At 33.4% G+C, this 72,089-nt stretch overlaps 4 protein-coding genes and 1 long non-coding RNA gene across 8 annotated transcripts; 3 read left to right on the plus strand and 2 right to left on the minus strand.

The window, feature by feature from the left end:
* Positions 1 to 25,842: 25,842 nt before the first annotated feature.
* Positions 25,843 to 27,911, minus strand: LOC105794308 (uncharacterized). The gene is made up of 3 exons (XR_001133854.2): positions 27,766 to 27,911; positions 26,287 to 26,393; positions 25,843 to 26,188 (listed from the first exon to the last, which is right to left on the minus strand). It is a non-coding gene; the product is annotated as an uncharacterized LOC105794308 (long non-coding RNA).
* A 3,671-nt stretch (positions 27,912 to 31,582) lies between these two features.
* Positions 31,583 to 32,074, plus strand: LOC105795879 (uncharacterized). The gene has a single exon (XM_012625534.1). It carries the CDS (start codon positions 31,583 to 31,585, stop codon positions 32,072 to 32,074), a length of 492 nt encoding a protein of 163 aa, XP_012480988.1.
* A 5,593-nt stretch (positions 32,075 to 37,667) lies between these two features.
* On the plus strand, positions 37,668 to 41,640 carry LOC105794305 (hypothetical protein). The gene is made up of 6 exons (XM_012623418.2): positions 37,668 to 38,921; positions 39,965 to 40,020; positions 40,114 to 40,344; positions 40,438 to 40,729; positions 40,813 to 41,009; positions 41,126 to 41,640. Exons 1-6 carry the CDS (start codon positions 37,869 to 37,871, stop codon positions 41,277 to 41,279), a joined length of 1,983 nt encoding a protein of 660 aa, XP_012478872.1. The 5' UTR covers positions 37,668 to 37,868; the 3' UTR covers positions 41,280 to 41,640.
* Positions 41,641 to 43,695: 2,055 nt separating this feature from the next.
* On the plus strand, positions 43,696 to 46,551 carry LOC105794306 (uncharacterized). The gene is made up of 5 exons (XM_012623419.2): positions 43,696 to 44,238; positions 44,342 to 44,464; positions 44,897 to 44,996; positions 45,151 to 45,254; positions 45,879 to 46,551. The coding sequence occupies exons 1-5, from the start codon at positions 43,834 to 43,836 to the stop codon at positions 46,161 to 46,163; spliced, it is 1,017 nt and encodes a 338-aa protein (XP_012478873.1). The 5' UTR covers positions 43,696 to 43,833; the 3' UTR covers positions 46,164 to 46,551.
* Positions 46,552 to 46,835: 284 nt separating this feature from the next.
* LOC105794307 (hypothetical protein) lies at positions 46,836 to 52,161 on the minus strand. Of its 4 annotated transcripts, none has more exons than XM_012623420.2 (9): positions 51,459 to 52,159; positions 51,124 to 51,223; positions 50,775 to 50,831; positions 50,026 to 50,170; positions 49,284 to 49,366; positions 48,494 to 48,555; positions 48,307 to 48,403; positions 47,215 to 47,264; positions 46,836 to 47,096 (listed from the first exon to the last, which is right to left on the minus strand). In XM_012623420.2, the coding sequence occupies exons 1-8, from the start codon at positions 51,779 to 51,781 to the stop codon at positions 47,238 to 47,240; spliced, it is 894 nt and encodes a 297-aa protein (XP_012478874.1). In that variant the 5' UTR covers positions 51,782 to 52,159; the 3' UTR covers positions 46,836 to 47,096; positions 47,215 to 47,237. The 4 variants fall into 4 exon arrangements, 2 of the variants coding, with proteins under 2 accessions (XP_012478874.1, XP_012478875.1); XM_012623421.2 differs by having other exon boundaries at positions 50,053 to 50,170; positions 51,459 to 52,155; XR_001133851.2 differs by lacking the exon at positions 48,494 to 48,555 and having other exon boundaries at positions 51,459 to 52,161.
* Positions 52,162 to 72,089: the final 19,928 nt, after the last annotated feature.

The following is a 72,089-nucleotide window of genomic DNA, read 5'->3' on the forward strand; positions in this document are numbered from 1 at the left end:
CAGTTGGAGCATCATCACAATATCCACTAGCTTATTTTGGGTATATATAGTAAAAATCATTTTGATATAATGGCATTTATAGGATAACTTGGCCATTTTTGGCTTGAAAATGATGCTTGTAATCTAGCTATTGGAATGGCTAGTAATGGTTTGTTTTGATATACTTATAATGTTATACTATGGTAGCTACATATAAGTTATGTAATTGATCAAATTATGTCTAACATATAAACTAAATCAAGCTAAGATTATAAACATGTATGCTTGTAATGATATGCCATGTTGAATGATAGAAATTGCTTAATTTGAATGCTAGAAGTGGTTGGTTTATGGATGTAAGTTTTAGTGCAGGTCATTGGTAAAATTTTGGTTGAGAAATGAAGCTAGAAATGGCTTTATTTTGTCCACACGGGTAGACAAATGGGTGTGTGTCTTGATCGTGTGTGACATACGGCCTGGTACATGGGCGTGTGGTTAGGCTGTGTGTCCCCTACACCTTAAATTTGAGAGATAGAACACTCAGAATTCAGCATACGGACAGAGACAAGGGTGTGTGTCTCAACCGTCTGTGCTACATGGCCTAGAACATGAGCATGTGTCTTGGTCGTGTGAAACCTATACCTAATTTCGAAGAATTTAATTAACCACACGGCCTAGCACACGGGTGCGTGACCGGCTGTATGGCACAAGTCAGAGAGTTACACGGGGTTGAACACGGCCTGTAGCACGGGAGTGTCCTAGAGTCACACAAGCGTGTCCCTTAGACCATACGGGCATGTGAACCCCGTAACTTGGAAAATTTTTAAAATTTCACAAAAAATTGTTAGAGTTTCCAATTAAGTCCCTACTCGATTTTAAAGCTTGTTTTGGGCCTCAAGGGTCTATGTAAGGGATGTTATGAATAATCTCGAAAAATGAACAGTAATTGAAATGAATTATCTGTAAATGTTTTGTAAACTTCGGTAATGCTTTGAAACCCTATTCTAGCGACGGATACGGGTTAGGGGTGTTACACCTTGGTTTGTTGATTTTGCTAATAAACTTGCATGCGGAACAATTCCTCGAGAAATGACATACCAACAAAGGAAAAAATTCCTTCATGGTAGTCGGTATTATTTTTGGGAGGATCTATTTTTATTTCAACAATGTGTAGATAATATAATTTGAAAGTGTATAGCTAAAAGTGAGATTGCTAAGATCTTGTATCATTTCCATTCATCTTTAAGTTGGGGACACTTTGGTGGTTCGCGTACTGCAGTAAAGATTTTCCAAGTAGGTTTCTTTTGGCCTACACTATTTAAAGATGCTTATGCTTATGTGAAGAACTGTGATAAATGTCAAAGGATTGGAAATATATCAAGGAGGAATGAGATGCCTTTGACAAACATTTTAGAGATTGAATTATTCGACGTATGGGGCATTGACTTCTTAGGCCCATTTCCTCCTTCGTATGGGTACAAATACATTTTAGTTGCTGTGGACTATGTATCCAAGTGGGTTGAAGCTGAAGCATACCCTACAAATGATGCTAAGGTAGTCATGCGATTCCTACATAAGCATGTGTTTACACGATTTGGGACACCAAGAGCTATTATTAGTGATGAAGGTTCTCACGTTTAAAGAAATGGCTTAAGTGGTTGCTTGACAAATATGATGTAAAGCACAAGATTGCTACTGCCTATCACCCCAGTCTAATGGGCAAGTTGAAAGAGTGAACCGTGAAATCAAAGGTATCCTTGAAAGGGTAGTATGCCCTAGCAGAAAAGATTGGTCTCGAAGGCTCGATGATGCATTAAGGGCCTATCGAACAACATTTAAGACGCTGTTAGGAATTACCCCTTATCGATTAGTCTTTGGAAAGGCATGTCATTTGCCATTAGAGTTAGAGAATAGAGCTTATTGGGCTTTGAAGCAGTTGAACTTTGATATTAAGCAAGCCGGTGAGAGAAGGATGTTACAACTTGATGAGTTGGAAGAGCTGAGATTGTTTTCCTATGAGAATGGAAAAATGTGTAAAGAAAGATTAAAGAGATGGCATGATAGTCATATACAGTTTTGCAAGTTTAAAGAAGGTCAAAAGGTTTTGTTGTTTAATTCATGGTTGAGGTTATTTACTGGGAAGCTTAAATCTTGATGGAAATGACCCTATACCATCTACCGAGTTTATCCTTATAGAGCTATTGAATTATACGACAACTACGGAGGTACGTTTAATGTTAATGGTCAATGTCTCAAACACTACTGGGATGGTGAAGTTGAGCGAGTTGAATCCTCGTTCAAATTAACCAACCCTTGATTTTTCATGAACTCGTTTTGTAAATAAATAAATAATTAGAACTTATTTTCTTAACTTATTACATTTAATTAATTCTGCCTAAGGAGGTTGGAACTTAAACGGGACCACTACAACCCCTCCAACATTTCCTGGGAATTAATTTAATGTAATTTGTTAAGAAGAAATTTCCTAATTAAGATTTAAAATTTTTAAGTTTCATTTGTTTTCTTTAAATTTTAAATTTTTATGTTAATAAAGGGGGTCAAATTTGGCCCAAGTACTAATCAATTTTTTTTCTTGAGTAAGTTTCTAAATACAGTCTGAGTTTGAGGCACAAGACAGTAAAAAGGAGGGAAAAATTCAAACTTTGCCGCCACTCCCATTACCTGTTACCCTAGTAAACCTAATGTAGCTAAATTTTGCTACATGTTCTTCCCTATATAAATTCCTCTTTATTCTACTATTTTTCATATCCCTCAAAACAATTTGTTTAACCTTAAAAATCCCTAAATCTCTCTCTTGTGCTGCTAGCCTCAAACCCCGAAAGAAACCCTAGTTTCTCTTCCCTTTTTTCCAAAATCACCAATTCTAGCCTTAAGAAGATTGCCAAAACACCGACGTTGCTGCTGCACATCGCTGTTGTCGTCGTTGTACACTTTTGTTACTATCGTATGCTGTCGTTGCCACCGTACCATCCTTGCCATCGCAAGATTTTCGTCGTAGCAAGTCCTTAGCCACCTTGCCAATTTCTCTTTCCCCTCTTGTGCAGAAACTTTGCCAAATTCGCAAGAAAAGATACCATGTCTTGCAAAAGAACTATATCTTCAAAGACTACTCCTAAAAACCTGATTTTGATCGATGAAGAAGTGAAAGAGAGACTTGATTCAATTTTCAAGCATCAACCTATGATGCCGGAAAAAGGTTTTAACTTGAAGAGTAATGATTTGATGGTTGTTCCTATATCGATTAGAAAGAAAATCAATGCTCTCATGTGGGAACAATTTTGTGATGCTCGTTCACTTCCCGATGATGAACTAGTTTGAGAATTTTATGCTAGTTTGACTATGCAAGATGCTACTAAGGTCATCATTTGAAACGAAAAAAGGTACCTCTTACTTCTAAATCCATCAATGATTTGTTTAACTTACCTGATGTTAAAGAAGATGAGTACTGCCCTATGATGAACAATATCAATTGGGATTTTCTTCAACAAGTGTTTGATGTTGTGGCAAATCCGAGATCCCAATGAATTATAAGAAAGTTTGGGAGCCATTCTTGCCTAAGGGAATACCTAAAACCAGAAGCAAAGGTATGGTTTTATTTTGTTCGCTACAATTTTATGCCTATTTTACATAATTCCACCATCTCGATGGAACGGATGCTCTTGTTATATGCAATTTTGATAGAAAAGTCCATTAATGTTGGGAAAATTATTCTCAAAGAGATTCATGATTGTGCTAAAAAGAAGACAGGAAGTGCTTATTTCCCATCATTAATCACTTCACTTTGCTTAAGGGCCCATGTTAAAATAAAAGCAAATCTAAAGGGGTAATATGTTCAAGGGTGCATTACAAATCATGATCTTGAAAGGTTAGTAGAGAAGGTACATGACCTGAACCAAGGCGAGCAAGAAGAGCCAACTGAGCCAGATACCGAGGAATCAACAAATGAAACTGGAACTGAAGCTAATTCAGTTACAGATACTAAAGAAGAAGAATCTGATAAGGAACCGAATAGTTCTAAACCAGTTGAAGGATCTGCAACCCCTGAAGCAAAGGTTGAGCTAGAAGAAGAAATAGTCAAGCTAAGTGTTGAACCTGAATCTACAACTCCTATGCCGACTTCTGCAAGTGCTTCAAAGAAATCGAAGTTGTCAATTATGATGGATATGTGCAAGTTCATGCACAATCAACAAAAAACTTACTCGAAATATGCAAAAATTAGAGATGACTCAAATCAAAATACTTTTAAGAATATCTCTAATACTTTTGTTCCTGAATTCTCAGATGTTATCTTTGAGACATGGATGGAAGATACTAATTATGCAAGCGGAGATAGAGCTGAAGAAGGCAAGGGGAATGAGTCAAAATAATAAAATGGGGGATTCTTGTCTTGTTATTTATTTAATTATTTTTAGGTCTTTAGGAATTTCTTTCTTTCCTATGGGTACAATCCTCGAAATACTTACTAGGTGTTTCGTTGTAAACAAAACTATACTACAACCTGACCCGTATACTTGCGGACATCGCCTTAATTCCTTATATTTTGTAGCAGTATTCATACTCTAAATGTTAGTACGTCCAGAGGCGGTCAAGTTGTTAGCGCTGTTGTCGGGGAGGCAACGTCATTAGTTCAATTTTAAAATTTGCATTTAATTAAGAATAATTAGGAAATTTTTAGGTTATAGATACGATTTTTATTTTTTTTAATTGTTGCTAATTTTTTCTTTTTGGGCTAGTGTATGACTCGTATTAGGGGGACACCTATAGAGCTAGTCACAAATCCAGAAAGAATAATACAGAAAATTCGTCAACAGCAACAATAGCAATAGTAGATGCATAATAAACCACCGGTTGTAGAAAACGTACCTCGTGAGAATCCACTGTTCGAATAAACTAACAACAACAATGTAGAAGATCCACCACCACCACAGCTACCTGAAAACCTACTAATGGCACGTAACGAGAGAACCCTAAGAGACTAGGCCTTACCAAATTTGGACATGATTCAAGGAAGCATAATGAAGCCGATTATCACAGCTAATAATTTCGATATCAAACTGGCAATGATTCAAATAATCTAGAATAATCTACAATTTAGGGGCATAATGATAGAGGATTCGAATCAACATTTAAAATGGCTCCTTCAACTTTGTGATACTTTCAAATACAACAGGGTCACCAATGACGCTATTCGTCTATGGTTGTTCCCCTTTTCCCTGATCGATAATGCCTTCTTTTGGTTAGATTCTCAGGCACTAAGAACTATTACAACATGGGACGAGCTAGCAGGAAAATTCCAACAAAAATTATTCCCTATTAGAAAAATAGTCCAAGTAAGAAAAGAGATTGCCATGTTTAGACAATTGGAAGGGGAAAGTCTGTACAAGGCTTAGGAACGTTTCAAGACATTGTTCCTAAAATGCCCGCACCAAGGAATACTTAAGTGGTCGTAATTGTAATTGTTTTACAACAAGTTGGATGCACATGCGAGGTCTAGATTAGATAGAATAGCAAGAGGAGCTCTTATGAATAGAACATACAAGGATGCGTATGAATTAATAGAGATCAAGGCGATTAACTCCTGTCAATGGCCTACCGAGCGATTCACATATGGCCAGAAACCATCTATGGTAAAGGCTGTCCAAGAAGATGATAAATACCAGCAGCTAGTGGACAGACTCAACTGTATTGAATCCGTAAATAGTGCACCGTCTATATATGGAGGAGACAAGCCACTCTTCCATTATATCAATAATCCTACCGAGGATGTAAATTACATTAGGAATAGGGGTGGAAACCCTTATCTGAATACTTGTAATACCGGTTGGAGAGATTACCAAAACTTGAGGTGGGGAGGAAATCAAGGAGGAGGTAATAATTCAAATCAAGTTAAAAATACTAATTTCCAACCTCCTTATTTATAAAAACCTTAAGACAGGGCCAACCCAAACGACCATACTGTATGTGGTCAACGTCTGGATCAAAACAAATGGGAAATGCAACCAATGAGGATTGATGTAAGTAGGTGTAATCTGAATGCACCAATTCGGCAAGAAAATTGATTGAGTCGAAGGATCAAACAAGCCAATTAATGAGCATGATGGGAGATATTAAAAGGAAAATTGGCACTGGCATACCAAGCAATACTAAGAATAATCCTCGGAAAGAAGGGAATAAGGAAGTTAAATAAATTGCACTCTGTTCAGGCAAAATCTTGAGTAGCCTGGCAATCCTGACACAAGAGGAAGCAAAAGAGAATGCAGAAGGCCTTCCAAAAAAAACCCATGAAACTTGTTAGGAACCAGAATCAGATGAGGTCATCAAACTGGCAGTCGAACCAGAAGAAAAGATAAAAGACAAGGTCACTAACACACAGGTACCATTCCCTTCCAGATTAGAAGAGAAACAAAGATGGGATGAGGACAAGTTCGTAAGTTTTCTAAAATTTTTCAAAAAATTGAATATCAACCTACCATTAATTGAATTAATTGAGAAAGTTCCTAAATACGCTAAATTTTTAAAAGAAATTATGTTAAGGCATAGGAAAATTAAGGTAGGAGAGAAATTTAACATAAATGCGTCTTGTAGTGCTATTATTTCTAGACAGGTACCCTAGAAACTGAAAGACCCGAGAAGTTTTACAATTCTAATAGAGATAAGGAGCATTCATTTTTAGAAAGCTCTATTTACAAAAAAATCTGGGTAGGGGACCTTAAAAACACTCAAATTACACTACAGTTAGCTGACAGATCTACAGCCCAACCTAAGGGAGCGCTAGAAGATGTGTTAGTTAAGGTGCAGAGTTTTATTATCCTGAAAGATTTTGTAGTTTTAGATTTTGAAGAGGATTGGGAGATACCCATCTTGTTGGGAAGACCTTTTCTAGCCACATCCAGATCCACCATTAATATAGAGAAAAAGGAATTAACGATAAAAATCATTGGTGAAACTGAAACATTTAAATGTGGATCTCACCAAAGTGAGGAAAGCTGAAGGAAATTAAGGGAGCAGTGTCATTACATATTTACCTTCAAATCTAACTACCCTGAATCCAGGGATACACTTAATGTGATTAATGTAGGGTTAAGAAGCAAGTATAAGGAAAGATACAAACGGAAAAAGATGAAGGGACATGACGATCGGTGGACAAATGCTAAAAGAGACCTAAATGGGAATGCGTCAGTGAAATTGCTGGATGAATTTGTTAGTAAAACGTGACAAAAATTTAAATAAATTTTTATTGTATATTATTGTATACTAAACTAATCATGTAGTTTAGATTCTAACTTATATTAGATGTATGTTTACTATAGATCATGGCATTCCAAAAATGGAAAATTTGGGCTGAAATAGAGTCGATGTTGTGCGTGCATACTGCAAGAATCGAAGAAAGCACCTTGATGTCACGACACGGCACCTCCATGTCCTGATATAGAAGACAATTTCCCCAAGTTTTCCAAACTGCAGGGTGTGTTGCGACACAACACATTGATGTTACGACGTTAATAAACTGATACGGACATCGCGACATGGAACCCTTGTGTCACGACATCGCTGCAATTTTTTGCAACGTTGACCCAACCCATTAGTGCAACCCAACAGCTTTAAACCCATTTTAGCTTATGTTTAGCCATCTAAACTCTTAATTTATAACCCTAAAACACATTATAACCTTATTTAAACATGATTTAACCCTTTAAACCCCTAAAACCCCATTCCTTTTGATTTGGTTGTAAAAGCTTTATATTTCAATCATATTCGGTGCAAGCAAGAACGGGAACACCCAAGGGAACAATAAATTGTCGCATGAAACAAGGAATTCAATGACTTCTACGAGGTTAAGGGTTCCTAATTTAAACTTTTACTATTCTATTGAATATCTTTGCTTGATATTTTGCTTTATTTTTTAGTTTAACCATAATGCCTCCTAGAAAGGTTAGACGAACTAATGAACCAGAGCCATTAACAGTTCCAAACCCCTCTAGTTTTTCAAACCTAAATGTTGAAAAATATTTGAATGAACTTCAAGGGAAAACATCAATTCAAGAAAGGGGATTTGATTTGTCGATGATCGTTTGTAAAGAGATATGACTTATAATTAGGTAATATAGGTGGGAACATTTTTGGACGATCCCAAAAGATGTTTCTGTGGTCTTGATAGTCTAAGAATTTTATACATCTTTGTGGTACCACGAGTCTAGAAATATTGACGACCATATAAGGGATACTATATCTGTGCGAGGGATAGAAGTTAAAGTAGCCCCTCGAATTATTTGTGATTTTCATAATGGTCCATACTATGACCAAGATTTTATAGATGAAACTGATTTAGAATACTTCCAAGACATAGATATTGACAATATTATAAGTTACTTAATGGAAGGAAGGGGCGAATGGAAATATTGCCTAGGTACTAGTACCCCAACCTCCTTCAATCAAGCTATCATGTTTCTAGAGGCTAAAATGTGGATTCAATTTGTGTACACACGAATAGTCCATGCTTTAAATGTACCTAACGTTAATACCCTCTGAGAAGTTTTCCTTTATGCTGTTTTGTAGAAAAAATAGGTATGTATTGGGAAACAGATCCACCAAAACATGAAAAGATGTATTAGTGGCCAAAAAGTGGGAGTTTTCTTTCCTCACTTAGTGACGGCCTTATGATAATGAGCAGGCGTGCCTATGGCGTCCACCGAGCAGTCGCTAAAACCATCATGAAGTATTATCAGTGACACCTTATTCCAACAGTACACACAGCTATGAGCCAAACAAATAAAAGATTGGAACAAACAATAATAAGAAGCGACTGCTACACCAACTACATCACAAGGGTTGGCGTGATCTTAACAAGAAGTTGGTGAGAGTAGTCATCCAAAATTGGATTGGATGATATAATGGATGCAAGAGTCTAGTCCACTATTTTAAGAATTTGCAAGGAAAAATAATATCAGGGTCCCCAATTATACACCAGACATGTTTGAGCCTACATCATCTGGGCAGGAAGAAGGAGAGCCTGAAAGCGAAGATAACGGAGAGGGAGAAGGAGATGATGAGATGGATTATGAGGAGGATGATTGAATTTAATTTTTGGATTGTAAACATTTTGGATGATTTTAATTTGTTTTAGGAGTAGGATAATAGTACATTTTTGGTTATTTTGTGTTTGGTTTTGATTTTCTATATAGGAACCTCACATAAATGAGGTATATGTAACAACCCAGTTTTAGCTAAATCGGAACAGTGGTTTCGAAACCATAAATTTGATATTGGAAAATTTATTTTAATATTATTTTGGTGTTTACATCATGTGATTATATATGTGTGAAAGTTTTGTGAAATAATTTTATTGTTTGGATGCTTAATTTGACTAAATGACTAAATCGCGTAAAATGCAAAAGTTGCATTCTACTTGTTTAAAGTGCTTAATTGCCATGAATTATTAAACCAAAGGTCCTTATGTTGATATTAGACCATTGATAGTGGGAATAGTCATAAATGGGCATTAATTGAATGTTTTAAATGGTTTTTAATTAAGGTTAATTTGGTAATTTGGTTATTAATGTTATATTAAATAAAACCAAGTGAAATTATCATCATCTTTAGTTCATCCTAGTCGAAATTAGAAGAAAAAGAAACCATGGGAGAGCCTTTAGGGTTCGGCAAATATTTGGCTTGATTAAGGTATGATTCTAGCTCGATTTTTGATGATTTTTACGTTTTTCTGATCGTTGCTTTGGGTATTGGCTACCTCGTGCCTTAATTTTCAAAATTTATAATGATTTTGTGAAGCTCCATTGATGAATTCATGTGTTTTTGAATGGTTGATGATGAAATATGAAAGCTTGATAATAGATTTTAAAGTTTTGTTAAGTGATTTTTGACAAAAATGCTTAAATAGGATTAAATTGTTAAAAGTGTAAATTGAGAGGTTGTAATATGAAATAAATGAAAAATATGGGCTACTAGGGGCACTATGGTAATTTGGACAAGCATGGATCTTGTTGAATTGTGTGAATTTTGTGTATTTATGAAATAGGGACCAAATTGAATAAATGTGGAACTTTAGGGGCTAAAGTGTAAAAATTCCCAAATATGTGTTTGTGGACTAAATTGAATGTGTTGATGAATAAAAGAGTTAACTTTTAATGTATATAGATTAAGAACGAAAGAAATCAGATTTAGATCGAGGGAAATCGAAAGTTATCAATTAGTCGATCCAGTCCCTCTATTCCGACTACGAGGTAAGTTCATATACAAATGAATGCCTTTAAATTGATACATATATTTTTATTTGTTGTTGAATTTCTATTGATGTTGAATGAGCAAATACGAGCAAGAATCAACGAAGTTACGATATTCGAAAGTCTCGTACGAACCTTAGGAATAGTATAGGATACCAATATCATGACATTGGGTTATCGATATGTGATTACATGTAAGACCATGTATGGGACATCGGCATTGTATTATAATTACGTGTAAGACCATGTCTGGGACATTGTCATCGTTATATGATTTCGTGTAAGACCCTATCTGGGACAGTGGCATCGATATGTGATAACATGTAAGACCATATTCGAGATATGGCATTGTACGAGCTTATGTGATCTCCTAGTATCCTTAACGATTTCGGATGGTTCAACGAGCAAAGTCAAGTTGAGAAAGAATACGTGAATAAGTTAAGTGACTCAGGTATGTACGAGATTCATACGAGTATTGAAAAGGGAAGTATTAGATTAATTCAATTATGATATTGAATATGTGTACAATGAGAAAGGTTTGTGAACTTGAATGTATTTAGCTATGCTTAGCATATTTGAATTGATATGCAAATATTCATATGATGACTTTGTTTGTATATGGCTTACTAAGCTTTTAAAGCTTACCTTGTGTGTTCTTTTCCTGTTTTCTAGATTATCGAAGCTAGCTCAGACATCGGGGATCATTAGGAACATTATCGCACTATCAATCATCTCGTTGGTACTTTTGGAGTCTTGTATATTTGGTATATGTCATGTATAGGCTGGTGTTATCTTGGTATATTTGGAGTTATGATTTTAGCCATGAGATTTGGCTTGTAAATGTTGGTGTGTATGGCCATTTATGTTGGCTTAAATTATGTGTTTGACAAGTGATATATGTGATGTATATAATGCTTTATGTGTTGGCTTGTTTGGTATGGTTATATGGTTGCTCTTTTGGATAGTTGTAAGTTGGAGTATTATTCTTTGGAAGGTGGCATATTGTGGTTTGATTTTGAGATGTTGATATGGTGTGTTTTGTGACATGAAATGGATGATAATTTGATGAGTAAATGCATTTAGAATATGTATAAGTTTTGATGATTTTGGCATACTGATTTGGTATGTTTTGAATATGGAATTGAGTAGTAGAAATGGTTGAGGATAGATGGCTTGATATGTGTATGTTTTGGCTGCCTATAAATGTATTGAAATGGTACCATTTTGGTTGCTTGCTGTGATTGAGAAAAGGGTGGCAAAATTGGCTTTGTAAATGGCCTATTTTTGTCCACACGGGCAGAGACACTGGTGTGTGTCTCAGCCGTGTGTGATGCACGGTCATACTACATAGCTGTGTGTCCCCTAGGGTACCCTTTCGAATTAAGTCAGTATACCCTACAGGTTTGGCACGGCCTAGACACACGGGCGTGTCTACTGACCATGTGTGGCACACAGGCTAGCACATGGACGTGTGGCTGGCCATGTGACCCAAGTCAGTAAACCCTCTAGATTTCACATGGCCTGGCACACGGGCGTGTCCTCGGCCGTGTGGTACAAGTCAGAATGTATGCCCTGTTTGCACACGGCCTGTGACATTGGCGTGTCTGGTAGCCGTGTGAGGCACACGGCCTGTTTACACGGGCGTGTAATACCACTTACCCGTATTCGATGCCAGAATAGGGTACGAGGTATTACCAGAACATATACACTTTTAACCGTAGTAAACCAAGTTGTAAAATTTCATCTAAATTAAAACTTTCAAGTTGTTACTCTCGAGTCGTTAATTAGGGTTTTCTTGGCTAAATATACTCACAATCTTTCACTTCCTCGTTGTATGAATTTATAAAATTTCACTTACTTGTTAAATTCGTCCTGAGTACCTGAATTTATCCGTATCATTACATATTCTCATATCGTCAAATTTTCCATTTTAACTAATGTAATATATCAATTACTCACTATCTAGTAAGCTAATTGTCACATATATATATACATTATCCATTCATCTCCCACAAAGCTAACAAAATTAGCCACAAAGATAGTACAAATTTTCTCTATTCGATATAAACCAAAACCGTTATTTCTTTTCCAACAAACCTTACTAAATATACACTTTATACTAACCTTAGTGTTTAACCATTCACCCTTGACATAAATATATTTTATCCATTATTGTCGAATATAGATATGTTTCACAAATCATAATTCACCTCACATAGTAACCAAATTATTTTTTATCATTTGCTAAATAGATTACAAAATAAGTTATATAACAAAATATAGATACATTTTAAACCACACAATTAAACAAATTTTCATGGCATTACATGATCATCACATATCAAAGACAAATGTTCTTGACATTTCTATCACATAAACCGAATTAATCAATTCAACCTCAATGATATAATCATCCATATATCATTATTTTCACACATATAAATATCATGACTAAATTTCTTAAACATTTGATCAATTTTTTTCAATACCGCAATAGTCCTTCAAGATCAATACATATTTACCATTCAATTTAACATTTACCGATTATAATCGGGCATATGACCATTTATACACAATTCATTCTATATTTTATTATCCTCCTCCTCCTATCCATTCCACATCCTTTATGTATAAAACATGCTTAATTAGCATTATACATAATTTCACTATTCACTTATATTTAAATTCAAAGCTATTTATTTGAGTCAGAGTCACTAAATAATTTTTATTCGAAGCTACAGAGCTCCAAATTAAGTTCTGCTAATTTTCCCCAAAACTAGACTCACATTTCTTCTTACCATAAAATTTTCAGAATTTTTACTTGGCCAATTAGTACAGTTTATTCTTTAAATATACCCCTGTTTCACTACTCAACATATCTGACCTCTCCTCACTAAAAATCAATTATCTCATTGTACAGATTTCAGATGATATTTCTGTTTGTTTTCTTTAAAAATAGACTCATTAATAATTCTAATCATATAAATTATAACTCATAATTATTTTTTTACAATTTCTAATTATTTTCCAAAGTCAGAATAGGGGATTCCAAAATCAATCCAACCCTGCCTCACTAAAATTCAAATATCTCAAAATGTATAACTCTTTTGCTTGCTCTGTTTCTTTTATGTAAAAATAGACTCATTAAGCTTTAATTCCATATGTAACTCAACCACAAACTCAATTCCTATAATTTTTGTGAGTTTTCAAACTAATGTCACTGTCACTGTCCAAATCTATTCTGTTTCAAATTCACTCATTCACATAACACTAACAATTTATTTTGTAAGCACGGTACAAAAATTCATCACTCTAGTTACTCTTTTGCAACTCATCGAATTTCAATCACATATTCTTATTGGTTTTCAATTTCTCATATCCCGTTAAACATGTCGGTATAATAGCGAACATTCTGTGGTTTGCACATAGTACCACTTATTTAACTATTATCATTCAATACACATACTAGCTGTTGGATCGCCGGCACCCCTACGGCGCAGCGGAAAAATTAAAAATTCGGCAATCCTAACCACGAATCCATTTGTGAGGAATGAATCGGGGTGATAAAGGTTACAAAATTACCGAATGTTTATTCTGAGTAGACAGCAACGCCTCAACAACAAGTAGTCTGATCTGCTATCGAACCAAGCCGTAATCTATCGTGACCCCGGCCTCTACGTAATCCACCCAGTTGATTATGAACGGAAGGAATCCCCAAAACAGTTTTTGAAAAGAATTTTCTTTTACGGCTACTAGACCTAAGCAAAGAAAAAACGGGATTCTTATATATCTTTTTTTAGGGTTTCTAGAAATTAAAATAAATATAATAATATTTTAAACCGAAAATTATAATTACATTAATTATAATATAATTTCGGTAAACCGTATATTTATTTGAATTTATATACTAACCAAATTCATGTTCTCATAATGCGTACAACAACCTTGTACATAATGTGTTCAATATTTGATTACCCAATTAAATTAATTCTATAATTAATTTAATTCAAGCGACAATCAAACACAATACCAACTATGTTTTATTCCGTTCATTTCAACTATAGGGTGTGACCCTGTAGGTTCCTATAACGTTAGCAGTAATACTAGAACGATTCCAATGTTACAAACAATGAGTGGTATCTAGCAATGCATCATTGCTACCTAAGTCACAAGAAATCATGATTCGATATAACTTTTTTTATGATTAAGCTTTTATGCAATAATCCTTAAGTCCTTTATCTCTGGATTGGACACAAGTCATGGAATAGTCACACTTGCATAGTCCATTCCATGTTCCTTGATATCTTAAGCAGACTACGATATACAAATAAGTATGACATCTCATATCAACTTATTTGAGCATGGTGATGCATTTCTAGTCTCACTCAATCAAGTGGCCTAAGATATTACTCCCATTATGTAGGAGGGGCTTATCCTATCTCGATCAACTATATCCCTCTACATAGATCGTGGTATATCCAACATCAACCTTTATAGAACAACCAGTTACGGTGTACGTTTGACTGTATCAAAATATACAACTCACGATGTTAGGATTATGATGATATCAAGTCTGAGGATCATATACATATTAATCACTATGAGTAATGTTGTGACAATTACATAATAGTCCAAGAAACATACTCATAACGGGTCAGTCCAATATGTTGTTCTCTAACACACATATTCATGCATCGATTCTGACATTCCATATCAATGACAACTCTTTATCATCAACCAACTACATGTTAGTCTTAATGCATTATCGTTGTCCTATCCAACAATAATACTTGACTAAGAAACTTTTAAGAATAATCATATTATTCTTAGGACATTATTATAAAACAGTTTATTTATACACACAGAAAAGAAACTGAAATAATAATGGTAACGTCTTATATTAATAAACATGATAAATCAAGTATGTTATTACAACCATATCATGATTGATCTTTGGGCATACTCTAACAGTAGCCTTCACATAGTACTACACACGTGATTGAAGCTATCCGGTACGCATAGTACCCTGCACATAGTACTACACATGCGACCTTTCATTCCGATACACGTAGTAGCCTACACATAGTACTACACATGTGACCATCACTTTCACTTTCACATAGTGACCTACACACAGTCCATGTCACACATGTGATCATTTTTATCACTTCATTCGTATTATTTTTTATTCCGAATATTCAATCGGGAAATTTCTCACTTTTTCTCATTTTTTTTCTTTTTCACTAATCAAAGTCAATTCCTTGTCTTTATTGACTTATAATAACACATTTAACTTATTTTACACTCACATTATTCAATCCAGTCCAAAAATCACATTTTGGAAAAAATACATTTTTGCCCTAAAGTTTCACAAAATTACGATTTTTCCCCTATGCTCAGAAATTAAATTTTATTCCTTTTTTCTTATGTTTTATGACATGCTGAACAATTTTTCCTTCTATAGCAACATCAAATTCTTGCTCTAAAGTGCACTTATGAACAATAATAATTTTTAACAATTATACCGTTTCACTCGTTTTCGCTGAAAATCGTTTAGCAAAAATCGTTTAACATAATTCTAAGCTTCATATTCTATCATGAAACATCAAAATTCACACTTTTCATCTATGGGTAATTTTTCAAACATAATTTCTAGCTCGAATTAATGATAGAAATAGCTTTAGCAAGTTACCGGGTTTCTAAAAATATAAAGAACAAGAAAAACGGGGCTAGAACAGACTTACCATGAAGCTTGAAAGAATGAACAAACCCTAGCCATGGAGTCCACATGATATTCGCCTAGCACTCATGGAGAAGATGATGATTTTGGCCTTATTTTGTCTTTTTAATTTGTTTTAATTACCAAATTACCAAAATGCCCTTAACTTAAAAATATCCTATTTCACCTATTTCATGTCTATTTTTTTCCATAACATAACCAATGGTCTAATTACCATTTAAGGACCTCCAATTTAAAATTTCATAGCAATTTGACACCTCTAGCTTCTAGAACTCAACTTTTTCACTTTTTACAATTTAGCCCTTTTGATTAAATTGAGTGCTCAAATGTCGAAATTTTCAAACGAAATTTTCACGAAATCTTTTCGTGAAATTGTAGACCATAAAAATATAATAAAAAATAAATTTTTCCTCATTGGATTTGTGGTCCCGAAACCACTGTTCCGACTAGGCTTAAAATCGGGATGTTACAAGGCGTGTGACCCCTGAATGTGTGAAAATTTTAAGTGATTCCTAAATTTTTCAAATGTGATCGGTTTAGTCCCAAACCTTCTCTAAAGCATTTTTGAGGTCTCGTAGACCTATTTAAGGGACATTGAGTATGTGAATGAATGTTATTCTATAATGAATGTTTATTAAGTTGTGAAATGTTAGTTAAATGTTGTGTTTGATTGGTAATACCTTTTAACCCTAATCTGGCGACGGACACAGGCTAGGTGTGTTACAGTATAACAATTTGAACTATCAATGAGTCAAGGAGGAAACACCTACCAATAGCATATGCAACTATCACGACCAATCGGGTAGCTTCGTTCCTTATCTTTTTTGGGGCTATACATTGGGGACAATGTGTTATCTAAAGTGCGGGGTTAACATAGGAGTTTTATCTTAATTTTTATGCTTTCCTTTTGACTTTTTCTTGTCGATTTTGTGCTTGAGCTGGTAGAAATACAGGTGATTGGTTAGGAGTATGTACATAGGTCACTTGTGTTTTCGGTAAAATCGGCATGATGATAGGTGATTTTAAATTTTTTGATGATTAGACTACTAAGTTCTATAGATTATACTGGAAACAAGTATTAAGCAATCAAATGTATCACATGATACAGAAAATACAAGGAAACGAGCATACTAGTATGAATGATAAATGGGTGAATTTGAACTTATTTGGTTTATTAAATTTCTGCATATTGAGATACCTAGGGATGGCCTAATGTATTATTTGGAACACATCTAGAGCAAAAAATGTTAACCCATATTTATCTATCCTTAGTACCTATTTTGAGCCTATTAAATCTTCTTAATGAGCCTTTATGCAAAACCTGAGCCAGAAACGCTAATTTATATTTCCCTTCTTTCTTTGGTCCTGAACTGCACAACTATATACGTCTGGCCATACGTATTGAGGGTTAAATAGATACATCACAATGAATTTTGTGAAAAAAGAGTGAAATAGGAAAGATTAGATGATATAGGAACTATAAGTTAACTTAAATTGCAAAGCAAAAGAAAAATTCAAAAAGAAATCAAAACGAGTAGAAAAAGTGCTTGAAAAGCAAAAGCATTTGAGACGTATTGAAAAAGAAAAAGGTGACGAAGTCACAAAAATAGAAAAACTCATTCATTAGTGCATAGAAACTTGTAAGCTAGCCTTAATTTCTATATTAAGCTATGATTTTCTAAGTGGAGAAATAAGGAATGTGAGAGAATGAGAAATAAGGCGGTGAACGGGTAAAGGTCACTAAAGAGGGAGAATCGGAAACAATATGATGTGCCAAACTATTTTCGTGCTTGAAACTTTTGTGATGCTTATTATTCTTAATTTCCATACATGTCCTAAGGTTCTGAACGTTGCAAGCCGAAAAGTCCTATGTGGTCTAGGTATCCTTATGCATAAGTGGTAATCACATGAGTAACTATTTTTATTCTGCTAGGATAATCAAACTACTTGTATGATTTGTTTATGGATTCCTACATGTGAGGCCCTTAATGTTTGTATACTTTGTAATGTACCGAATTTAGATGTCTGAGATCAAAAGTGGTAAGTCAATTATTCATTATGTCAAAATTATTCATAAAGATAAAATTCCTAGTCATGTACTCCAAATTGAATACTTGTATTATATTTGCTGAAAGGTAACCTTTCCCATTTCTTGTTTTTGTTTGTGTTGCTTGAGAACAAGCAATGACTTAAGTGTCAGAGAGTTTGATCTACCTTAAATCGGTGTAGCAGATTAAACTAGTTTTCGCACTTTAGGAGCTTGAAAATAAGCATTAGTATTAGGTTTTAATTATGTATTAGTAAGTTTAGTTGAATTCAATAATGGGCAATCTAAGTCTTCTATTGACCTTATGAGGCCTAAGAGAGAGCTAATGTACTTTGTGAGTATGCAAGAGACCATTAGAAGGCGTGCTAAACTAATACTGGTCACTATGTCGCAACACAAAGGATTCAATGTCGCAACATAGGGAGCAAAATGAAGGAATTCTAAGACAGCCTTCAATGTCGTGACACATCCTAAGGGTGTCACGACATACCCTTGAAGACACCCTGAAGAAGAGTGTATTGACTTCTATGTTGCGACACAATTCCTACTGTGTCGTGACATCGAATCTGGACGGAAAGTAATAACGAGCTAGGGGCGTTTTGGTCCATAAAATCCAACTTTAAGCTCGGGAACGTCAATTAAACTTAAGGTTAAGCACACCGTCCACCTCAAGTCTATAAATAGATTCATTTGGCACGTGTTATAGACTCTAATTACTTAGTTTAGAATTTCTCTTTTTATTTTAGTTTGAGTTTTTCTCTTTTATTAGGTTTTAGATTTATTTTCGTTTGCTCTTTGTTTTATGATGAGAAATCTAGTTTGTGGATGCAATTAGACTTTGTGGATTGACTCTCATTCTTAATACAAATTAGGCTTTTTCCTAAACTTTATACTTTCGATTGATTTATTATGTTTACGCTTTATATCGATTTTATATTGTTTATGAAAGCTATGAGGAACTAATCCCTCTATGGGGGATTAGTGAGTAGAGGTATGATGGATTAACTGATTTGTAGAGGTACTAATGGATCAGTTGTTCAGGAAAGCAAGAACCTAAACCTGGCTTGACGACCCTAGGAAGTTATCAAGGTAGGAATTAACCCAAAATTGGTAGGGCCTATTCGTGAACACCTTAAACCCGAGTCGGTCTGGACTATGAGGTTGGAAGATAAGTAGTCTTTGCTAACTCGTTATTCTAGTGGGCATATCGAAAGGTCCTACTATGGTATCGACTAGTTGATTGACGAGGAGCCCCAAGTGATAGTTGATAAAGATTACCGAAGTGAGCTAATCACCCATAATCAGATCTTATCAATTTTACTCTTAGAATTCCCAATATTACTTGCTTTTCTTATTATTACTATTATTATAAAACTCCCAAAAATCCCTATTATTTATATTTTCATAATTTAAGCTATTTCAAGTACTAATTAGATCTTGTGGTGCTTAGGTTGAAATTGGGCTAGTGCTAGCCTTCCTTGGGTACGATCCTCGGAATACTTACGAGGTGTTTTGTTGTAAACAAAACTATATTACAACCTGGCCCATATACTTGCAAACACCGCCTTAATTCCTTATATTTTGTAGTAGTATTCACACTCTAGACGTTAGTACGTCCGAAGGCTGCCAATAACATATACAACGACATAACTCTTTTAGGTACATGCCAAATATTATATACCTTTCTTTCAAACCAACTAATTTATATCATGACATCATATTGCTTATATAATTGCATACTCAAAATGTTATATCAAATACCAAATACACAATTCAAACCATATCACTATATAAGTAAACCAAAACAACTCATCAGTAGATGTCACACATAACCAAGCCTTAATATCTACCTCTGTCTCAGTTTATCCCAGCTTAGTAGAATTTCCTTAGAAGGTCAAGATGCTTTTTGCCAATGATTGAATGTTATTTCCTCTAGTTCAAATGATAGCTCTCAATCTCTACTAAATTCCAACATTGGTGCTATTGAATACAAACTTATTGCGCCACTTCCAAATATTTCAACAAGTAACTGCAACCATCATACTCTAAGGCTAGTCATCGAGAGACTTGTTGTGCATGGCATATAAATTAAAACACCTCTAGTTAGTGACATTAACAAAAAAAAATAATTCATCGAAATCTAATTTATGAAGTTGAATTCAAACATCATCAGATACGAATTGTAACATCCCTAACTCGTCCCCGTTGCCGGATTAGGGTTATAGAGTATTACAGTACAATACGAAACATTTAAATCCAAATAAAAATGATTATACAATTTGTCTTATAATATTCAATAAATCATATAAATCAAGTTAGAAATACATTGCCTACGGGCCCTAAAAATAATTTGAAAATAATCAGGGGTCATTTTGAAACAAAACAGAAAAACAAATATGGAAAATTTGAAAATCTTTAAAAACAGGAGTCAGATGACCGTGTGACAGAGCCTAGATCGTGTGGCTCAGAACATTGCCATGTGGCTACTCCACATGCCCGTTGGCTATTTCACATGTCTGTGTACTCAGACCGTGTAACTCTTTGTGCCCGTCTAGACCAACCTGCACTAAAACCAAATAAGGCACACAGCCGTGTGTCACACGGCCGTGTGACAACCCATGTGTACCTTAAAAAGTTTACAAAACAAAGCGCATTTTCATCCAAAACTTCTATATCAACCCAAATCAAAACCAACCAATTCCATATCTTAAAAACACATTTAACAAGCCTAAAATATGCCAAAACATTCATCCTAAGCGTCTAACCAATGTGCCCTCATTGACACCACAATTCAAATGCCTAAACAATCCAAAATTAAAGCTATGTTATCATGTCACAAGCATATATCATTAGGTTGCACTTAAGCTCATAAACTACCTTACATTCTAGTCAAAACTTACCATTACTCTACTCATCCATTCACATTCAAGTGTACCATAATATAACCATCTATATAAGATTTATACCAAGTGACTAAATAGTATAACAATACCATAACCACACAATGTCTAAAACACGATCATAGCTATTACAAAACATAAACAACATTTCATCAATTTAACCATTACCACAAATATGGCATAATTAAAACTTATACCATTTCACCTATTACATGACATATAAGCCAAAAGTAAACGTCCACAAACAACCAAAAGATATCCGGATAGGTGAATCTTTAAGTCGATCTGATCGTCCATCTCCACAAAAATATATATCTCCAAAGAAATAAGAGAAAAGACACAAGTAAGCTTAATTGAGCTTAGTAAGTTCAACAGCCAAAAAAATAAACTTATCAAATAAGCATACCAATTACAGAATACAGGAAATAAACCAAAATCATGTCAACCATAATCAAGTCACAGCTGAGCTTTATACTTAATGCAAATGATACAATCCATTTAATTATATTATACCATTGAATATATGTCCGATGAATGTTATAACAGATTCGGATACACGGTTAACCACCCAAAACACACCAAATCGCTCAAATGAGCTAATCCATTGAGAACACACCTAAGCACCAAGTGCCAAGCCCCTAGGCTAACATCCCTCCAAAACACACCTCGACACTGAGTGTCAAGCCCGAAGGTTTTACATCTGCCCTTGAAACACACTTGAATCACGGTAATATAACATGATAGTCTGCAACAAATGCTGAACTTTGGTATATTCAGTAAACAAGAATAAATTGTAAATCATTATCTCCACACCAATCAATCCCATACAGCGTGCAATATAACCTATTGGCATGCCAATTGTATCCTATCTTACGTTCATCGGCTCAATTATTTATCGAATATCCACACTTAACATATTTCTTTATCAAATCAATCCACTTAATACAATTCAGCATTCTTAAGACATTTCACAATTTCAATTCATAAATAATAAAATATTTAGATTATACAAAATTAAATCATACAAACTTACTAGGGCCAAACTAAGAAACAAAAAAAGTTCAGAGACTAATCAACAACCTTCCCTTTTTCCACGATTATCAACTTGATCTTGATCTATAATATAATTTATTTCAATTATTAGCCTCAATTTCATATTCTATTCAATTAAATGCATATAATTTCTTGTTTACAATTTGACACATTTACCCCAAACTTTTACAGTTTATTCATTTTAATCCTAACTCAAAAACTAACCTTGTTTGGACATAACCAAACCAGTCTAATATCTAAAGCTCCTATTCAGCCCTCTATATACCATTAATTCACAAAAATACCAAAGAATTTTTACCATTTAAATAATTTAGTCCTTTCACATTAAAAACAACAAAATTATTTTTCAAAATAGTCCTATTTAACAAACAAACTTAATAATCTATCAAAAACTTTCACAAACACCTCAAATTCATCCACGGTACATTCTAAAACATTTAACAATTTTGAAAACAGAGGTATGGGTTAGCTGGATCTAATTGCAACAATCTCAAAAACATAAAAATTACAAGAAATAAATGAAACATGGACTTACATGCAGTAACAATAGCAAGACTGAAGCTTGGAATTTAATTTCTATGGAGTTTTGGTTTCTTCAACTAGAAATGAAGAAGATAACTATTTTTTTAATTAATTTAATTTGTATTATCTATTTACTATTTTGCCCTAAAATCAAAATAAAAATTTCACACTAATTTACTTACTAACTGTCCACTATATCTATCCACATGGTATATTTACCACTTAAGTCCATGCATTTCCAATTCCATGGCCATCTAGTTCTTTTAACTACTAGGAACTAACCTTTAAATCTTTTACAATTTAGTCCTTTTTAATTAATTAACTATCTAAATGATGAAATTTCTTAACCAAATTTTAACTCGACTATAACGACTCTTTAAATAATAAATAATTAATATTTATGAGTTGACGCGTCAAAATTTTTGATCCCGAAACCACTGTTCCGACACCACTAAAAAATGAGTTGTTACACGAATAGTCTCTAAGTACCTAAATATTATCTTCTTTTTTAGCTCCACAAAATTTACACCTTTCATCATAAGAAAAATGATGAATTCTTATGTTAGCATTTGTTAGAATATGATTGCACCAATCAAGTCAAATAAATATTTGAATTATTACCAGACAAGGTGTCCTCCAAATACTAATTGCAATAAGGTCTAGGGGTGAGCATTCGATCAAATCGAATCGAATGAAAAAATTTCGAGTTAATCGAGTTGACGAAACAAACATTATTTTATCATCCTAACTCGATATAAAATTTTCTCGAATCGAGTCGAGTGAAATGTAATTCGAATCGAATATATTTGTTCGAGTTAAATTTTAAAAAATAACTTTAGGTTCTTGTAACCATTGTTACATACCGTAATCAAATTTGTTATTAACTTTCATCACCTCATAATTTATTTATTAATCTTTTATATACAAGTTAACTTCTTTACTTCCTAGTTGCTTCAATTATATTCGATTCTTGCCACTATGTATTTTGAAATTAAAATATATATTAAATGTAAAATGTGATTTTTTTTAATAAAAGTTATTTTAAAGATAAAATGTGAAATTGATACCAACATAAATTTTAACACGAATATTTTATGGCATCATTAATAATTCAATTTTAATATAAAGATTTAGTATGATTAAAATTTCAATAATATAAATAGTATAAAATGTGAATTTTATTTAATAATATAAATAGTAGATATAAATAAAATTATTACTATTTGGGTTTAGGGATTTTTTTTGGATGATTTTGATTTTTGATTTTGGGGTAAAGGGTGAGAAGTAAAATGTTTAGGGAGAAAATAAAAAATTCTGGGGGTTTTCCAAGAAAAAGGGGGGGATGGGTTTGGGGTAGATAGGGGTGAGATGGGAGGGAAGTAAAAGTTGTGGGGGAAGTAGGAGGGAGTAAAAGTTTGGGGGAAAATAAAAAGTCTTGAGGGGTTTTGGGAAGTAAAATTATGGAGGAGTAACATTTTGGAGGGAAAATATTGAAAAAAAAGTTAAAGGGAAATGGGTTTGGGGTAGATGGGGGTGAGATTGGAAGGAAGTAAAAGTTTTGGGGGAAGTGGGAAGGAGTAAAAATGTTGGGGGAAAAGTAAAAATATTTGGAAGTTTGGGGTAGAAATATAAAATATTATAGTTTGATATTCGGTTTAGTCAAATTATTCGAGTTATTCGAATTTGAAAACTCAACTCGATTCGAACTCGAAATTCGAAAAACAAATCGAGTTGATTCAAACAACTCGATTAACTCAAATAAGTTGATTTGTTTAACTCAAAATTCAAAATTTTTTTAATTTTTTGAATTTTATCGAGTTTTGGTCACTCCTAATAAGATCAGTTTCCCACGAGCTGCTGGAAATTATCTTATATGTTGACTTAATAGTATATAAATCAGTGGACAACCTTCTACAAATTAGTTCATCCTTAGTATTTTAAAGGTAAGAAAGAGTAATAGAAACTTTTCGCCACAAAATATTCGAAGGCAACAGATCACCTAATAAGGCAAGATTTCAATCCGAATCATCATAACAGTTCCTCACCACATATTATAGTTGATCAAGATTTGGCATATTAGTACATTTATGAAGAACCATACCATCAAGACATTTTCCAATTCCTCACCACATATTATAGTAGATTAAGATTTGGCATATTAGTACATTTATGAAGAACTATACTATCAAGACAATTTCCAAACCAAAGTAAAACCTTGCTCCCTTCCCCAATTCTCCAACTCAACTTTTTCTCTAATCTCTCTCTCTCCGATAGGATGCTTCGCCAACAAGTCTATTCTTGACAATTTTTGGGTCGTAGGCGAACCAATAAATTGAGTCCCTCTTAAAAAAATTATAAAATGTAGTACAATAAAAGCTAAAAAAATTTTGGAACCCTAAGAGGTGAAGCATTTATGGTAAAAAAAATTTAAAACCCTAGGGGTACGTTTGGTTCACTGTAATGGAATAAAGCTGTAATTGAATAGAGCTGTAATGGAATAGAGCTGTAATAGTAATTCAATTGTTTGGTTGAATGAATGGAATAGAACTGTAATAGTATTCTTGTGTTTGGTTACATGGAATGATGTTGTAATAGCAGAAGAAAAAAAAACTAAAATGACTAGAATACCCTTAACAGAAATTTTTTTAGGTAGATGATTATTGTTATTGTTATTAAATTTTAATAAGATTATTATTAAAATGATTTAATAAAAATAATAAATAATTTAACCATATTTTAACATAATTATTATTAAATATAATTTAATAAAATTTTATATAATTTAATAAAATTCTTAATATAATTATTATTATATGAATTTACTAAAATCATAATATATAATACTATAAAAATATATATAATCTACTTTATTATTTTTAAACTGCAATACATATTGAATATGCTAAAAGCCATTATAGTGAAACAAATAATTTAATTATTCTACAATAAAAAATAAAATATTAAAAGTAATAACTAACTTGAGAATTATATTTGACATCCAAACATAGTATTCATATATTAACAAAAAGTTATATGATTTCATTAGTTTATATGTCATAAACCATATGTTATTAAGCATATGTCATAATTTATTAAGCATTTGTTACAACAGGCAGTTGATCTTGAGACGTTATCTTGAACCTATCATAGGCTTGAATTTGATCCTGAATTTAGTGATAGATATAATAATAGCCCTAAAGAGTTAGTTAAAGAGGAAATTTTTAGCTTGCTTAGAGTTTCCTCTCTTGTTCATATATTGTTTCATTAGACAAATTATTAGAAGTTCAAAACCTGAGAAGGTTGAATGCTATGATGTTTGGAAGAGGTACAGATGCTCTAAAATTATTAAATATTTGGGTCCAATCATCTATTACGACATCATTAGCCTTTGTTCATTACACAACAGTTTCATTCACCTCCAAAGAATGAATGTTTCAGCAAAGTTGCCATCATGACTACATAGAACAATAAAGAAACATACAAACAAAATTGTGAGAACTTGGTACTACTGTGTCTCAAAATTTCACATCAGTTGTCCATGTACCTTTCACACTAGGGTGTTTGGTTACATGCCTTGTCTTCAATTTCACCACCTTTCTTCCCAATGCGTTTCTTAGCCTGGTTGCATAAAGAAGGATATCTTCAGGAGTCATATTCTTCACGCATACCACCCGCTCGTTTTTGTTCTCTAAGAAATTGGCAAGATACATGTTTTGAGACATGGTTTAAAACATCGCATACGTGAATGCGTCATGTCTGAAACTCATCCAAGAAAGAGTAACTTACTGTAAAAGCCTTTCAAATGTGGATGCTGCCTATGAATGAGTTCAGTAACCACATCCAGCTGAGGGTTTCTCTCTTTAAAAGTTGGTAACTCTGACTCCATAAATGCCCTGGCATAACCATGTCAAAATTACCATGAGTTTGAAGAATTCAGAATCCATTTAAAGGAGAGAATTCATATTTGTACATGCTTCTTGTTATTATTAATTATAATAGAGTTGAACTTGAGACTACCATGGTATATGAGTCAAAAACGAAATGTTAACAAAGTATAGCCTTTTCATTTACCTTACTTGAAAGGCATCCCAATATTGTATCATTAAGTCATTAGAAAACTTATTCGTATGATAATGACTAGCAAAAGCAGTCCGCTAGATTTTACCATCCCCACAGCAAATTTCTTTTCAAGAATTTTTCACGTTAATTCCCTCTCAAGAATAGCCTCAATCACATGACAAAAGAAAAGGGAGGGAAATATGCTTCTCTGTTTCTATTTTGGTCCCCAAATACTTGGGTGGATAAGTAATGACCATGTTCAATTTTTCACTACTCTTTCACCAGGTCGTGGTAATTATCAGTGCATACACATGCAGAGATGACTTGAGTACCCTAATGTAACCCAAAGTGCTAAACATTCAAATATACTTGTACAAATATTAAAGAAAGCAGTCTATCTCAAGATGAACTCTAATATCATCCAAGATATCCTGCTTAATCTATGATATCCCACTACTTTGGTGATCATAAATTTAATCTCCTACAGCTAGATTCAGATCATCCATAATTTCAACTATCAAACCATCACATTATGCGCAGATGAAAGTGACACAGCTTAATACTAGCTTGAGAAGCTGATTCATTCATTCTTTGCAAATTACTCAGAAGTGGTTCAATAGTTTAGTTTATATATAGATATGAGTCTCCACAGCATAAACAAGAATAATACCTCAAGTTGAAATGCAAATCTTAAGTAACTGTTTTATTTAGACAAGATAATATTATTACCATACTGTCACTCAAGGGCAAAACAACATTTGAGAAAATATATCATTGGTAAGCAATGGCGTTTTCTCCATCACATATATCAATATGATGATGGTACAAAACCAAGAATAGATTGGCCTAAACAAATAATTAATTAACTGCAGTTGGATCATTGTAGTAAACCGCATCAACATGTTGGCAGAAACAGCATGCTATTAAATTAAAACCAAGGAACCAGATATCTATTGGTTATGCTACTCCACTCTCTCTCCACCACTCAGCTATAACAATAAAAGAACTATCTGCTACACTATTTTTTCCACGAATAATATGTATTATATCAAAATTCCAATTTTCATAATTTTTTGCTACCTTTATTTCCTCACATGCACTGCACGTCTCACCCATAAGATTGGTAAGGAACATTACACATATGAACAGGAACGCACACAAACACGCACAAAAGAAAGAAACATTAAGAATAGACAGATAGCTTACCATTCTTCGATCAATCATAGAGCATCCATCAGCACAGATCATAATTATCTGACTCCAAGATTGAGCAAGTTGAGCTCACATTTCTAAGTCCAGTCTCTTTAGCCCTATCCATTTCTTTCTCTTCAATCAACAAAAACCAATTTCAGAGGAAGCAATCTACAGTTCAAAAAACAAACAAAGGATTAGAACCCAACATTTTTGGACAAAAACAAAACATAAACCCCTTGAGAATATCAAAGATACATGCTTAATATAGAAACTCAAAATCTGAAATGTATTTATAGAGCTGATGAAACAAAAATCCCATTCAACAAAAGAGTGAAAATAAAATACAAAGAAAATACAGTTGCCGAAACATTTCAATAATCTCTTGCCGAAACAGTTGCCGAAGATACAAAGAAAATACAAAAAAAATATAGATAGAGCATATAACCTTTAATCACTTGTCGAAAATAGTCACCGATAAAGTGAAGAAGCACTTGCCGAAACAGTGAATCGGGAGCGGGTGGAGCCTTGGGTGACTTTGCTGGCAGCTTCTGTTTGCTCTTGTTTTTGGGGCTTTTGGGTAGGGAGGGTAAAAAATGGAATGGAATAGCCAAATGGTGGTCTGGGATAGGGGTGTTCATTCGGTTAACCGACCGGTTAACCGACCCGAAATTACTATAACCGAATTAACTGACCTTCCAAAAATTTTAACCGTTAACCGAACCGATTTTTTTTAAAAAAAATTTAACCGAACCGAAATTTTTTCGGTTAATAAGGTCGGTTAACCGAATTAACCGAAAATTATGTATTTTTTATTTTTGGTTAAAAATTACCCGAATTACCCGAATTACCCGAATTACCCGAATTAACCGAATTACCCGAATTAACCGAATTAACCGAATTACCGAAAAATACCCGAATTACCCGAATTTTTTTATTTTTTATTTTTAAAATTTAAAAAATTTATAAATTATTAAAGTAAATTGGGTTTTAGACTTTAGTAAATTGGGTTGTCTTTTAGTTTTAGTTTTATTGGATTGGGTAATTGGGTAAACTTTAGTTTTAGTTTTATTGGGTTGGGTAATTGAGTTTGGGTTGGGTTGGATAATTTTATTTATTAATTTTTTGGTTAACCGACCGGTTTCGAACCGAATTAACCGTTAACCAAAAATCATAAAAAATTAATCGACCCCGATCGAAAAAATTCGGTTAACCGACCGATTAACCGAATTCGGTCGGTTAACCGAATTTTTTCGGTTTTACCCGAATTATGCACACCCCTAGTCTGGGAAGGGAATAGAAATCCTCCAGAAATCAGCTAATTTTTGGCATACACCCGTAATGGAATAAGCCCGTAATAGGGCATTCCATTGAACCAAACGGATGATTAGGTGGACCCATAGAATAGGGCTGTAATGGCGTAGCCATTATACCCAATCAAATATGTTGTAGGCATTTAATTGATTTATTTTAGTCTAAAAAAAACTTTCCCGACATTAAAAGCTAAAAAATATTTTTTTGAGCCCCTTTCAACCTGAACCTTAGACTGTTGCACTCTCAAATAACCTCTAGAATCGGGCATATTCCCAAGTATGCAAACTAGAGCTACTAAAGAGGTACTTATTTGTGGCACCTGTGCTCATATTTTATCATTTTCAAATGCATCCTCCAACCAAATTTAGCCAAAAGCAACAAATTCCAATCACGCATGAGTTTAAAACCAAAGCCTCCAGCATGCTTTATTTCCTCGGAAGAACCTTCGACATAATTTATCAATATGGTCACATACTATATGGAAAATTTTTGTCGTTTGCATAGTATAAATTGCTCTAGGGTGAGTTTGGATGGGCGATGTGTTTACCTGCCGTTAGTGTAAAAAAAGCAGTGGCGGTGAGATTAGATACTGTAGTGATACTGTAGCGTGAGACAAAAAGTAAACTAAACGCACCGCACCGCACCCAATCGCCCATCCAAATGCACCCCTAGTCACAACTATTGTCATATACGGTCTTTGCTATTTAATAGTATATAAAATCATTTAAAAAATAAAATTTTTATATTTAAAAATCCTAAAATAAATTTACAAACTTTTTAATTTTTTCCCAAAAATGTTAAAAATAAAAGTACAAATAAAAATTTTAAGAAAATCATTTAAAATTTTAATAAAATTATAAAAATATAAAAAGTTCCAAAATTCAAAAAAAAGTGTGTTATTTACTTTTTCAATGGTAAAATGTCTATCTAAAATTTTAAAAATTTCATTTAAAAATTCAATAAAATTATAAAACTCCAAAAATTTAAAAAAATTGTTATTTTTTCTTGAATGGTAAAATATCTATCTAAATTTTAAGAAATTCATTTAAAAATTCAATAAAGTCATAAAAATATAAAACTCCAAAAGTTTTAAAAAAAACGTGTTATTTGTTTCTTGAATAGTAAAATGTCTATCTAAAATTTTAAGAAACTTATTTAAAATTCAATAAAACTATAAATATATAAAAAGTTTCAAAAACTCAATAAAAATGTGTTATTTGCTTCTTGAAGGGTAAATTGTCTATCTAAAATTTTAAGAAATTCATTTAAAAGTTCAATAAAATTATAAAAGCTCCAAATGTTCAAAAATGTGTTTGTTCTTCTTGAATGGTGAAATGTCTATCTAAAGTTTGAATGGACTTTATTATTAATAAAGAAGTAAATAACATTTTCTTTTTAAAATTTGAAACTACTTAATTTTTATAGTTTTTTATAATTTCTTAATGATTTCTGTAAATAAATATATAATTTAAACTTTTTTAATATTTTTGTTGAAAATATAAAAAATTTAAATTTTTTATTTTATGTATTAAAGAGTAAGGATTAAATTGGCAAAAATTCTAAATGTTAAAGGCTACAAAATTATTTTTACCTATTTCATAATTGTATGAATGGATCAAAATTTTTAAATAAAAAACAGATTAAAATTCAATTCTTTAATATAAATAACTATCATCTTGACTCGGTTAAGTGCCATCAAAGATGTCCCAAGTCCAAGTTAAACTTATCTGTAGAATTGAGATTGATTCAATTCAGTGTGAATGGTTACTTGTTTATAAAAATAAACTAAAAACAATTAAAATTTAATATAAACGAAAATTTAATATATTTTAAACCCCGTTTAAATAAGAAACTGAAGATGAGGCAGCCCATTCCTACCCACGAAGAGGTCTCTAAATGCAATCCCACGTTTTCACTTGTGATATATTAATTTCTTTATTAATGTGACGTGCGGGAAGGCATGAAGAGAGACGGATTCGCCAACGCCCATAATGCTAACGTCATATACATATTCTCATCGAAAACAAAAAATCATATACATCCGCAAAACTATGTCAACAAGGAATAAGTCGAACTATAATTGAGTTAAATAATAATATTTGATGATAATATTGAGAATTCCCCTAAAAAAATTGATAAGATTGAGAATTTAAGGTTGTTATGATACTTGCTATTACCGGCCCAAAACTCGAATGGGTTTGGGTTAGTTGCCAACGAGCTCGCACGCTGAGTTCACAGATTGAACTCGTATAATAATAGTGTTCGCAAGAGGAGTACCTAATTCTCCTGCGAACTCACACGTGGGATCGCGCATGGGACCACATAAACAAGTGTTAAATCTAGAGCAGGATACGTGTTGATATGCATGAAACCTACCCAGTATGTCATATCAATGAATAATACATATATCATATAAATAGGGAAGTTTCACCATCTAAAAGAGACAGAGAAAAATACTCAACAAATTGGTGTAGTAGCAACTATAAGTTTACCGGCTGACTTTAAAGTCCTAAAAGAAATGTTTGAAAGTAGGAGGGACCCTCGAGCACATCTCATGCAATACAATGATTATATGAATATGTTGGGAGCTCTTGCTGCTGCGAAGTGTAAGGCCTTCTCAACGAACCTTAAGGGAAGTGCAAAAGACTCGTATTTATCTCTACCGCAGGGTTCCATTCAAAGCTTTTCACAATTAGGTCAAATGTTCTTGGGGAGGTTTCTAGTGTATAGGACAATAATGAGTACTCCTATGGGTTTAATGTTTGTCAAGCAAAGAGAAGGAGAGAGTTTGCAGGATTACATCAAGCGTTTTCATGTAGCGACATTAAATACAAAAAATCTGAAAGACCAATGGGCTATTGATGCTTTTATTGTGGGAGTCTTGAATGAGTATGTACAGTACTCGTTCACTGGTAACAGGCCACAAAGTTTGGCAGATTTATATAAGAGGGCTCACAAATTTACTAAAGTAAAAGAGATTAAGAAGCAGTACTTTCCAAAGGGATTATAGGCATTTGAGGAATAGAGAGAGCTCGTGGTTATCAGGGTTCGTCTTCTCAGGCTCTATGTGTACAAGGTGGAGGATAGTAGAAGGGATAGTCAAGAATGAGTCATCTAAGACGTCTCAATGGTCTCAACCTAAGCACACAAAAAGGTATCCTCCTTATGGTAAATTTGAGACATATACTCCCTTAATTGCTACACGTGCATATATCCTTAGTTAGGTAAAGAGTCTGGGCATTTTGCTAAGTCCTCCACCTATGAGACATAATACAAGAAGGTTGAACTCGAGGGATAGGTGTGCTTTTCATGAAAATAGGGGGCATAAAACTGAGGATTTTTCTTCTTTGAATGATGCCATTGAAGAAGCAGACAAAAATGAAAAGCTGAAGGATTTTGTAGCTCAGCATAATAGTCTGCCAAGGAAGAGTTTGAGGATCGAAGCAAAAGGTAAGAAGAAGGTGAGAGGAATTATTCATGTGATAATTGGGATAGATGAGGATTAGGCAACCTCTAATACTAAGAGGAAGGATCATCTTAGAAGTGTTATGTCAGTTAACTTGCCAAAGAGGTTGCGTCAACAGGAAGAATGAAAGGTGTAATTTGGTAACAAAGATGAAGAGCTAGTTTGCGATGAGGAGGGAAACGATCTAATGGTTGTGTTAGCAACTATTACAAGTTTCGAAGTAAAAAGAATATTAGTGGATAATGGCAATGCTGTGGAAGTGTTAACCTGAGAGGCTTACTAGAAAAAGGGTTCTATTACTTTACCCGTGACCTTGGGGGATGGTGAGCATACCACGACGAAGTATGTTCAGTTTTTTGTGGTTGATCATCCCATGGCATATAATGTCATTTCTAGACATCCCATAATGAAGATGGCTAAGATGATGTTTGCAACTTTCTACATGAAGATTGATTTTCCTATAAGAATAGGGGTAGGATTCATGCAATCTGATCAGCAAATGGCCAGGCAGTGTCATATGTTGTCGGTCAAGCAAACACATGAGCACATGCAACAAGGATAGAGCTTGCAACAAGTGAGACAGAGAACAATACCTATATCATATAAATAGGGAAGCCTCACATGTGGGATCGCGCATTGGACCACATAAATACGTGTTAAGTCTAGAGCAGGATACGTGCTGAATTGCATGGAACCTACTTAGTATGTCATATCAGTGAACAATACCTATATCATATAAATAAGGAAGCCTCACCATCTAAAAGAGAGAGAAAAATACTCAACAATGGTGTGTTTGATAAATTAAAAATTTAAATATTGAAAAATTAAGTATTGGATTTTTATTGCTAAATTTTATAAGTGTTGAATTTATATTAGAAAATTGTTTGATAAATTAGTAAATATAAGTATTGATTATAATTATTTTGTTTGATAAAAGTAAATATTGATTTTAAAATAATTTTTATTTTTAATTTTAATCTTTTTAATATAATATTCGTATGATTGTGGATAGTTTTGGATGAAAGGTAAATATACTAATTTTAATATTTAATTTTTTATAAAAGGACAATTTAATTCAATTTTAATGAAATAAAATAAACTTAATATATTTTACATTAATTGATAAGTAGCTCCTACCTACTTATCTTATTCAACACTTTTTGTTGAAAATTTTATATTAAGTAAAAATTAAAATTATTATCAAACACATTTAAAATATTAATTGTTAAAAATTTTCATTTTCAATTAAATAAAAAATCAATGGTTTATCAAACAAACTACTAGTTTATTTTAATATTATAAGTTTGGATTCCATTTTATGTAAATTATGTGAGTTTTTTTTCTTGATTTTACTTTGAGGTTGGTTGGTTGGTTGGTTGGTTTGGATCCTATAATAAATTATTATTGAGTGTGACTCAATTTTATTTAAATTTGAGAAATAATCTTTCAATTAAACTCTATTTATTTGTTTCAATCAAACTCGATTAGTCTAGATTATTTTATTATTATTTGACCTATGAATTTAGCCTATAAATAGGCTCTTTTATAACCTTAGAAAATACATCCATTTGAGATTAGAACTCATAACACTTTTGGAGAATTTTGTATTTACATTTTGAGGGTTCTTTATTTTTTGGGTTTCGGGATTTAGTTTTTATTTCCATCTTTATACTCTTCATTCTTTTACCATTATAGTATAATTATTTTTGTCTGTGGTTTTTTATCCTGTTTGGAGGGGTTTTTCTATGTTAAATTTGTGTGTTCAGTTTCTCAATTTCTTCCGCTATTTTTACTTGTTTGTTGCTTAATCGGGTCGATCCCCAACAATTGGTATCAGAGCTAGTTCAACTTTCGTAGATCAACCCATTCAGAGATGGAAACAATAATGTTTGACATTGAGAAGTTCGATGGTGTCACAAATTTCAATCTGTGGCAAGTTCAGATGATGGAAATTTTAGTTCAAACCGGCCTGAAAAATGTCTTTACTGGGAAAAAGCCCAAGAATCTAAATCAGTCAGAATGGGAAGAGTTTGATGAAAAGGCCGTGTCTGCAATCCAGTTGTGCCTCGCGAATAGGGTATTGCAAGAAATATTGATGGAGAAGACATCATCTACCTTGTGGAAAAAGTTAGAAACTCTTTATACGACTAAGTCTCTAGCTAACCGTTTAGTATTGAAACAATGTTTATTTACGTTTCGCATGAACAAATGTGAGTTTCTTAGAGATCACATCAGTCAATTCATTACCCTTTTAAATGATTTAAATAACATTGAGGTTCAGATTATCAGGCTATGCTATTATTGTGTTTTTTACCCCCTTCATACAAGTCTTTCAGGGGGATCCTAATTTATGGTAGAGACAAACTCTTGTTCGAGGATGTGAAGGGTCATTTGTTGAGTAAAGACAAACTCGACAATAATTTTGGTTCGAATAACAAGACAAATAGGCAAGCTTCCGTTTTGGTAGTATCAAAGAAGCGAGACAAACAGTATCGATATTGTAAGAATCTCATTTCCTTGAGTATTTTAGACTTAAAAGATTATAGGATCAACATCGAGTCGAGTCGCATTAAGGTGTCTCGTGGGACTCTCATTTTGTTAAAAGGTAAAAGAATCAGCAGTCTTTAAGTTTTGGAAGGTTCTACAATGACCGATGAAATCGGATGTCCCTCGTCCGTTATGGAGTCGAAGTCAACTCGTTTGGAGCGAAGGCAACTTGGTCATAGGAAGGAAAAATGTATGGTTGTTTCGTTGAAGAGAGGTTCTCTTTCGGAGGCAGGTTTTGAAAAGTTAGGGCACTGTGTTCATGAAAATCAGACTCAGGTTAGTTTTGATTTGGCAATGTACAAGTCGAAGGCTAGAAGCCTTCCAGTTCCTAAGCCAAAATTCGACTCAGTTAATTCTTTACATAGTTCAAGATAGGCCTGTGACGGGCTTTAACAAAGACGGCGTTGTGGAAATATGAGTCAAGGTGGAGATTTGTTGAGTATGACTCCTATTTTAGTTAAATTTGAGAAATAATCTTCTAGTTAAACTCTGTTATTTGTTTCAATCAAACTCTGATTAGTCTAGATTATTTTATATTATTCGACCTATGAGTTTAGCCTATAAATAGACTCTTTTACAACCTTAGAAAATACATCCATTAAAGATTAGAACTCATAACACTTTTGGAGAATTTTGTGTTTACGTTTTGAGGGTTCTTTATTTTTTGGGTTTCGGGGTTTAGTTTTTATCTCCATCTTTATACTCTTCATTCTTTTGCCATTATAGTAAAATTATCTTTGTCCGTGGTTTTTTATTCTCTTTGGAGGGGTTTTTCCACGTTAAATTTGTATGCTCAATTTCTAATTTTTACTTGTTCGTTGCTTAATCGGGTCGATCCCCAATTATTTTAGTCTAAATTCAAAATTATTTTTTTCAATTAAATTATATATTATAACAATTAATTTTTATTATAATTATTTAAATAAATTATTTGTAATTGGGTAAACTATTTTTATCATAGTGTTTATATCAGTTCAGAATAAAATTATAATATACTAGAAATTCTATTACACATATGCGTGGAGAAACTATGTATTTAGAATGCAAATTTGTGTTTAAAAATAACATACAACAAATAAAGAAATATATGGTTTGAACTAATTAATCACAATAGCCGATTGAGTCTTAGCTTAATTGACATCAGCATTGTTGCCAGTCTAGGAGGACGTAGGTTCAAGTATGCTAAAGCGCATTATTCTCCTATTTAAGGATTGAGGAAGGACTATGGGTAGTTCTAGGCATTGTATCAAAAAGAGCAGATACGATAAAAACTTATACATTCAAATATGTATATATTTCATGTGTTATTATGATTAATTAGTTTCAAACCATATTTATTCTAAATCTGTGGTTTCCATGTACATACGCATGTAATAGGATTTTTAGTATAACTTATTTTAACTACGTAAGGGTATTTTTGTAATTTTTGACTAAGTTGATGACTAGGTTGAGGTGACACTAATTTAGCGAGGACTTAAATAATAGTATAAATACATAAATTTAGTAGGAGAAAATATTTTACGTTAAAAATTAATTAATTTAAAATTTAATTTATTTATCATTGATTGTAGTGGTAAAAAATTCGTTTATAAATTTATTAAACATGATTTAATACTTAGACAGACCAATTTTAATTTTTATTTAAAAACTATATAAAAATAAAGAAAGATAAAAGATAATAATAAATATTTAAGAAAAGAATATATTAAATATTTTCCAATCGAATTGATATCGAATTATCCTGTAAGATTAGTGGAGTAAGAAGTTTTTTTTAATAATTAAAAATATATATAGTTTGTTTAAAAAAAAAATTGTAATACGTGTTGGACGGCTTCAATTTGGTCCGATTCAAGCAAATGCCACTTGGAGGGAAGCTTGATGAACAATGCCCCCAATGGCAATTCGGTTATTCTCCAAAAGCCGAAACCATATCTAAAGCAAATTGACTTCTTTTGTAAGCCCCCTTTGACTAAGCCCAAACTAATATCTTTCCCCCTTAAACTACGCTTAATTTGGGACCCAAGTTTAGCCACTCAATATCAAAGTGTCAACTCAATCTCATGCCAAATCCCACTATTCTTCTTATTGCTTGGTTTAACTTCACATCCTCAAACTATGGATTATATTTTAATTCATTACTAAATTTTAAAATAGTCTTTAAAGTATCGACAATTATATTAATTAAGTTTGTTCATTAATTTCACATGGAATACGTTTAAAATGCATGAATCATATTATAAATATATGTATACGTATCACATGAGTTAGTTTAGATCTAATATGTTAATGAAAATAATCATTCAATTGACATTTTTATTATTTTTAATATGTCATAGAATAGGGATACACATATTTATAATTTGATCCAGGTCTTAATATTTAAAGCTTAAATTCGCAACTAGTTGGCAAAAAGGTACCATCGATGCTTTAATGAATTAATTATGGATGAATTTAAAACTTAGAAAATAAGTGGAGGATGTTTGTCGGAATTAACCTTATTTTTTGTTTTCTTTTTTGGTAAGTAATATTCATCAATCAAATATTTATGAATCAAATAAAAAAGGAAGGCTCTGTCTTCACGTCTTTTGACCTCTTCCTGAGAGCCCACCCCGCTCCTGTTTTATATCCTTCCATTTTGATTTTCATTTCTCTCTATATTTCCTCTCCATTCAATCACTCCGTTTTCATCGCTCTGGTTTTCGTTTTCTCGTTACCTCTTTTTCTTTATTCTTTATTCTTGTTTCTTTTAGTTTCCTTTTTCTCCCTTTCTGAAATAATTAATAAAAAAGAAATGAACCCCGAGCCACCCAAAGACGTCGTCGTCGATGATAAGAAAATTAATATTTCCAATGGCGACGTTAACGGAACCGTCGTCAAGCTGGATGATCAACTCGGAGCTGGATTCTCTGATGTGGAAATGAAGAAAATCATTAGTGAAAAGAAGGAAGATTGTAGTTTGAATTCTGTTGAAGTGAATAAAATCGGAGAGTCCAACGCTAAGGAGGTTAATCATCAAATTCAAAGCAACGGTACTAATTGCTATAATAACTACATGCCAGCCATCAAGGCTCAAGCTCATTTCCCGAAACCCCAGCCACCGCCACAGCCACAGCCCGAATTGGAACGCTCTCAATCCGTATCCCCGGCCGAAAGCATGCCTAGCATAGGGAAGTACATAAAAGATCGAAGCACCACTCTCTCAGCGGCAATCATAAAACGCTTATCGTCGCTAACAGAGGACGGCCAGGATTTCGTCGTGAAAAACGATTCGTTAAACTTGGAGGTGACGGAGATCAAAATCCCGGGTGTCAAAGTCATAGTGAAGCTGAAAAGCGAAGACGAAAGGTTTGATTTAAAAGGTCGAATAACGTTTTTTTCGCGGTCGAATTGTCGTGACTGCACCGCCGTTCGGAAATGCTTCAGAGAAAAACGGCTACCGTACGTGGAAATAAACATCGACGTGTTCCCCAAAAGAGCCAAGGAGTTGGTGGAAAGAACGGGGAAATCGGAAGTACCTCAGATATTTTTCAACGAGAAGTTATTGGGTGGGTTAGTGACGTTGAATTCGTTGAGAAATAGTGGGGAGTTGGATAAGAGAATGAGGGAATTGTTGAGCCAGAAATGCCCTGACGGAGCTCCTAAAGTACCGGTGTATGGATTCGATGATGATGAAGATGAAGAAGAAGAAGAAGAAAAAGATGAGTTGCTGGGGATTGTGAAGCTTCTGAGACAGAGTTTGCCGATTCAGGACCGTCTGATTAAGATGAAGATCGTCAAGAATTGCTTCGCCGGTGATGATATGTTGGAAGTCATCATTCACCACCTTGACTGCGGCAGGAAAAAGGTATTTCATTTATTTTTCTTTTTTCAATTTTGGTTGCTTATTAATAATAATACTAGGAATTAATTTAATAAAATCGCTATACTTGGTAATAAATAATGAAAATAAGTAACTTATCCTAAAAATCGTGAAATAAATGGAAGAAAAGGAAAATAAATAAGGAAATGGTGATATTTCTAAAAATAGATGTGAAAGATGAAAAATATTAAAAAAAAAAAAAAACACCCTTCCATTCACAGTGATGAAATATAGCGACCTATAATAATTATTAGCATTTTCTTGACCATTAACAATTCGATTTTAAAAAAATATATATGATGAATAAAAACTAGGGGAAAAAACCAACACGTTACACGACACTAATGATGGATTGCACGAAGCAAGGGATGACAGCACTAACCCACCATCATTCAGGGATGATATTTATTGATTAACCCAACCTATTAAGCACTAATTATGGTAGATTAGCTGCAAACCCTAAGTTGTACTTATAGGCTTATATTGTATATACCAATTCTCTCATAATTGGGCTATTATATATGTCACGCGAGTTTTGTTTTGGGACTATTTGTATGATTACAAATTTTATGGAATGTATTTTCTTAATGATTACATACATATAATCTTATTATTAATGAAACATTTTAATTCTATAAGTCGTCACTTTTTTATTTTATAATTAACCTTTTAAAAGAAAAAAAACATGTGTTATCCTGTACCAAATACTTTTCTCGAAAACATTTGTTTCTTTCAAGAATTTGAAGAAGACAATAAACGGGATTATATTCATTAAAAATATGGTAATTATGATGATGGAAAAAAGGTTGTTTTGACTTGAAGGGTACATTATTTTATTGCTACCATGAATAGAGTCATACCATACCATGATGAATAAAATAAAGTTTACGAAACAAAGAAAGTGAATTCTCAAAAGTTGATTAAAAAATCCGACATGTAAAATGTTTTCTTGTTAACTGACATTAACATCTTTACTGTTGAAATTGCACCAACAGTAAATAATTAAATTACTCTTACGTGTTTTATAGGGAATTGAAACTGGAAGGCAGCTGGCCCAGAAGCATTTTATCAAACATGTTTTCGGGTACAAACATTCTCTCCCGCACTGTTTCCAATTTATTCTAGTCGACCCCTAATCATACTTGTGCTTTTGTATATGATACCATTGTTGGTGCAGGGAAAATGATTTTGAAGAAGGAAGACATTTTTATCGTTTCCTTGAGCATGAGCCCTTCATTACAGCATGCTTCAACTTTCGGATCTCAGTCAACGATGGTGAGCCCAAATCCCCATCTTTTCTAGCCGACAAGCTTGCCAGGTTGATGACCGCCATACTCGAAGCATACGCATCAGATGACAGGCATCATGTTGACTATTACAGGATCGGGAAGAGTGAAGAATTCCGCAGGTTTTTTTTCCTTGTTTCCTCCTCTTTCAATTCATTAACAACTCCAATAGATTAAGCATGTAATCCGGTTTTCTAAGCAATGATTTGATGCAGGTACTTAAATTTGACACGAGATCTGCAAAGGGTGGATCTTCAATTACTAAGTCCAGACGAGAGACTAGCCTTCTTCTTGAACTTATATAATGCCATGGCCATCCATGCTGTAATTACCATTGGACATCCTGAAGGAATACTTGATAGAAGAGCTTTTTTCGGTGATTTCCAATATGTAATTGGGGGCTACCCTTACAGCCTCAGCGTTATACAGAATGGGATCCTTAGAAACAATCGAAAGTCACCTTATTCCTTGGTCAGGCCTTTTGGCAATGGTGACAGGCGCTTAAAGGTAACCCCGGCCCCAACTTCATCAATTGTCTTTGCCCTACAGCCTCGTTTTTAACTGGTTTCTTTTTCTTCTTAAAATGATAGTTTGCTCCAGCTAAAGTTAATCCATTGATCCATTTTGGACTATGCAATGGAACAAGGTCAAGCCCCACCGTTAGGTTTTTCACTGCTCAGGGTGTTGAAGGTGAGCTAAGAGGTGCTGCAAGGGAGTACTTCCAGAATGGAGCCATAGAGATCAATCTAGACAAGAGAACTGTTTCTTTAACTAGGATCATCAAGTGGTAAGTTTTCAGTACATACTAATGCCAATTTATGAGTATGTACTTTGAAACTGAGAGGGAAAAGGATGGCCTTGATGCATGCATTGTTTTTCTTTTTGGGGGTTACCTTGAAACAGGTTTAGTGTAGATTTTGGACAAGAGAAAGATGTGCTGAGGTGGGTGATGAATTACCTGGATACAACCAGGGCGGGGCTTTTGACGCATCTTTTGTCTGATGGAGGCCCTATTCACTTCGTGTATCAAGATTATGATTGGGCTGGTAATTTATGAACCCCCCAAACTTTTTTCAGAAGTATAAAATTTATTTTTGGGATGGAATGAAAATTCATTGAAACAAAACAATAGGACGAAGCTGCAATTATAACGGGCAGGAAGAGTCAGGTTTTTTTGTTTCGTAAATATAGATATTTATAATATCTCAGTTTCAGAGGTTAAATGAGGAACTAGGCTCCAGCCTTTCAGCAAAGGCATTAAAGTTAGGAATTATAGATACAGATTTTATATGAATTCAAACAATGTGTTTGGTAGGTGGGAAAACTTGCTTGTCTTGTCCTTTATTTGTTTTTTAATCCTATTGATGGTATGGTGGTGAAAATGAAACATTTGAAAGTTGGAAATCGTTGAAGTGAAACAGTGACGTGTCAATCATTATTGCCAGCCTATCATGTTTACGGGTATCATAAAGATAATTCATTATTTAAGGTGTCATTAATCCACAAATTTTTTTGGTTAAAATAAATATTCAGCAAAAACTAAGAATAAAAAAGTAATTAAATTTTTGGCTAAACAATTTAATTGGCCGCCTAATTTTTAGGATGCTTAAATTTTGGTTATTTAAAATGAAATCTTTACAATTTCATTATGCTCATTTTAGTCACTTTATATTTCTAACAATAGTTGACTGTACACACCATATCATATTTACACTTCATTTTGGTTACTGTAACTTCTAAGTTCTTTTCATTTTGATAACTCAAAAAAATTATTTTTTAAAATATTGATCGAGATAAAAAGACATTAACGATTAAAATGCAAAAGAGGTAAAAAAACATCACTTTGAAACCTTCCTTCCTTGGATAGTTACTGAAGGAAGAAAGTTTCCAAACTTTAATAGCAAATGGCAGAAAAATAGAATATGTTCCATCGATTTGATCTCTCCACATCTCTGGCAAGGCGATACCACACATCATCCTTGCCTAAGTCCCCTTCCCAGTTTGAATCTTTCCCTATTAGCTTCGTTGATCAAGATAGAAATCTTCAGTGCTTCCATCTTTCCCTTTCTAACACTCATCATTGACAAGCCACTTCGACCTAAATTTAAAGGACTTCCAATTTTGTTTATCCCTCTTCTCAAGGCAAAGAAAGAGAGGCTTATGATCAGACCCAATAGCAATGTCAGCATATGCTAAACAGTTCGGGAACCAATTACACCATCGAGCATTACATAGGATTTATTGTCCCTATTGTCGGCCCAAGCAAACTCCCCTCCCTGAATCGGTAGATCAAACAAATTACATCCAGATATAAATTTATTAAACTCCCAAGCTCTTGACGCATCAATCGGATTACCTCCTTGCTTTTCATAGTTGAAACGTACGTCGTTAAAATCTCCTATACAGCACCATGCTTTATTGCACCAGTGATTAAGCTCTTTAATAGCTTCCCAAACTTCCAATTTACCCTTAACATAGGGATGTCCGTACACAAAGGTACCTTTTTCCGTTTCAACAGTTGTATCAAAGAAATTCTTAGTAGCTACATAGACCTGAAGATTCATATTTTATCGCCACCACCAAGAGAGACCTCCTGCAGTCCCCGTTGGATCGGCATACTTTGAGTAAACATAGCCCAATCTATTCCTGAGTTTTTCCAGTTTTGAGCCCCTCTGTTTAGTCTCACTAAGAAATATAATGTCGGGATTATGTTTTTGATAAACATCCCTTAAAGCCCTAACAGAGTGTTGTTGGCCTAAACCTCTACAGTTCCAAGCCACAATATTCATAATAAGCAAACAATAATGCAAAGAAAACCAATCATAAAGCAACAATCCATCAACCCTGAGTCATCTTTCAATGAAGAAGTGAAATAACCAAACCAAGATCAAATCATAGAAAACGAAAGAGCAAAAATAAAAGTGGATTCAAGGGACGACTCGAACCTGACGGAAAAGCTGAAAAAGGAGCCCACTGAAGAGAAGAGTCCTCACAACAGAAACAACCAAAAAAGCTCCCAAAACGAGCCAATCGAAGAATCCAGTGAGACTCAACTCTCAGAAACCCACCGGCAATGAAAAGAAAGAAACACCAGCAGCCTGAAAACCCCAGCTGAAAGGAAGCAACTAGCAGCGAGCAAACACAGAAAAAAGAACTTCCGGAGGGAACCCAAACGCTCCGACAAAATCCCGAGATAAAACGGAGAAAAACCGGCGAACAAGAGTTGAATCAAGACAGCCCCAAGAAGGACCCTGTCTCGCACTTCGGCTTCAAGAAGAGAGATCAAACAAGAAATTTCGACAGATACCCACAAGTTTCGACGAAATCTTGAGACAAACAGAGAAAAATGGGCGATCACTATTTATTTGCTCCTTTTGTACGTGGCGGGAGATATTGGAGGGAAAACCATTTTCTTACAAACGTATCTCTTAGATATTAGAAAAATAAAAGACCGAATTTAAAGATAAGATTATTAGAAACTGGTGGATTTGGGCCGAAGTAAAAAATGCTAATATTTTTTTTCCCTCCAATATCTCCCGCCATATACATAAGGAGCAAATAAATAGTGAAAGTAGTAAGAGAAGAACCTAAACACCTGAGAGAAGTGCGAAATGGAGAATCCAAAATCAGCGCCGACGGGTTGCTACAAATGCGGAAAGACAGGCCACTGGTCCCATGACTGCCCCGACGCCCCCAAATCCGATCATCCCAATCCCGGAAGGCCTGGATCCGGTATCCCAAATCCCGTCGGAAAAGGCTGCTACAAGTGCGGAAGACCCGGTCACTGGGCTCGTGACTGCCCCGATCAACCCAATCTCAACGCTTCCTCTGCCGCCGCCGCCGCCTCCCTCAGCTATACTCCCAATCAGCTCCCTAGATCCGAAAAGCCCAAGAAAGTATCCAAAAGCAGAACCCGACCCAAGCTCACACCCGAACTTCTCCTCTCCGATGATGGTATCGGTTACATCCTTCGCCACTTCCCTCGGGCTTTTAGGTACCGCGGTCGCAGTCACGAGGTAGATTACTAGATTTATCTTCTTTCTCTTAACTTCATATGATTGTTCTTCTTTTACCTTTTTTTGGGTGATTTAATTAAGCTTTAAAGTTTTTTGCTTTTAGGCCAGTGATTTGGGAAACTTAATTGAGTTGTACAGAGAGTGGCACAAGCAGTTGCTCCCTTATTACTCTTTTGATCAGTTTGTACATAAAGTGGATAAAGTTGCTTCTTCCAAACGTGTTAAGGTAACTCATTCAACCCTTAATTTGCAGTGTTCAATGACTTTTTACTGAATTTAGGGTAAAGTAGTTTTTGTTTCAAGGGAGTAGCCTGCAAGACATTACGCGATTGGCTACCTCTTACTCATAGCTTTGGGTTATTGTGATATTATCTTTTGAGACTCTAAAATTTAAATGTACATATCGAGACGAGGTTTAATGTTTAACCATTGAATTTCACGTATTGTATTAGCTATTTTGCTTTGTTTGAGATTGTTCGTGTTGATCTGGACTCCATAGATGTTCTTTGTTTTCCTAAAATACAGGCAGCTTTGATGACAGTAAATTTAAATCCCTTTAGGTGCCGGTGAATTTGCTTTAGCATCTTCATAATTTGGACAGCTGAGTAAATTCTGGGTATACATAAGCATAATTCTTTTGTTGCATATATCTTGTCAGAACTGTATTAGAGACTTAAGAGAGCGAGTTGCTAGAGGAGGGGATCCTACAAAATTGCATGAAAGTCCAGATGAATTTAATGGCCCCAGCGATGGGCAAGGTAGGCTGCAACAGTGCCTGTTTTTCTTTTGGTTGTAACAGATTCCATTTCCATGTCGCCCATTTCAAGTATGTTTATTTGTTTTATTGCTTAGAGGCATATTATTGTATTGCTCTTTAAGGTAACAAAATAAGCAACCCTCTCTTTATTGTAGTGGCTGGACATTCTGAGGAACAAACTCATGTCCACTATGAGGTAGATCATGTAGATGATATTCAAGACAGCATGCTTAATGAGATTTACCAGAAAGTTTCTGAGGTAATCGTATTCCTTTGAACTTGTTCTTCAGTTGTCTGTTCTTTCTGTTATACTTGTGAACTAACATCTCAAGTCAATAGCTAGTAGTGTGGGGGGTCCTTTAGTAAAAGGCTTTTTTTAAAGGAAAATCATTACCATGTTTTCTAGAAACTAAAAGCAATAATGGATAGTATGCTTCAAGCATTCTTAAATTGTTATGATCCTATGGCATTTGGTGCATTCGTGTGTGTTTTTTCCTTTTATCATATTGCTGCTTTTGATATTTGTGTTTCCGAGTCCATTTGATGCCAAATTAGTATCCCTTATAACAATGCAATTTTTACATTAAATGGATGAATTGGCTTTTAGCTATAAGGAAGAATTTATGTTAGGGAATGCTGAAAGTGTTTACATCATTGCTCCTAGTACTGGATTTGGCTGCTTCTAGAAATGCATTTATCGGTATTGCTTAATTCACGGCCCTACTTAATTGTGCATTTGGCTTCACGACCCAGTCAGACTAAAGAATTTAGTTTATGCATGAGTTCGTTTTTATTATAAGTGTCATGTTATAGGCTTGCTGTTGTTTCAATTATGGTGTGGTGCTAATGTTTAACAGAGGTATGTTCATGTCATTGACCACAGGAACCATCTCATAACATACCCACCCCTATGGATTCTGCTGAAGTACTCGCAGCTAGTGGCTCTAGGCTGGAACAAATGCCAAATAATGAAGCTAACTGCTCTACTGAAGTTCATATTACAGAACAGAGAGCTCGGATGGAAGCTAACAAGTTGAAGGCACTGGAAAGAGCTGCATCTGCCTCTAGTGATCAAATCACAGAAGAGCAGCGTGCTCGCATGGAAGCTAATCGGTTAAAAGCATTAGAAAGAGCAGCAGCTCGAGCCCGATCTTTGCAGTCAGCTTGACTTCAACTGTCAACTATTACTATTATTGTTTTTTCTTTCCCCTGCTTTTTGTGCACTTTCCTGACTGGAATTCCGAGATGCAGACAAGTAGGGCATCATACTTTTGCAAATATTATAGTCACTGCCTTCTTATGAGAACTAACGTCATAATGGCATCATCTGTAGTATAGCTAGGCATTGTTACTCTTCTGCGCTTGTCACTACATAAGTTTTTGCATTATAGCAGAAAATGGCTTCTTTTCTTTCAAATGTTACAGCTGGTTTTGTGCACAACTAGGAATTTGAGTTTTCTAAGATTGAGTTTTGCCATTGCTAATTTTACTATGTTATGGACGAAGGTGTTTTATGGTGAATGGTTTAATTCAATTTGAACGTGTTTGTAACTGAACCTAACCTAACCTGATTTGCTTTTGCTGTAATCTCCAACCTGCTTTGGATCTCTATCTTTTGAACATATTTCAGGTGACCCGTAAGAAACTACAAAAATGAAAGCTACAGATTAATGAATAGCAACTAATATTTGACATCATCAGGCATTCTAATTCGTCTTATACTGAAGCAAGATGTAGCAAGTTATAAAAAAAATTATATACATGAAGCTTCAAATGCAAAATCCAGATGAATCTGTTAGAAGATTATAAGCATCTGGGTTCTCATTATCTGGTGCCTGGGTTTGACATAAGGCGGGTGAAAATTTTGGATTGCAAAAATGGGGTCTTTACAAATTTTCCATTGTGGCACCCAACGTGTGAAGAATGTTTTGTACACGAGAAACAAGAGCATAACCTACAAGCTTCTTATGGATTTACAACTAGAAAATTGTTTGTAATTTACATAAATCAGATATATACCCAACCTCAATCTCAACAATTCCCTGTAAGTATCTTGGCTTGGCTTGAGATGGATCCCGCTTGGTGAGCTAAAAATCATCAACTGAGATAGAAGGGAAAAAATACAAGGTAACGCAAAGTGTAGACAAGTAAGCATCATAGGAAAAGGATATTTAGTTTCTCATGGTGATTGAATAAACCAATGAACAATCATTGCTTACTTGTTAAAACATTCGCAGACCGCCTATTGCCTAGTGGGGCAACTAGTTTCCTGTCATTTAAATCTAACATTAGCTGATAGTGATAACAGAATGGAGGGTTGACGGTCTAAAATTCAACCCCTCCCCCACCCTCTGTTCAAATGTAAGATGAGAACCAGAATTCTTTAATACAGTCAAGTATATGTGACCTAATTAGAAAAAACTAAGATGGCTAGATGCCGGGTTGTAAGTCGTCAACAAAGAGACAATACTGCAATGATGGGGAATGATAAGTAAAAGAAGGATGCTTTGCCAACTGACATGCTAGCCAACAATTTGATGACACTGCAATTGTAGATCTAACATTGAGATAACAGGAAAGACTACATGAGGGTTTGATCAACCAGCTATGAAACAGTTCAGTACGACAACTTTACAGAACAAAAAAATTGCTAGGAAAATGAGGTTTGCAGCACTTACAGTGCAATAAAATAAAAACAGGAAAAGGATTAACCAGCCACGTTGGAAAAAATTTGGTCGAAAGGTGGTGACAAATGGTCTACAATGGTACTCACACAGAAATGAAGTTTGAAGTGCCGACAAAGAAGCAAATGCAGAATAGGATGCAAGACACAATAAAATATTGACATTGGATAGGAAGGAACAGACCGCACGAAACTTGGTCAAAGATCCTTTATCATGCCACACTGTTTGGTGAATAGGCAACTGAAAGTGAACTCTTATCCTTTTACTCTCAACAGTAGCCAAAAAATGTCAAATTTCAATTCAAAATCAATATTACATCAAATCGTCATAAAACTAGTTAGAGGCCTAGAGAGGGTTTGAGTGAAATAGGGAGTTGAAAGAGATTAGAGGTGTTAATTAGAGAGAAAAATACATGTAATAAAAGAATAAGGGGGAAAAAGGTCATAAGGGTGCCCTTGCTAGAATGGGAGCAGGGGAGTTCATGTTTTCATCATTTCGGAAGATAGAGTTCAGGATGTTTTGCAAATCCCATAAAGTGAACTTCAGCTTATGGTCGTTTATATAACCCACCTTTTTGGCCATCCACTCCAGCACATGCAAACTAAATCAATTTAAATGATAACCTACCTGAGTTGCACCAGGCAAGATGCTAATTGCTAAATCGTCATTAATGGATACAGGCAATGGTGGCATCCGGCTCATTAAACCTGGCATGTCTCTCATGCTGAAAAAAGTCACAGTAGAAATTAAAAACCAGAAGCATAGGCAACATGTAAACCCAAAAATAACCAACATATAAAGAACATTGACGTACTCATTTAGAATGGCAGTAATATTGTTCCTTGTGTGACAGAAGAGATCAATATTATCCTGTAACTGTTCATACAAATTTTACTTAATGAACCAACCTCAGAAGACTGTTAAAAAGAAACCATATATGATAATGAGGAGAAATTCTACCATGAGCTTCACTAGAAAAAGCTTAGGAAAAGCTTTTACCAAAATAACTAATGACTTACCTATATTGGAAAATCATTAGATATTTTGGTAAAAACTTTTCCTAAGCTTATTTTAGTGAAGCTCATGGTAGAAGTGCCTGATATGAGGCCATCACATACAAGGTTTACATGAACATGTTAAAAAGGACTAGACTAGATGTATAGAATCCATGACCTCCTCCCTTGAAAGAAAAGAGGTTCACTGGACAATAAAACTTCTGTCAAATAGAGTATCCACCAACAAAACTGTGGCGGCATGTAATAATACAATCATAACTAGAAGCATATGGACCTCTTCAACAAGAACCATGACATTCTTATTGCATGTAAATTCCTACATTCATCATTTAATAGGCAGTTGTTACCTTATTTAACCTCTTGAATTTGACATGGCAAAACCTAACATAACCTGCATACTAACCATTTAAATACTGTACAAATTTAACCTCTTGAATTTGACATGGCAAAACCTAACATAACCTGCATACTAACCATTTAAATACTGTACAAACAAGACAAGGTATTCATCTCATCTAACACCTATTACTATAAGATTGCATGTTGCCAATAAAATAATTGCTGCGAACTAGGGCAAGGTGCACTCACCTTGAATGCAGAAAGGTTGGACGTGATTTGACTAAAAGCTTGAGAATTTTGCTTCAAAAGATGTATAACTGTACCACTGATTCCTGGGACCCACAACAAAAACATAGCAATGCTGTTAGGTTTCAAGCTTCCTCCTGAAATTGCTTTACTTTGTCTTGTGAACTATCAAACAAGTTCAAACCAAACTTGTCCACTTACCATACTCATTTTAAAATAACAGATTTAATATCCCAAAAAGGAAAGAATAATGAGCACAAATGTTGACACTTGACATAGTGTGCTACAATATGATTAAATACTACCCAAAACCTTTTCTAACTAAATTCCTTCCATCAAATAATGTTGCTTGAGTTTTTCATTTCCTCAATTCGGTTCTTTAAATCAACATCTTTGACACCTAGGCCCAAGTTCACTTATGGATAAAATATTGAAGCTTTTTCCCAGGTAAAACTTGTCGACGCATATGCTTGAAACATTTACAAAACCATTTTATTTTCCAGTTATTTCAGAAGACTACAGATCAATCTCATAATTTCGGCAATAATAACTGTAATCCACATCAGACTATAACTTAAAACCCCAAAATCATAATTTCTTAAACCTAAATTCATCATAAACATCATCTTGGAAGATTACCCAAAAGTTAGTCTTACATTACTTGAGATAACTGGCAGATGCGGACAAATATTGATAGAAAAATACTAATCAAAAGCAATTGCAACTAAAAGAAACATATCGATACCTCTAGCTGGTGGTATTAAATACAAACCTTCAGAAGACATTCTTCCATTCTGGTCAAGATGGTGCATCATGAGAGGATATGCAGCCATGTTTTGTGGCAGCGCTGAAGGCATATTCACCTTCAAAGATGATTCCACAAGCTTACCCTGAAGAAGTATGAGCTTTAAAATACCAGTTGTTTAATCATATTACATCCTAAAGACATTAGTCTATTTAGGAAATTAGAGAAGGAATCCCAGTTATGACATTCAACTAAGCAAATTGAGATACAAAGAATTTACTTAATGTTGAATTTTTAGTCATAACTAACAGCTTTGTTCATTATTTGACTTCAAGGAAAGAAAGCAATTGAGGGAAACTGTAGTTCTTTTACAATAAAAAGTATAAAGCTTCACATCCAAAGGTGTGAGTGAATCAATGTGCTCGATGAACTAGTGAACAAGCTTGAACAGCGATGGGTTTCTCAGAATGAAGCCTCACAAACTAGGACTGCATCACTGATCAAAGTTAAGACAATATTCTTAGGGCCCAGGGAGCAGTACAGACAGAACATTCTATGGACAAAGAGATTCTCATAGTTGATACCAATGAAAACCCATTTTATACAAAGTTCACAATCAAATGGAGCATCCAATTCTAAGTGCTTCTTCTCAAGAAATTTAACTAACATGATTGAAATCATTTAGGGGGAAAACGAACTAAGAAATCAATATTAAGTGTTGTGTGAAGTTACATAATTCATCAGCATACCTTCCTACTGTTCACCTTTTTTCCCGCATTAAGTTCTTCAGGTTTCCTTCGCTTTCTCTGCCAATTTGCAAATATAACTTTATCTCTTAAAGCAGATGAATCTACAGATGATTTTAAATACACAAATATGATGGCTAAGAATTAAAAAGAACAAAAGCACATTAACAGATCAGTTGAGTCACACTTGCTGCAGTCAATGCCAAAACTAATATTGAACATGTACACCAGTATATCAAAACTAATAATTTGCAGGCCAATTTTTCATACACAGTAAATCACGTGATACAAGAAAATAAAAAATAGAACAAATAATGGAAGAAATGCATCATTAAAGAAGCAAGGAGCTTACTTGCATCCACCTACACCTCAACGCAACATCACGTACAGTTTTATCAGGCAAGGTAGCTGCAATCTTTATGTACTTCATAATACTTGGTTCATCTTTATACCTATATACACATACATTAAAGTAAAAGCCAGCACTTAATCTCATCTCAAAAAGAAGACATACCTAATAAATACCTCCTTAAAAACAGTTATACCATAAAACGTATCAGCAAAAACACACATTAGAGAATCTATTACTTACTATTAACTACGTTCACCTGGACTAGGTTTCCTACATTAGTAGCACAAATTAGAAAACTTGCATATACAGTAAGAAAAGAAATAATTATTACATACTTTTCAAGGCTGTCCTCCAATATATACTGTTCGTCAATAGACCACTCGACAGCAAACCCTGCCTCATGCTTCTGCCCTGAAATTGAATCAAGAAGCAGGGAAGATCCAGAAGAATTTCCAGGTTGGATTAAGGCAGGGGAGCTTGTGATAACACTGGAATTGCCAGGCAAGATCGTCGGCAGTGATGCATAGTAACCACTCATCGGAATCATCTCTGAACTACTATCAATACCAGCTGGTTGGAAAGATATACCGTGCCGATTCAAGATAGAACCTAAACCATCTTCATGATGATAAAACCCAGTGTTCGATTCTGTTTTCATTTTTTGTTCTTTCTTTCTCAGCCGATTTCACTCAAAATCCACTTTACCCATAAACTCAGACGAAATTCAAATATAAAAAAACTTCCTTACTTCCACCTCATTATCTCATGCTCGCATATCAAAAAAAAAAAATGTATTCATTTCAGCTGCTCAAAAACTTACAGGAGAACAATACCAAAAACAGTAACAAAAATGTCATATAATCCTTAGCTTTGCTTACTATCTCCATTTCCTTCAAAAGAGAACAGATTAACTTGGACCGCCTTCCATGGCTCCACCCAATGGGAGGCAAAGCTTTGCAAAGCAAAGAAGGGAATTAAAAGGGAAACCGAAAGAAGTTGGGGTTTTTCTGGTGTTGATAAAGTAAATTTAATTTTTATTTGAAGTATATTATTAAACTCATAAATTGATATTTGCTGATATTGGAATTGAACAACAGTGCGAATCCCCCTAAGCATTTGATGCCAATTATTGTGGACTCTCCACTACTGATCATGGTTCTAGTTACCAGGCCCGACCCGAAGGCCTGGCCGAAATATTAGAAGGTTTGAATAAAAATATAAACTTGAAAAATGAGTTTGGATAAAAATATAAGGCCCTTTTAAAAAATGGGCTAAGCCTTGGGTAAGACATTTTTGACCCAGAACCAAGCCCAGCCCGAATTCACTAAAGGACAAAAATAATCTTCTCTTTTTTTCTAATGTTATTTTCTTGTTGTTTTCTTCTTATTTTACTACTATTTTACTATTATATTGCTACTATTTTTTTGTTATTGTTTGGATATTGTATAAAAATTATTTTATTGTTAATTTTGTTATTATTTTAAAGGCATTTGTTAATTTTGTTATTATTTTAGAGGCATTTGTTTGTTAAGTTGTATTTATCTTAGTGTTATTTAAGTTTACATATTTTTTAAATTTATTTTCAATTTGTTGGCAAATATTTATTTTGATGTTTTTAGTATTTTTGATGTATTATATATATTTAAAAATTATATAAAAATTAATACGGGAAGGCCAGGTCAGGCTTGGGCAAAATTTTAGGCCCATTAGTTGAGCCCGGCCTGACCCATGAGCATCTCTACTTTCCACTCCTTTTTTTTTTTAATTTTTAAGTAGATAAATTACCAAAACAGTCAATTTTATTTATCTCAAGTTACATTTTAATCAATTATATTTGAAATATTATATTTTAGTCACTTATGTTAACACGTGTTATAACATTTTAGTTACTAAGCCGTTAACGGTATAACGGTAAGCTGATGTGGCACGGTTGAAAGTCGAGAACATCTAGGATCCGTCTCGCACAAAGCAAAAGTACTTTTTGAGAAAATTTTATTGCTATAAATATCACAAACCGACTCGATTTTCAAAATTTTAATTCTCCATTGTGTAGAAAACCGTTTTCAAATCGAGATTTTTCCAACAATTGGTATCATAGCGAAGTTGTGTTATGTTTATAGTATAAATCAATACTGGAATTTCTTTCTTCATATTTGATTAATTTTTGATAAGATGTGGCATTTTTATAAATATTAGTATGTTTTGGGTTATGTTTGTAAATGAATGTATTTTATCATTTATATGATAAAATAATTATGTCAAAGTTGTGATTCCTAGAAATTAAAGTGGTTGTAATTATTATTTTAATATTTTTTCAAGATATGTAATTAGATTGTGGACTATCATCTCCACGTAGAAATTATTTTATTTATTTTTAGAATAATTCATGTGAGCCGGAAATAGAAATAAGTATTATGTAAACGAATTTTTCAACAAATCTTTAGGAACCAAAACACATATAAGATTAATTGAGACAACACAATCCCTAACCAACTAGCAAAAGACCAATGGTGATTCAGCGGTGGAGGCTACTGTTGGTTTGCCAGTGGTGGCTGGCAGTGGTCCAACGTGTTGGATCTAGTGCCCTAAGTGTAATATATTCATTTGTAAACTTGTAATTATTTTTTGAACAGATTGGTTAATAAAATAATTCATGGATTACATTAACATTCTTTTGAAAGAACATAGTGATAGCATTATCATAAGCTTCATACATAGACAAGATGTTGGAACGTTATGAAATGATCGACTCAAAAAAGGGAATTCGACCTTCTGTATCAATATTTCATCTTTATTTGGAGGACTGTCTTAAGACAACAGAAAAAAGAGAAAACATAATAAAGGTTCCTTATGCTTTTGCAATAGTGTAACAGTCCGATTTTGACCCTAATCGGAACAGTAGTTTCTGGACCACAAATCCGAGTCTGAAAAGAATTTTTTAGTATTATTTTCTGTGTCTGTGATATTTGAATTTGATTGTGTGAAATTTTCGTAAATTAATTTGACCATTTGTGTGTTTAATTTGATAAAAGGACTTAATCGCGAAAAATGCAAAAGTGGCTAGGTAATTGTTAAAGTACTTTATTGCTATGGTTTTTCTAATGTGGGGTCCTTATGTTGATATTATACTAAATAAATTATGAGTGGACTATTATAGACAAATGTTAGTGGATTTTAAATGAATAAATAAATGTTAAAATAGAAAAAATAGGTATTTATATGTATTAAATAAAATAAAACATGAAAGTGGCCATGCATTTGGCTTTGTTTTGCCGAAAATTGAAGAAAAAAGAACACCTTTGGTGTTTTAAACATTCGGCAGTTTGGAAGCTAAAATTTATCAAGAATTAAAAAAGTCGAATTTGGATCGGGGAAAGACAAAAGTAGTCGAATAGCCGAATTAACAGTCGACGACATCTAAGGTAAGTCAATAAGCGTTTAAATGTTAAATTAACTACGAATGTATATATATAAATATTTGTTATGCATGAAAATGAATTAATCTATAGCTGAATGTATATGTAATTGTTATGCAGAGAAATGAATTAAACTATGGCCGAATGTATATATATTTGTTATGCATTGAAATAAATTATTTGAAATTACATAGGTTATGGCGAATGTGTATATATATATATATTTGTTATACATTGAAATGAATTAATCTATAGCTGAATGTATATGTAATTGTTATGCAGAGAAATAAATTAAACTATGGCGAATGTATATATATATTTGTTATACATTGAAATGAATTAATCTATAGCTGAATGTATATGTAATTATTATGCAGAGAAATAAATTAAACTATGGCGAATGTGTATATATATATATTTGTTATACATTGAAATGAATTAATCTATAGCTGAATGTATATGTAATTGTTATGCGAGAAATGAATTAAACTATGGTCGAATGTATATATATATATATATATTTGTTGTGTATTGAAATAAATTATTTGAAGTTACATAAGCTATGGCCGAATGTAATATAGTGAATTGTTTATATTCCGAGAACGATTTATTTAGATGTGAATTAGGTGAAGAACCATTTTTGTAAGTTCGGGCTTTATACCTAGCAGGCTCTGTGCCGGTGAAATGTATTGGGCTTTATGCCTAGCAGGCTCTGTGCCGGTGAAATGTATCAGGCTTTATGCCTAGCAGGCTCTGTGCTGGTGAAATTTATCAGGCTTTGTGTCTAGCAGACTTTATGCCGGTGTTTTATATAAGGCTCTATGTTTAACAAGTTTTACTTGAGAAATGGTAAAAGAAAATAAATGTGCTAAGAGAGTTAAATGATTCAGGTATGTATTAACCATTTGTTTAATTAGTGATAAGGTAAGTTGATTGTATTAAATTGTTAATAGTTTCAAATGTAATTTAAAGTATGAGTTATCTATTTGAGTATATCCATATTTCGGCATAATGATTTATTGAATATTTGACTTTGCTAAATATTTATGTATATTTGGTCATATGATTTGTTTATTTAACTTAATGATTAAATAAGTATCGATATAAATATATCTGTAAATTTTTGCTTATGACTTACTAAGTTTTAATCGCTTACTTTGGGTGTGTTCAATTTATTTTTATGTTTTATAGATTTTGGAGACGTGTTACGAGCTCAGGGATCGTCAGCATAGTCTATCACACTATCGACTCGCCTTTTGGTATTTTGTTAAGTTTGAATCCGATTTTATGGCATGTATAGCATAGTTGAAATGTTGATTTGGAATCAATGTATATAGATGAGATTATTAGCCATGCGAAAATGGCTTATCTCTTTTGGTTTGAAATTTTATTAATGCATTAGCTTTTATGGACTAAGATTTAGTATATGTTCATATTATTTTGTGCATGGTTTGTTGGATTTTGGTATGACATATAATCGGTTGTGGTGTGATATTTAAAAGGTTATATTTTGATTTATTGTTTTTGGCATATTGGATTGAGATGATTAAGTAAATTGTATGTTTGACTTAATCATTTGGATTTAGGATATAATATGTGATATAGGGATATTTGACTTAATTATAAAATAAATCACATGCTAAATGTGAGAGTATTGCATGAGGTTAAGTTGATTATGTATAAGTTGGAACCGATAGATATGAATTATATATGAAAAATCAATTGGCTATGTTATGATGGTATATGCATAGGTCCATTTGAGGTTAATATTTATGAGTAATTGTACATGTGTATAGAAGTTGTATGTAATATTAAATTTAATCATGTGCTCATTATGTTAGAACTATAATATTTTGGTTATGGCATATTATGTGCACAAAGATTTAAATATTAAAAAAAATCTTACTATGTTAAGGAATAATTCTGCTAAGAATTTTAGATAATAAATAGATTAAATTTATTTGTTTGGTTTTAATATGTGTTCAGCTATGGTACATAAATTTAATTAAAAAAATTTTATTTAATGAGTTCTGTTATGTCCGGTAATACCTAATAACCCTAGATCCGGCGACGGACATGGGTTAGGGGTGTTACAAATAGGAAGTCTCATGTATGTTATGTTGCGCACACGTCCAAATATTTGTTCTGTAGAGAGGTTGGTGAGTTGATATCAGACGAATCCAGGACCAAGACACTGACAAGTAGTTATGCATATTCTCAACTATTTACGAAGAACGAGGGATTATATGCTTGTGTATTTTGGAGAAGATCTTACTCCTATCAAATATACTTATTCTAACTTTTGAACTTGTCGGTATTTGAGGAAATTGACATTAGGCTGTGCTTTTGCCTTAGGCGGTGAGTTTATACTGTGGAGAAGTGTCAAGCAAAGTTGTACTCTGGACTCCACTATAGAGGTCGAATATTTGGCTGCTTCTAAGGCTACAAAAGAAGAAATATGGGTTCGAAAGTTCCTTATGGATCTTGATGTCATTCTTGGTATGCAAAAAGTTATCACATTGCGTTGTGACAGTAGTGCGACAATAGCTAATACCAAAGAAACTAGAAACCACGAAAGGGTGAAACATATTGATAGAATGTCATATAAAAAATGAGGCAGCTGTAAACGAAATCATGGATGTAGTCAAAGTCGAATCTGAGGGCAACCTTGCGGACCTGTTTACCAAGACTCTAATATCTAGGATATTTGAGAAATATGTAAAGATCATGAGAATGAGAAATATGACTCATCTACTTCACTAAGGCAAGTGGGAGACTGTTGGATCTTGTTAGCTCGAAAGGATCAACTCGAGAACACCGATATGGAAGTTGAATTAGCCTTTGAGATGTTGTGGTGGAAGCAATAAAAATTGTGCGACAAAGAACATAAGGATTTATAGTGGTTCAACCCTAATTGCCTACTCCACTACCTTAGCTTACCACAACAAAGGATTTTCCCAAATTTACTAATTTGGTAACTTTTGAGTACAATGTTTAACCTTACAACTCCCTTAAGATTTGTGCCCCAAAATCTTAAGATTGCACTCCCTTAAGGTTTCTACCCAAACCATAAGAATTAACCTTCTCTTTAAGAGAACAAATAAGCAAACTAACAAGTAATCCTTACAAGATTAGAATGTTTTCCAATTAAGATCTAATACAAAGAAGAACACTTGAGCTAAATGAATACAATGAAAGCTCACAAGTGTTTACAAGAAAGGTATGAAAGAATTAAGCTATTAGGTTGTTTTGATTGATCTTTAAGCTTTGCACATATCTCTTATTGTTGTAGGAACTTTGGAAGATGGTATTTATAACTTTTAATTGATTTCCAATCATTGTGGTTGTTGGGAAAGTGGATATAGTAGTTGGGATGAAAATACCAATTTATTAAATTCACCTACAACAAAAGGTATCAATATTTTTTCTACGAGTATCAATACTATTAGCATTTAATACCTGATTCAGTGACCGTTGAAATTAGTTTACAACGATACCAAAGACAAATTATCAAAACCTGGTAAAAGGTATCAATACTTTTTGTAAAGGTATCGATACTTTTTGTGTAATTTGAAAACATAATGTCAATTTGGTATCGATTTTAGAATGGGTATCAATATCTTCAAAACTATCGATACTTGGACAAAAAGTATCGATACTTTTTATCCTAGAGCAATACTAACTTGTTTGAAAATAGTTAAAATATAATTGAAAATGTTTGATTTAATCGAAACTAGTTCAACTTGATTTTATCAATTGTTCAACTTAACTTTTTTCAAAAACACTTTAATTTGTTATATCAAAACATAGTATCAAATAAGGCTTAGTTTAACAAATTCCCCTTTACGATATAACAAAACATTTGGTAAATTTATTTTGAATAGATTGCTCCCTTAATAAAAGTTATTTTCAATTTAAGCTCCACTATATAAAAATCATTTTTAATTTAAGGCATAAATATTTGGAGCATAAAAGTTTGAAATAAGCTCAAATTTGACATTCATTTTGTTTTGAAAATTTGGTCACTAATCTTGGCATATAAGTAATCAATCAACCATAAAATTTACCTTTCTCTTCCCCTTTTTGTTATATCAAAAAAATAATCAAGAAAAACTTAAGACGAAAAGAATGTGGTTAGTCCAAAGATAGATATTAAAAATAAAGAACATACTTGATATTCATCATCGGATGAATCTTTATCACTCTAAACAGCAGCATAAGTCTTTTTGTTTTCTAGACCCTTTCTTTTTAAGTTAAGGACAATCATACTTGATGTGTCCCAGTTTCTTGCACTCATATCAAATAATGAGATCTTTCTCCTTGGTAGATTCAAGCTTGATTCCTTTATTCTTTTGAAAATTTCTTCTTTTGTTGGACCTCGTAAATCTTTTAAACCTTCTAACAAACATCTCTATCTCTTTGCCTTCATCTACCTCTTCACTTGATTCACTATCATCAATAGTAGTGAATTTTAGAGCTTTACCAACATTCTTATTCATAAATCTTTCTTTTCCACTCCTTTTGTTAAACCTCATCTCATGTGTAAACAAAGAACCAATGAACTCATCCAATATGAAGGTTTTTAAATTCTTTGCTTCTTCAATAGCGGTCACTTTGGCTTCCCATGATGTAGGTAAGCTTTGAAGCATCTTCTTTACCACCTTTTCATTTGGATAAGTCTTCCCATAAGACTTCAATCCATTTATGTTGTGCCTTCATGGGTGACTTCAAGCTTGTCCCATATCTTTTTGGCATTTGAACAAGACGAAACTCTACTATACTCATCCGAACCAAGTGCAAAAACTAGAGTGGGCATTACTTTGGCATTTAGTCGAATGCTTCTAATATTTTCCTCATTCCATTCATTTTTTCTCTTTGAAACAAAGATCTCTCTTTTCTTTTAAGGTATGGAAGGACCATCCATGATGACGTCTCATACAGTAAGATCGTTGGCTTGTATGAACAACACCATTCTAGTATTCCAATATGAATAATTTGCACCATCGAAATAAAGAGGTTTAAAGATAGATTGAGACTCACCAACCATAATGGAGTTGGAAGAAGATGCCATCTTGTGCAATTTGACGAGATTTGAGCTACCTCGAGGATCTTCTCTTGGTTGTTAAACCATCTTTAGAGGCTAGCTCTGATTCCAATTATTAGCTCAAAAGGATTAACTCAAGAACACTGGTAAGGAAGTTGAATTAGCTTTTGAGATGTTGTGGTGCAAGCAATAACAATTGTGCAACAAAAAACACAATGATTTATAAAAGTTCGACTCAAATTGCCTACTTCACTACCTTAGCTTACCACAACTAAGGATTTTTCCAAATTCACTAATTTGGTAACCTTTGAGGACAAGGTTTAACCTTACAACTCCTTTAAGATTTATGCTCTAAAATCTTAAGATTGCTCTCTTTTAAGGTTTCTACCAAAACCATAAGAATTAATCCTCTCTCAAAGAGAACAAATAAGCAAAGTAAGAAGTAATCCTTACAAGATCAAAATGTTTGCTAATTAAGTACAAATACAAAGAGAACACTTGAGCTAAATGGATATAATGAAAGCTCACAAGTGTTTACAAGAAAATGTATGAAAGAATTAAGCTCTTAGGTTGTTTTAATTAATCTTTAAGCTTTGCAAATGTCTCTTGTTGTTGTAGGACCTTTGGAAGATGGTATTTATACCTTCTAATTGATTTCCAACCGTTGTGGTTGTTGAGAAAGTGAATATAAATTAGAATGAAAATACCAGTTTATTAAATTCACCTACAACAAAAGGTATTGATATTTTTTCTACGAGTATCGGTACTATTAGCATTTAACGCCTAATTCAAAGACCATTGAAATTAGTTTACAACAATACCAAAGAGAAATTATCGAAACTTGGTAAAAGGTATCAATACTTTTTGTAAAGGTATCGATACTTTTTTGTGTAATTTGAAAACATAATGTCAATTTGGTATCGATTTTAGAATGGGTATTGATATCTTCAAAACTATCGATACTTTTTGTCATAGAAGCAATACTAACTTGTTTGAAAATAGTTAAAAACATAATTGAAAATGTTTAATTTAATTGAAAAACCATTTTAACTTGATTTTATCAATTTTTCAACTTAAATTTTATTCGAAAACATTTTAATTTGTTATATCAAAACATATTATCAAATAAGGCTGAGTTTAACAGATCTGGTGCCCTAAGTGTAGTATAATCATTTGTAAACTTGTAATTTTTTCAAATAGATTGGTTAAAAAAAATTCATGGGTTACATTAATATTTTTTGTATAATTTCCTGATGTGGTTTTTGCATATAATGCAAAATAGAAGCAAATATTAGCTCACTAGTTGTCTAGTGTTTAAACTAATACTAAGCCTTTTTATGTGGTCAGATCATAATACAGAAAGACAACTTACATTAGTAGACGAACATAAACATGTCCTTAGTCTAATTAGAAATGAGCAAATCGATTGAAAAACTAATATGCCGTCTATCAAGTCCAATTAGGGAGATGCCTTGTATTAGGCATTGGAACGGATGACTCTCAAAAGATAGAGACATAGATGTGACTAACTAGACTGGTAGTGCATCGGGCTAGACCCAAGCAAAATAGATCCTGAATCCGTTTATTGATTTATTCACTTGTGATGTTCATAGTGTGTCATACCTTAATCCTGAGTGGATGATGGACCATGTATGCGCGACTTCTATACGTTGATGTATGTAAAAGCCCAATTCAAATAGATAAGGAACCAAAAGCTAGTACGTTGAGTATACGATTTCTATAATATGTAGCATCATTCACAATAGTAGAATTTATATCCTAAGACATGTATAAATGATATCCCCTCATTGGTATTGCATAATAGATGCAAAGTAAACATAGCCATGGGTCGTTCGTCTTTGTGATGAATGACTTAATTACCATTTGATAGTAATTGACTTTTCATGAATGAATGTAATGGTTACCAAAGATAAAATAGGATCATATTGGGAGCGTGAATTTATCCCAAAGAGATTAAAGATCTCCTATAAGGGTAACACACTTATAACAAGGTCATTGAATGAACACTGGTCAAGTTGATTTTGTAATGGTATGTTATTATGGAGTGCTCAATCATGATACTATAGTGGAATTACTTCATGACTAAATGAATTTATAATTAATAGACGAAAAGCTAGAACTTAATTATAAATCATTTGAGCCCTAATCACATATGTCCAATCAATCCCTTCGCTAGCTCGTTGAAACCAAAAATGAACTACATGTTGAATCAAATGAACAAAAATGGATAGGAATGGTAAAGTTAGAGAAATGAGAAATATTCGAAAATGAATGTGGTTTTCTCACTAAGCATGAAAATGGCGTGAGAATTAATTTATGGTTTTTGATTTATTATTTAATTAATAAATTAAACAATTGAAGTTCAAAAATAGAATTAAATTAATTGGTCATTATGAATCTGTTGAATATGGAAAAATTAAATGTAACCTCCCCAACCCGGCACTGAAATGGTTTAGTAAAACTATCAAATTTTAAAAAAAAAACTGTTTAAAACGTTTTCTTTAATTTTTGAAGAAAACTTAGCGTGTTTCAAAAGGGATTACAATTTAGTTTTAAAAATTGGTTGATCTTAATGATTGTTTTGCAAAAGTATTCTAGTATTATAAATGAATATATTTTTCAAACTTCATTTACTTAGTCATGCAGCGGAAAAGTGATCATAGTTTTAATAAAAACCATATTTCATGCATGGATAATTATTATCGATATTTGAACAATTTATAATTAAATTAAATGTCATGCATGCTATATAAATCCCAAAACCTAAGTCCCATCCCACAGCTTAAAATTAAAACAATACAGTCTTTGAATAACTGAAATTTCAAATAAGAAATCTAAAATACTTTTAAAAAAATCTGAGCGAAACCTTTCGGATGTCGTGTCCATGTTCTAACCCAGTGGGTTATCTATAAAGATTGAAATTAAAGGGGGTGAGCTTATGAAGCTCAGTGTGAATTCTATCGTAAGTAAATCAATGCAAACAATAGATGACTTATAGAACATAACAAATCTCAGAACAATCACACTCATATAGTGATTCAAAGTATTAATTCTTTAGATCAACATATCAATATCATAATATTTTCGAATTCAAAGCTTATATATGCACATGCTCTTGAATGGTGATGCAGTTTCAATTTATCATAATAGATCCTACCGAACTCCGCTACATACCACAGCAAGAGTTTCCCAAAACTCCTCTAGATTTACACCATGTTGTGGATAAACCACTCATCGTTGTGGATGAACCACTAGTAATAAAAAGGGTGGATGAACCACCGAAGTATTTTGATAAAAAGCTTTTACAAACAAGTTGCTAGTACGATGTGGATAAACCACTCATTGGTGCAGATAAAAATTACTAGTACGGTGTGGATAAACCACTCATTGATGTAGATAAATGTTGCTAATACGGTGTGGATAAACCATTCATCCGTACAGATAAACTGCTTATACGGTGTGCATAAAGCATTAACGGTGAAGATAAAGTGTTCACACTTCCTTCATTCATATCGTCCCACCCTATACAATGCAATATGACATGCTTATAGTAAATCAATACGATAGTAATAAACATGCTTATAACATATCAATACAGTAGCAATAAACATGCTTATAACAAGTCCGTATGATAGCAAAGTCATGCTTAAGATGTACTCGATTTAACGGTACCAAAAGGCATGCTGAACATGCAATCAGTAATACAGAGGCAATATGCATGTATTGTCCATATATTATGCATATAACAGTAATGATTCAGTCATTCAAATCATAGCTTTCAATTATTCATATTATCAGGGGTTCAAATGTGAGTAATAAAACTCTAAAAATAGTTCGGGGATGATATAGAGACTAAATAGAACAATTCTCTAAATTCTGGGTAAAACTATAAAACATGGGTCACACGGTTGTGTGGCCAGGCCGTGTATGATGCTAGAGGCTGTGTGGAAGGGTTACATGGCCGTGTGGCTAGGCCGTGTGTAAAACGTTAAAATTACCCTACAGGAGAGACATGGCTGTGTGGCAGGCCGTGTGGAAGGGCTGTGGCCGTGTGGTTCATGAACTAGCCTAGGGTTTCCAGGGTACATTGCCATGTGGGGGGCTGTGTGGTCCACTCATGTGGCCTTAATCCTATACACGATCACTACCGATTCACTTGGGAAAGTGATAGTACTAGAAAGAACATATGTTTTCTCCCTACTTATTGGTTAATTTGTCCCCATTTAGTTATATTCAGCACATATTTTAGCATTTTCAGTTCAATAAATTGCAATTTATAACTTAGTGGATCTTAACCTATTTATCCTTAATTTTGTCATGTTTTGGTAATGATGTCGTTGCATGAGTATTTCCAGATTGCGCCTAGAATTGTCGCTGCACCTAAAAGCTGTCTGGATAATAACAAAAAGGTGCGAGATGTCCAGTCTGGTACAACTAACTTGTACGTATAGAGGCAGCATGATTCTTATGAAAGGACACCTGTGCTATTTGGATAAATATTAATATTCACATGAAAAAGAGAGAGTTTTTTAAGGGGGTATTATCTTCTTCAACCTATCTTTTGAAGCTTTTTGGCTATGGCAGCTTAAGCCTCCTAAGGGTGAACCGGTGTGAAAGGGATGTAGGTTAGCTCTTGATAAGGAACCTTGAGTGCGACACTAGAAGAAGTTGAAAGATCAAGTCGAGATTGTCTGGGAATAGTATTCTCCAATTGTTTCTTTTATATTTCTTTTATAAACAATGATGATTACTTTCTATTTCATGTTTGTACGGAAGTACACATGATTTCTGGGTTAAATGTTGTTTTATTCAATTTTTCTTCTATTGTTTAATCTTTGGGTTTGAATGTTTTTAGCTTGGAAGTGTTATTGCGGTCATTGACACTGGAAAATGCAGCGGTAGTTCAAGCTAACAAGCATGACAACGGAAGTTGCTTGAGGATTAGAGGAATTTAATCCACTTGTTCTTTATAGTGTTCCATTGCCATCATCGGAAGGTGTGGTTAATGTGCATGTTTAAGTCTTATATTAAATATAAAAGTTAAGCTTGGTAAGATATTCATTGTAATTTAATGCATTGACAATCACCTATCCTTTTATACCTTGTGAGCACTTAGTATTCTGTTGAATATTTACGTTGGGGATCCCAGTTTATCATTATCATATTTTATCTTAATGTTTTCAAATTATTGCTTTGACAACTACTCTCACAATTTATCTCGTTTCTATCTATTTATTGCACTGACATTGATAGACAAAAGACAACCATCTTCGTGGGATCGATATCCGACAGACTCATATCTATCTACTATACTTGCATCGACAGTGTACACTTGCACATTATTGCTGTTACTTTAAACAACTGATCAGAAAGAACACACACCTTTCATCGAGAGTCCAATCGAGGTTCCTCACACCTGATTCTGATCTGATTCACCTAAATTCGATCCTTCAAACGATATTTACAAACGAATTAACTATTAATTTAAAGATTTGTCAAGATTAACAAATTTGGCAAGAACCGTAAAAGATTGATTAATCGAACATAAGATTAACGTCGAATAAAAATATTACAAAAATTTAAAATCTAAATATCGAGAACGAGATGTACTTACCGATTCTTGGCAAAAATAGGGATGCTATTGACGACAATTACAAAATTGATAGAAAGAACGATTGAATGGAGAATGATTTGATTTAGGAAAGAAAAATAATTATCAACAATTAGGATGAAAATATGGTGTAAAGAAAAGAGAAAGAAAATAAAAAGAGAATAAATAGAAAAATGGAAAGCAAATTCTATTAGGATTTGAAAAAAGGCAACATAAAAAATCTAATTAGTAAAATAAAAGAAAAAGATTGTGGAATTCTAATTTTATTGGATTTTTGAGGGAGCACAAGATATGAATTCTAATTAGGAAAGGATTGGTTAAATTCCTAAGGTTTGTAAACCCTATGGGCGTCACTTGTAATTTTCCCAAGATTCGCTGATTTGAATTTAAAATGAACTGTGGGAAAGAGGGGGTTCGAACCTTGGCTTCTAAGGAGGATGATTCCTTAACCATAGGCCATGTTGCTCATTTCTTGTTTAATTTAGACACTTAATATGTGTTTTGGGGCGTACTTGATGAAATTACGAAATAAAAAAGGGAAGGAGTGGCTCAAACTTGGGTTATTGGGGAGGGAAAACTAATTCTTTACCATCATGCCTAAACTTTTTTCTTGCTTAATCTTTATTCCCAATTGTATATATTTAGGTGTGACTTTTATTCTAGGTTGCTAAAAATTAAAGGAAAAGAAATGGGAGGAAGGTAGCTCGAACTTGGGTCTCTAGGGAGGACTCTCTAAAACTTAACCATTAAGCCTATACATTTTCCTTGTCTATCATTACAATTAACCCCCTATATTTTGGGGAGTGACATTAAATATATTTTCTCATAGATTCTTTTACGGTAAGTTACATGATTTTAACAGAATTAAATTCGAGTTGAGAGAATTATTTAATTTGAAAATTAATTAATTTAGGATGTCTATTTTTTAAAATAGAAAAACATATATTGAGTTGGATTGAATTATAAAGTGCTTCCTAGTGCTGTGTAACAGCTTGTTTTCAGTGAAATTGAAACAGTGGTTTCGGGACCACAAATCCGAGTCAGATTGAAATTTTATTTTAATATTATTTCATGGACTGCATTATGATAGGAAAAATGTATGAAATTTCGATAAGAAAATTTTACCGATTTCATGTTTAATTGTTAGAAAGGACCAAATTGCATAAAATGTAAAAGTTGAATTCTAGTAGCTAAAAGGATTAAATAGCTACGAAATTCAAAACTTGAGGTCCTTATATGGCAATTAGACCATTAAATGTAGTTAGTAGATAAGCATGCTTAGTCATCAATGGAAAATTAAATAAAGAAAAGGATGAAATTGGAAAGAAAAGATGATAGGATGATGAATAATAAAATAAAAGAAAATATCATTTTATCATCATCTTCCCCAATTTACTTTTATGGAAACCCTAGCTAAGGGAAAGTGAGTTCAAGCAAGTTGTTTTGACTCAATTAGGTATGAATTATTGTCTCGTTTTTGTGATTTTTATATTTCGAAATTGTATTAACTTAATCTAGTTAATTTGGGGATCAATTTTCAAAGTTATCAAAGTATTAAAATTTTCTCATGGATGAATATGTTGAAAATTTTAAATTTATGGTAGAAAATGAAATGTTGTTGATAGATAAACAACTTTTGTAAAGGAAATTTTCATGAAATTGTGATTTAGGGACCAAAATGAAAAGATGTAAAATTTATGGAAAATTTCTAATTTTTTTGTAATACATGGATTGTTATTGTTATATGAAAAATTCAGTTAGGCTTGGAATAAGGATTAAATTGCATGAATTTCATTTTCCGAGCCTAGGGACAAAATCGTCATTTATTAAAAGTATAAGGGAAAATGGTAATTTTGCCTAGGATGTGAATTGGATGAAATTGAATGTGAATTGTATTAAAATGAGTTAAATTTACTCATATAGATCCGGATAGACCTAGTTCGGAATTGGATCGAGGAAAACAAAAAGTATCGGATTAGTAGCCTACGAAGATGAACAATTATCGAGATAAGTTCGTGTAACTAAATTGTGTATATTTATATGTATGAATTAAATATTGTATATGTGAATGTTTAATTGTGTAATTGTTATGTTTATGAAATTAATCATAAATTCGAAAATTCCCGATAAGTATGAAATCCCATTTGAATAGATGAAATTTGATGGATACAAGTTTCCCGTATTGGTTGTGGTATTGCATATGTTGCGGACACACCATAGCTCTTATGAGTATCTTGTTATAAGCCCCCTCGAGCTTCCTGGTACATGGTTCCTGCGAGCATCCTGATCAGTATTAATCCTGCATGTGTTGCGGATATACCGCAGCTTTTTGTGAGCATCCTGTTATATGATCGGTATGGATCTTGCATATAATGCGAACATACTGTAGCTCTTTATGAGTGTTTTGATATAGGCTCTTTGTGAGCTTCCTGATATGGCTCGCTTGAACTTCCTATTATATGGCTATCCGGAGCTCCCTGATAATAACTCTTCGGAGTTACCTGTTAAGCTCAATGCGCTTCCTGTTTTAAACTCTTATGAGTTTCCTGTTTTAGCCCGGATAAGCTTCCTGTTACATGGCTCACATGAGCTTCCTGTTAAGGTTCGAGAGAGTGCTTATGTGCCCTAATGGGTACCCCTGAATATGAGTTGACGGACTACAGTCTTGTACACTTCGAGTGTACTACATGTGTATCCATAGATATTTCAAATAAATTCAACAGGTAATGTTCCGACATGGGTTAAACTGAATTTGAAATGATTTGTTATGATATGTGTATGTTCCTTGGAAACTTGAAATGATAAATACATGTATGAGGAAATGAGACATTGATGAGGTCATCTATATTCCTTGGAATTAATATGAATTATGTAACTAACATGTTTGATGAGGATGTTTGTGTGTTTAGGTTATTGATTTCATTAAATTGGATATATTATCTATGTTATTTTAAAAGAATATGAATGGTAAGTTAAATTCTGTTATACGAACTTACTAAGCATTTAAATGCTTACTCTATTTTATTTCCTCCATTTTATAGTACTCGGAAGCTCGTGAATGTTGGGACTTGGTCGAAGACACATCACACTATCCCTTGGAATTTTCGGTATATAAAGCCAACTAGTTTTTGGTATAATGGCATGTATAAGCTAAGTTAAGCCAAATGATGAAATGTTTTGGCTGTAATTAGCCATTTGAAATGGCTAGTGATGGTATGTTTAATATAGGTATGCATAAGATTTGGTTTTGGCTTGATTTAAGGGTTATGAATTGGCTTGTGTGTCACACGGCCTAGCACATGGGCGTGTGGCTGACCGGGTGACCCAAGTTAGAGAGTTAGACAGGTATGGAACGGGCTGTGACACGACCGTGTGCCTCACATCAAATGCCCACACGACCTGGGACACGGGCATGTCATTTTGAGTAGTAATTGACATGAATTAATTGTAATTGTTCTGTAAACTCCAGTAATGCTCCTTAACCCTGTTTCGGCGACGGATATGGGTTAGGGGTGTTACATGCTGGGTTAAAATAATCTAGGAAGCACTTATAATTTGTAACACCCCTATCCCGTATCAGTCGCCGGATTAGGTTTACGAGTCATTACCGGATATAACACAGTTCCACACAATCATTTATCATATTTTTTATTTTTTTTGTACATATGAAAAACATGATCGAATATAATCATTCATACTTAATTACCTATAATTCATAAACAATTGTGATTTAAAATTCAATCACATCAATATCATTGTCTAATCCAAATATTTCGAACCAATTTGCATAAATCAAAGCTATGTTCGCACGCTACATAATTTCAATATTTGAAAACATAATCAAGCATATATCATTCAATTCATATAACGAATATATATATCAAGTTGAATATCTAACATATCATTTCCTAGCTTCTGTACTAATGCATAATTAAAACATTCGAACATAATATACTAATTAATAAGCAATCACATGCGCGACCTTAATAATAATACTACATGACCAAACCTAATATTTTATGAACTTTATACATGCTACTGACACGGTAAAACAAAACCATTTATGAATACCATTACCAACATATGGCTAACCAAATTCATTGACAAATTTGCATTTTATCAACTTGCAGAAATTAGCTCAATTTATACTTTTTCATACAGCATAATAGATAAAATTTTAAACACAAACAAGTATTACCAAAAGACCAAATTTCATTAATAAAAGTAAATAACCAATCTTACCGCTTCTCATTTGATAAAAAAATAGTTATCTCACAAATACAAATGCCGAATCAAGATATGCCAATTTCACAAAATATACCACATACCAAAAAAAAAAATGTCACACACACAAGACCAATTTGTTTCTTATCAATTCGGGTAGCAAAATTAACCACAAGAATCATACTAATTTCATATACTTTGTATTATGCCAAAATGTCACTTATAAAGCCAATTTGTTTTCATCCATTTAGCAAACAAAACCTACTTTTCAAAAGATAATTATTTACCAATTGAAACCATACCTAAATAATCAATTCACATTAAATACATACTCATCATTTCACTTCAAACCAAGTCAAGTTATAAAAATCATATTTAGCATTTCTCATTGTCAAAACATATGATCAAACACCACAAACATATATGTTATTTATTAAGCTTATCAACTTGAACTAATTTATAAGACATTCATATCATTACTCAACTAAGACATATAACCAAAACACCATTTATACTAACATATCCATAATTACACCTCATTTATGCCAAAATACCATTTATCAAATTCACCACAAAATGAACATAACACATAATGCTTCCATACCAAACCAAACATTTCCAACTCAAGCCATATCACATAGCTTGATCAAACCCAAAATTCATACCACATTCACTAACTTAAGTGACCATACAATTCAACCTATAAACTAGCTTATACATGCCATATTTACATAAGTTCCAAAAGTACCCAATATCGTCTGGATAGTGTGATAGCAAGTCTCCGACCTCGTCCGAAATCGAGCTAGCTTCCGAAATCTATAGGACATAGGCAAAATGAATGGAATAAGCATTAAGCTTAGTAAGCCCGTATAATATAGAATTAAACTTACCAATTTAACATTTAAGCATTAAAGCAATTAAAACCAAATCATTTGTCCACAAAGCCTATTCACATCACCATTCACAAATTAGTCATTTCACATCTGTATATTCATCCATTCATAAGAATGAAACCAAACATATAACATTCTTTTGACATCCAAATTCATTCCTCAGTTCATATAAATCATATAACTTTTATCTCATATAATCTTTACAACATATATCGGTATAATTCCCGTTGAACCTACTGAAATATCGAGGGATACTCGGGTGATACACACTAAGTGTATAGATCGGAAATACATCAATTCATCATCACTTACGCTCTTTCGAGCCATGATTGGTATGCTCCTCTTGAGCTGGTAAATGGTAAGCTCTATTGAGCTGAACGGTAAGCTCCGTAAAGCTAAAACGGTAAGCTCAAAAGGGCTGAAACGGTAAGCTCATACGAGCTGTGGTGAGTCCACAAAAAATGCCGGAGCTTGACCAAACGATAACCCTAGTGACATGTCACTTGTATCATACGACTTTCTACGGTTCAAACGGGACTCGGTACTTATTCGGAGTACTTAACCAATAGGAAATTCAATTTAATATTTCAATACACATTCATACAAATATTCAATTCAACCATTTAAAGTATATAACAAGTTTGATTCTAATTATACGAACTTACCTCGTATTTGCTCGGATACTTTCGTCTACCCGTCTAACTTTTATTTCCCCCAATCAAGTTCCGATATTTGTTTATCTTAATCTATATAAATTCAAATTTAACCCATTTATTTACCAAATCATTCAATTCAATCCATATACATATATTTTGGCCTTTTTACAAAATAGCCCTCATATTTTCACAATTTGACACTTTAGTCCCTAAATCACAAAATCACAAAATATACAAAAATTTCTTTATGATTATACTTAGCCAAATACTCATGTATTCCATACAAACCCATATATTTCATTTATTCACTTTTCTAACCACAACATTTCTATCTTTACCATTTAATCCTTAATGCTCATTTTTTTTTGTCAAAATTCTCTTTATAAAACTTGTATATCTATTAGCAACCATCAATAATTTAGCAAGAAACTTCAAAATACACATGTATTCAAAAATGGAGTATTTCAAAATCATCAATAATTTTAGAAATTAAGGCACGGGCTAGCTAGATTGAGCTGCAACGAGCTCAAAAACGTAGAAATCATTAAAAATGGGACGAAAATCGTACATTAATTGATAATCTATGCTTGATCGAATGCAAAAGCCCTAAAATGGCTTCTTTCTCTTGTTAGAAATGGCATGAAGAAGATGAATGAACCATTATGCCATTTTTAATTAATTTTAACTTAAATACCATTTTACAAAATTAACCTTATAAAGTCAACATGGAAATCACATTTTATAACCCATAACCATCCATCCATATCACTCAAGGTATATTTACCATGCAAGGACTCCTACTATTAATTCTATAGTCATTTAAATCATTTAACTAATAGAACTCATATTTTACGTGTTATGCGATTTAGTCCTTTTTATCGAATTAACCAGTTAATCGGTAAAATTTCTTTACGAAATTTTCACACTATAATTCTTTCATGCTGTAAAACTTATTAAAATAATAAAATAAATGTTTTGACTCGGTTAAGTGGTCCTAAAACCACTGTTTTGATCAGACTCAGAAACGAGCTGTTACATACTTGGACCTGATATAGGAGAGGCCCAAAAGCCTCTCATGTTAAACAAGGACTGAAAAACCCT

The sequence above is a fragment of the Gossypium raimondii genome, chromosome 3 (assembly GCF_025698545.1).
Source record: "Gossypium raimondii isolate GPD5lz chromosome 3, ASM2569854v1, whole genome shotgun sequence".
NCBI classification, from domain to species: domain Eukaryota; kingdom Viridiplantae; phylum Streptophyta; class Magnoliopsida; order Malvales; family Malvaceae; genus Gossypium; species Gossypium raimondii.

Bases quoted from the DNA above. Each gene is read 5' to 3' on its own strand.
- LOC105795879 (XM_012625534.1), top strand. From the start codon at position 31,583: ATGTTTGAAAGTAGGAGGGACCCTCGAGCACATCTCATGCAATACAAT.
- LOC105794305 (XM_012623418.2), top strand. From the start codon at position 37,869: ATGAACCCCGAGCCACCCAAAGACGTCGTCGTCGATGATAAGAAAATT. The intron at 38,922-39,964 runs GTATTTCATTTA...CGTGTTTTATAG, and splicing joins TTGACTGCGGCAGGAAAAAG to GGAATTGAAACTGGAAGGCA. The intron at 40,345-40,437 runs GTTTTTTTTCCT...GATTTGATGCAG, and splicing joins AAGAGTGAAGAATTCCGCAG to GTACTTAAATTTGACACGAG.
- LOC105794306 (XM_012623419.2), top strand. From the start codon at position 43,834: ATGGAGAATCCAAAATCAGCGCCGACGGGTTGCTACAAATGCGGAAAG. The intron at 44,239-44,341 runs GTAGATTACTAG...TTTTGCTTTTAG, and splicing joins ACCGCGGTCGCAGTCACGAG to GCCAGTGATTTGGGAAACTT. The intron at 44,465-44,896 runs GTAACTCATTCA...ATATCTTGTCAG, and splicing joins CTTCTTCCAAACGTGTTAAG to AACTGTATTAGAGACTTAAG.
- LOC105794307 (XM_012623420.2), bottom strand. From the start codon at position 51,781: ATGAAAACAGAATCGAACACTGGGTTTTATCATCATGAAGATGGTTTA. The intron at 51,224-51,458 runs GTATGTAATAAT...ATGTGTATATAG, and splicing joins TTGGAGGACAGCCTTGAAAA to GTATAAAGATGAACCAAGTA. The intron at 48,404-48,493 runs GTACGTCAATGT...GACTTTTTTCAG, and splicing joins ATTACTGCCATTCTAAATGA to CATGAGAGACATGCCAGGTT.